This window comes from Astatotilapia calliptera, chromosome 3 (assembly GCF_964374335.1).
Source record: "Astatotilapia calliptera chromosome 3, fAstCal68.1, whole genome shotgun sequence".
NCBI classification, from domain to species: Eukaryota; Metazoa; Chordata; class Actinopteri; order Cichliformes; family Cichlidae; genus Astatotilapia; species Astatotilapia calliptera.
The window spans coordinates 62,448,709-62,502,079 of record NC_137424.1 but is presented as its reverse complement, the minus strand read 5'-3'; the positions used below and the strand labels follow the sequence as shown (position 1 = coordinate 62,502,079).

Sequence of the window (53,371 nt, the reverse complement as noted above, 5' to 3'; positions counted from 1 at the left end):
CTCTAGGGTAATAGCAATTAAGAGAGATAGCAAGATTTTATAAATGGACTTTGACCAGGCAACTTACTTCCTATCTTTCTGAGATGAGCTGACATGCTGCCACACTCCAAGGTATGTACGTACCATTTGATAAAATTCACAAATTCACAATCACTTAACACTTAAATTTACAATTTATTTATTTATTTGTTTAAATATTTGTATTACTTTCTCATGGCTGCACACATGGTTTGTTCTTACACATTTCCTGAATTCTCAAATAAATTTATGTTAAATATTCCTTTACAAAAAAGAAAAGCTTATCTGCTGAACTTATCGCTGTGTCTTTATTATTCTTATGTAAGAAGATTTTGCTGATCTATGTTAACTTACATCAATTACATTTTTCTTTTAGTTTTTACAGAAACCAAGGATGAGGACCTATATCTTTTGCTGGATTTTTCTTTGCATCCTGTTATATTCAGGTAATGTATATTTAACAAATAAACTTGTAAACATTTTCATCAAGGGCTAAGGACATTACTAGTACTACAGCATTGGTAGTTTATCATATGCTAAGCCCTACAAAAATCGTAAGCACTTGCTAACGTGATTTCTTTGATGACAATGCTGTATAATATATATGCTGTATAAAAATATGCTAACATTTCTACTCGAGATTATGGGATTGGCCTCAGCTCTGCAAATTGTGTCTATTTCAGGACATCCTCTAGTATGTGCATTATTTCTAAAAGTAATGGTTAAAAAAAACTCACATGGTAATGTTTTAAATCTGTTGGGTTTATATTATCATGCCATCTCCACTCACTACTAATAAAAAAGGTAAGATATGAACATGTCCTAAAAGTAAACTATGTAAAGTTTTATGACCATATTTCAAATTATTTGCGCGGTCACTGAAATCTTGTTTTAAAAAACCTTGCTGCATAATGTGATATTTCCCCCAGGGTCATTGATTAGGACCGTGACTTCCAAAAGTGACACAGAGGATCAAACTGATACAAGCAGCAAGCACACAGAGAATGGTACATATTCTGCTTTGTCCTGGACTTAGCATAAAGATATATGTATATATATATATATATATATATATATATATATATATATATATATATATATATATATATATATATATATTAGTATTGTAGTCTTGATCTGTGTAGTCTTTTAGTGCTATCTTGTATACGCTAAATTAATTGCAAAATAATATATATAATTATTTGTTTGATCATTTCAGCTTTGGCCTGTTCCCCATGTTCTTGCGTTTATTGTATCATTATTGGCACAGCTGGTGGCTTAGCTTTTGGCTTTGTGCTTGTTGGAGGTGCTTTTATCTTCTGGAAATGCAAGAAATCAACAATTAGTAAGTATGAAATATAATGTCCAGTTTTCTGCTGCCATTTACAGACTACCATTAAAAGACTTGGATGTTCAGGATTACTGGCAGATTGACATCAAATACATCATAATTCAAATACTTTTTCTTTCATTTTTAATTTAATATTTGTTCTATTAATCCCTTTCCTTTGTGCCCTCTGTAGTGCAATGCATTTTCTCAGCAAAAAAGAATGATGGTCAACTAAAGACGGCCCTGCTGCAGAGACAAGCTGAGAAGACACATGAAGAACTGGACGTATTATCAGCACTGAACACTCTAATGAAGGAACTGAAGAGGGGATATCGCCAGCAAAAGGAAGAATTCAAACAGTTAGAGGAGACAAATAAAGAGCTGGCAGAAAACAAGGAGAAACTTTGTCTGGTAGAAAATGAAATAGAAAAGAGTGAGAAAGAAAAAGAGACAGACAAAACAGAAAGATACTTGGAGGAAAAACAAAGTCTATTAAGTGTTCAGCGTAAACTGGAGAAGAGAAAGGAAGACCTGGAGAATCTACAACTGAACATGGAGAAACAGCTGCAACAAACAGAGGATATAATGAGCATGATGACAGAAAGGAAGACAAAAGTAGAACGCACTTTAGAGGTGATTAACTCGCAGCTGGAGGAGGTAGAAAGTCAAAGTGATACGGCTCATCTTCACACACAGTAGTGACAATAACCTACTGCTACTTCACTGTTTATTAATTGTCCCTTGAAACTAAACTTAGGTTCATAATTTGGATAGAAAATTTTGTTTTATAGAATACAATTTCTTTTCTTTTAAACTGTTTACACCACGATAGCAGATTTTACCCAAGTAACCAATATGTAATTGAAAAGCAGAGTTTGCATCATTAATTCAAATCATTTAACAAAGAATTTTGTATTAACATTAACTTATATTCAGTGGTTATATACAGTATACTGCTTACACAGTGCCCCATTTTCAGGGGCTCAAAAGTCACTGGACAAAGTAACACAGCTTTAAACATAAGGATTGCTTCTAACAGCTGGAAAACTTTCTGTTGTTAATGGCTGTTTGAAATCTAGAAACCATGGACATCAGCAAGCTGTGTTTTTCTCCTTTGAGAAGTTTTGCAGGGCCTTTGTTGCAGCTGCTTTCAGTTGCTGCTTGTCGGTGTGTCTCTCTGCCTTCAGTTCTCCTCTTCATTAACTGAAAAGTCACCTTCTATTTGTTTTTAAATCAGGTGACTGTAATGACCTACTTTTTTGACTTGAGAAATTGTTGGGTCTTCGTCTTCTTGAGTGTAACTAGTGGCTTATACCTTGTTGTAAATCTCCTGTATTTCGATTTTAACAATGAAACACTTATCTGAATGGTTGGATGGATGACTATGCTTTTGTAAAAAAAATTCATTCATTAAAAAAAAAACAGAAAAATAAACATGGGTAGATTTAGGCACCAAAAAAGTGGTTTAAGTTGAAATATGCCACTGAGAGTAACAATACATGTTCAACATCACGCTCACCTAGGTAATTTATATGTGGTATACAAAAGAAAACCAACAAGGTTAATAAAACTGAAATTCAACAACATAAACATTTATTAGAGGAATTTTTCATGAGATTGTTTGTAGGATAATTTTGATAATTTTGCTGCTATAAGTAAAAGGGAGATTTGGTAATTCAATGAATTATTATACATTTTGTGTTTTGATTACCTTTTAAGGATAGTCTGTTAGTCATTGAAAAAAATAGATTTTTTAAAATGAAAAATCTGTTCTTAATTCTTTATCTGCGTGTTATTATAGAGTATAAGAGAAACTGAATAAATAGACTTGGATGAATATGTGAAGAATAAATGTCATTCTTATTTACTTTGAAATTGTGTGATTACCAGCAATGTCCTCCCAATAGGAGCAACATCAGCAGAAAGTCTGACATGTCATCAGATTTTCCATTATCTGTTTTATTCAGAGTCAGTGTACAGCAGTATTCCTTCTTTAATCAGTGACCATTTATTTAGTTATATATGACAGTTAAACATTAAACTCTGGTTGAACCCTGGTTTAACTGCTGTACTGTAAAGGACAAGACATTTATACTGTTCCGACCTCAGCGGAAAGCCAGTGTCATCATCAAGGACCATTCGCACCCTGTGACTTATATATCATGTTTAACTTGAGCAGTGAAAGATCGCTGGGGTCTCAAAACGATATGCCGGGAGTCCGAGGTTTTCACTGGCTCTAGTGAGCCTCGACCTCCAGGTCAGCTATCAAGCTGGTGGGTAACAAATGTCTCTGAAAACATTAGAGCAGTTTTGCAAATATGTGATGTTTTGATAAATTGAGCAGATATTATAAGTTTACACAGCTACAGTCTCGCCTTAAAATATCTTAAAGGTTTATTTTGTGACCCAGAAAGAGTAATATTAAAACTAAGTAGCTGTCACCATTGTTGAAAACTGGAATTGGCTGGGCTGCGTTATGAATTCTGAGATAGGTTGGGCCACGAAGGATACACCCAACCCATCCTTCAAATATGGGGAAATAAGGGATGCATTTGTCGGCTGCATTTAGAGCAGCCTTCGAACTGGGACAGCCTTCGTCGCCTGGCTGTGATGTAATCAGCCTTCAAATGCAGCCTATGAATTGGCCAAAACAGTGCCTGTTATATGTACGCAAACGCGCATTGCAACTTCTTATCTGGTGAGCATCTTTTATTTCAGAATCAGAATCAGAATACTTTATTGATCCCTGGGGGAAATTATTTTTTGTTACAGTGCTCCATTTTAAACCAACATTAAGACAAGACAGACAATACACTAACTAAGAATAGTATAATATATACATATATATATATATATACATATATATATATATATATATATATATATATATATATATATATATATATATATATATATATACATACATACATAAGTCACTTATAAATAAATATTTGGAAAACAAACATGTGTAGCTGTAGCAGCAAACAGTGTGTTAAGTGGATGCGTTGTACAGGGAGATGGCCACAGGCAGGAAAGATTTCCTGTGTCGTTCAGTGGTGCTTTTCGATAATCTCAGTCTCTCACTGAACGTGCTCCTGTGACTGACCAGCATGTCATGGAGTGGGTGGGAGGTGTTGTCCAACATTGTCTTTATCTTGGACAGCATCCGCCTCTCCGACACCACCTTGAGGGAGTCCAGCTCCATCCCCACAACATTACTGGCCTTACGGATTAGTTTATTAAGTCTGTTGGCATCTGCGACCCTCAGCCTGCTCCCCCAGCATGCAACAGCATAGAGGATCGCACTGGCCACAACAGACTCATAGAAAATCCTCATTATTTTGACAGTGAATGCGCACCTGCGGACCACTTATGTGCACCACTGGTTAGATATATATATGACACAAAAGATCTATTCTGTTCTATTATACTCTATTCTATTCTAGTAAGTCTAGTAAGTCTGTGATTTTATGATCATTATAAATACTTGCAGATCCTCTATAGCAGTTGTGGCGGAGGTGTGGTCCTGGGAGCGGCTGCAGGGGAGGAATGGTGCAGTGAGCTCAATGGGGCGGTGCTGAAGACGCAGGTGAGAACAGCTGATGGCGTTTAGACTGATGATGGTTTCCTTCCCTTTTATAGTGAGACGGGAGAGGAGCGGAGGGGAGGCTGGAAATCAGCTGAGACCGGAGCTGTCAGACGGTGGTCGGTCATAACCAGTGTTCGGTAAGTTACTTTAAAATAGTAACTTAGTTACATTACTAGTTACTTCTCTCAAAAGTAACTCAGTTACTTCAAGTTACTTGTTACTTTCAAAGTAACTAGTTACTAGGGAAAGTAACTTTGGTTTTACTCAGAATTCTCTTGTTAATGTGTTGCTTCCATTACTTTGCCAGTCTTCTAGCTTGCTTACTTGCCACAAGTGCACTGTGCCACCATCTATCAATCGTTTGTTGAAAGATTCAGATAATTATTTTTTAAAAGCTAGACATTTTAAATGAGAATAAGAAAGAAAAGTATTTCTTTGTGCCCCCCTTTCCCTGTTAATAATGCCCTACCTGCCCCCCTGGCAACACTTTGCTAGATCCGCCCCTGCACAGTTACCAGCTGTCAGCTACCTAAAAAAGGATCCTGGGGTTATTTGTCTCTCAGAAACAGTTCATAACTTCCCTTCAACTCATTCATGTCACCTAAAAGGTAAACCTGTTTCTCCATCACCTGTTCACATTATGCACTCCACACTGTATATAAATGCCACTTGTTTTGCACATATTCAACTCTGTATATTTTATATATTTTATTATTATTATTATTATTATTATTTTATTTTATTTTTTTACTATTTAATTTGTAAAAATGTGTATACACACACACACACACACACACACACACACACACGTAGGAAAATATTTAGTATACACATCCAGAAATGCATACACTATTATATATTGTACATATATTTATTAGTTTCAGGTTGGCCATTCTTGTATTTTGCTCGTTTGTGTTGTTGTGTTTGCACATCTCTGTTGCTTGTGGGGCTCGCACACAAGAATTTCACTCGCATGTGCTGTGCCAGTGTGCCTGCACATGTGATGTGACAATAAAAAGTGATTTGATTTGATTTGATTTGATGATCCAGTAAGGACATCTCCTGGTTTCATCTTCATGTTTCCCTCTCACCAGATAACCAAACCATATCATGACCAGCAGCTTTTTTGCAGCTGTGGCTCCAGCAAACATCAGCTGATACTAGAAATTAATATTAAATAAATTCTAACAACAGCTGATCAAGCTTAAACGTGCTGCTGTTGTTTAGCGCGACATCCGCTGGTTTCCTCTTTCGGCGCAAAGTGAGCGATAAACAAACAAGAGAGAAAAGCCGATCAGCTGATCATTGATCAGTTTTCATGATTGAAGTAGAAACGGGAGAGGGAGGGGGAGAATGAAAGAAGAAGAGGCAGCTGTGCAGCAAAGACACAGAATAACTCCAGCTTTGTGCCTTTTTCATTGTAGCTGAATTACGGGACAAACTGTTCCTTTTCACCTCAATAAGAAACGCGTAATATTTTCTCTGAATACCAGACGGGACGGTTGGCAACTCTAATAACTTATGAACAAAATAAAGTTCAACATCATTAACTTCGTAGCACCCACCCAGCTGTATAGAAACTCTGTCATGCTAGCTAGTAGCAGTACGGAAAAAGTCAGAATAACGAAAATAAACTCCACCTAAACTTGGTTCATATCTGACCCAGAGAGACTGCAGGTCATAACTTCTTACCTGAAGTTCAGTTCACACTTGGACCGGCGGCCGCCTCGGGTCTCTTTTCCTTCTGCGTCCCTTTTCCTTCATCCACCTGCTGGCCTCCACCACTTGCTAATGTTACTGAATCTGTGGAAGCTCCGCGATAGCCACCACACGAAGTAACGAGTAACGACCCTATCTAAATCCCAGTAACGACTAACGCGTTCCTGATTTTGGCATAATAACTAGTTACCGTGCTCGTTACCACAATAATAACGTAGTTACTGTAACGCGTTACTTAATAACGCATTAGTCCCAACACTGGTCATAACAAATGAGAACTATAAATAAATGTGGGTTCTGGCGACAAACAACTGTGCGTGTGTGTACGTGTGTGAAGTGCATTTCACAGCAGTGTTTACAGTGCATGCTGTGTGATTATTTTAGTCCAACTTAAAAGCTTGCACCAAAGAAAAAGAGATTGCATTAAAGTGCACACGTCATTCTACAGTGAAAGTCTTGCATTGTACGATGTTGAATGGCAGTGCAAAGTCACTAGGAGAAGGAAATGGTATGCACCTCTTCTTATTTAAACATCTGCAGGCGGTAACATAGTAAATGACCTTTAAAATAATGAGTGATTTATTAACACTTTATTTGTATCTGATAGATTTTTTTTCCTGCTTAGTCTGGAGCATTCTATCAGTCAAAGTACATATCACAGGATGACAAATGGGATATTGCATTGTAACAAGATGGTTTGTGCTGTTGTCTTCACTTTTCTATCTATTTTGCGTTAATTAATTGTAAAATATTTCTTTCTACAATGGCCTGTTGTCTATGGCTTGGTAAAAGAAAAGAAGACCCAGTTGCAGAAACAAGCAGAGAGAACTCAAGAAGAGCTGACTGCATTGTCAGAGCTTATCACTCTAATGTTGGAACTGAAGAGAGGACTTCACCAGCAAAAGGAAGAATTCAAACTGTTAGAGGAGATAAATAAAGAGCTGGTAGAAAACGGAGAAACTTAATCTGGTTAACGAACTGGAAATAGCAAAGAGTGAGAAAGAAAAAGAGACAAAACAAAAATATACTTTAAAAAAAACAAAGTCTATCAAGTGCTCAGTGTAAACTGGAGAGAGAGAAAGGAAGAACTGGAGAATCTAAAGCTGAACATGGAGAAACAGCTGCAACAAACAGAGGAAATAATCAAGATGATGACAGAAAGGAAGAAAAAAATCATAAAGGTGATTGACTTTCAAGTGAGAATAACCTACTGGTACTTCACAGTTTATTAATTGTTCCTTGCAACTAAAATTAGGTGCATAATTAGGATAGAGAATTTTCTTTTATAGAGAATTTTTGTCTTTTTAAGTTTTGCTGTACACCACGATAGCAGATTTTGACCCAAACAACCAATATGTAATTGAAAAGCAGAGTTGCCTAATTCATTCAGAGCATTTAACAAACTGTCTTAGGAGTGGAGAAGTGTACTGGTACGCAATTTCAAGTACAAGGATGATATACAGAGCTGTGGAAATTAACGAGTTAAAGTTGATTAAGAATATACAAATCTACAGTACATGGAAATTTAAAACAACCAAAATGAGAAAAAAAAGAAAAACATAAGAAATATATTTCCTATGTGGCGCCAGTGTCCGGCAGCCTCGCCTCTGTCAGTGCGCCCCAGGGCAGCTGTGGCTACATTTGCAGCTTGCCACCACCAGTGTGTGAATGGGTGGATGACTGAATGTAGTGTAAAGCGCTTTGGGGTCCTTAGGGACTAAGTAAAGCGCTATACAAATACAGGCCATTTACCATTTATTTCAGAAAAGATGATCATTCCATTGAGAAGGATTCGATTTTTTAAATGATTCTATCTCTAACCCAAACAACTTCATACTGTAACCAAATATCTTAAAAATATGTTATTAGTCAAACCATGTAACATGTGAAATAAAAACAGGACAAAACACATCAATTTCTGTGTTTTGTTGTTTGGAAAATTTTGTTGATCTAAACACAAATGTGATTTTTTCCATTTATGTGCTGCCATATGTTTTGCGTTGTGATTACATTTTACTGATAGTCTGCTAGTCAATAAATAATTTCTGTGATTTTACACCAATAAAATTCTCTTTACTCTTTTTCTTTATATGTTTTGCAAAGATTAAGATACATGGAATAAATAATTCTGTTATGGCCCTGGGTCATTTGACCCAGTGTTTTGTGTTTATTATGATGATCTTGTGTTCTAGTTTATTTTGTTTATGTATTTGGGTTTAGACTTATTAGGGTTTTGGTTCTGTGCTCCCTCTGCTTAGACGAGAACAGAGGAAGCACACGGGCAGTGTGTTCCCTCTGTTCTCCATCTGTACTGAGTCCAGTCTGTGTATTTCCTCTTTTACTTTGAAGGTCCCTGTCTGATGTCAGTGTGTTCATTTTTGTCATGTAAATTAGGTTCAGCCGTGTCTCCCTCCTGTGTGTAGTTTTCCTCGTTTCCCTCCTGTGTGTATTTATAGTGTGTGTTCTCTTGTGTGCGTTACTGGTCCATCTGTGTTTTCTCCATACAGTTCTCCCAGCTTGTCATGTTACCTCAGCTCTCCGTTCCCTCATGTTTCAGGTTTGTAGGTTGGCTCATAGTTTTTCCCAGTTTAGGTTTGCTTAGTTTCTGTTCATGCCATCACCGCCTTTTGTTTGTTTGTCACCATTTGTCACCCCATCAATAAAGCTCACTCACTTTACAGCAGTGTTGGGCCCTTTATTAAATTCCACAAGCTGCCACACAAATTCATTCACAATACCACTTTTAAAAAACATAAACAGGACTCATCAACATGCTGTACAATTAAATCAAGCATAAAACAAACAGAGGCCAGAAGGTAAATGATAACAAGACACAGCATCTCTGAAATTAGAAACGTTCTGTCTCAGAGTGATGCTGATGCAGATGGCTACCTCTCCTTGACACGGGTTCTGCTGGTAGTTTCTTCCTGTTAAAAGTTATGAAGTAATTGCTCACAGGGGCTCACCTGATTGTTGGGGTTTTCTCTCTAATATTGTATGGTCTTTAATTTACGATATTAAGCAACTTGAGGCAGTTGTTGTTGCTGCTATTTAAATATAACTGAAATATACTGAATTGAATTTAAAATAAGAGCGTGTACATACACACAAAGAGTACCTTGCCTTTGTATGTGTGTGTGTGTGATCTAAACCTGCTGGTCTGGAAGTCCAACAGTTCATCTAAACAAAGGGCACTTAGACTAAAACAGATATAGCTACGTTTATCCTACCATAAAACAATAAGAGAAGGTACAACCTCTCCCATGCTCCCAGAGTGCTCTCTAATGCACACAAAGTTTGCAGACTATCAAGGATCAAACCTCTACCAATCTACAACTACTTATAAAACTCTAAGCATATTTATGTAGATATTTCTAAGCATAAATGACAATCAACAATACAAAACCTAACAGAAGATATATCAGATTTCCTTGGTTGATGTGCCTCTAGAACACCTTAGAAGTTATTATTATAAGGAGGGTTCTTAACATAATTATATTTGTCCAATCATGTAACATATAAAATAAAGACAGAGCAAAAGAATCTTGCTGATATAAGTAAAAAAAAGTAGATTTGGTACTTTTATGAATTAATATACATTTTGTGTTTTGATTACTTTTTAAAGATAGTCTGTTTCTCATTTTAACATTTTTTTTTAAATTAAAAATCTGTTTTAAATATTATGTTTATGTCTTTCATCTCAAAAATTCTTGAAGGGGGAGTTTTGGGGTCCTTAGGGACTAGTAAAAGCGCTATATAAATACAGGCCATTTACCATTTACCATTTACAAAACAGCTAACACATCATTTGCAGAGGAATGACTCTGAAACTGGACTGAAACGCTTCAGTGAGGTTTCAGAGCTCATCACAGCACAGAAACAGCTTTAGTGAAGGTTACAAATGATCTTCTTATGGCCTCTGACAGTGGACTCATCTCTGTCCTTCTAGACCTCAGTGCAGCGTTCGATACTGTTGACCATAATATCCTATTAGAGCAATTAGAACATGCTGTAGGTATTACAGGTACTGTACTGCAGTGGTTTGTATCATATCTATCTAATAGACTCCAAATTGTGTATGTAAATGGAGAGTCCTCTTCACACACTAAGGTCAACTATGGAGTTCCACAGGGTTCACTGCTAGGGCCAATTCTGTTTACATTATACATGCTTCCCTTAGGCAGTATCATCAGAAGACACAGCATACATTTTCACTGCTATGCTGATGACACCCAGCTCCATCTGTCCATGAAGCCAGATAACACACACCAATTAGTTAAACTACAGCAATGTCTTAAAGACATAAAGACCTGGATGGCCGCAAACTTTCTGCTTTTAAATTCAGATAAAACTGAAGTTATTGTACACATCCCTAAAGATCTTAGAAATATGGTACTTAACCAGATTCTTACCCTGGATACCATTAGCTAGGCCATCAGTAACACTATGAGTAGTCTTGGAGTCATTTTAGACCAGGATATGTCCTTCAATGCATATATCAAAGAAATATGTAGAAGTACTTCCATTTGCACAGTATCTTTAAACTTAGAAATATCCTGTCTTAGAGTGACGCTGATAAACTAGTTCATGCATTTATTACTTCTAGGTTGGACCACTCTAATTTATTATTAGCAGTTTGCGCTAAAAACTCCCTGAAAAGCCTTCAGTTAATCCAAAAATCCAAACTACTGGACTAAAAAAAGAAAAGAAACTAAAAAGGACTAGAAAAGGAGATCATATTTATCCTATAAATTTATCATACACACACACACACACACACACACACACACACACCAAGTCACTTTTGCGCAATACTCAGCATTTTTCACATTTTTATTGCACTGTCTTGTGTCTGTATCGTCTTGTTCTGTCTAGTATTGCACTGTCTTGTCTTGTTTATTTTTGTTCTTTTTTTCGTCCGTTTGTTTGTTTTTTTAATTTTGTTTTGGGGTTTTTTTTCACATTGCATTTTTCTGTAGTCCTGTGTTTGTCCATTATTTGTCATATGTAGCACCAGGGTCTTGGAGGAACGCTGTCTCATTTCACTCTGTACTGTACCACTGTACATGGTTGAAATGAAAATAAGAGCCACTTGACTTGACTTGACTTGAGATATGCTGCAATAGGTGTAGGGTGCTGGGGGATTCCCTTGATGCATTGAGTACTTCTTCTTCAGTCACCTTTCTCACTTACAATAGACATCTTTGAATTGAATCATTACTTGTTATTGGTGGTGGTCAGAGGGCCCGGTGGCGCCAGTGTCCGGCAGCCTCGCCTGTGCGCCCCAGGGCAGCTGTGGCTATAATGTAGCTTGCCATCACCAGTGTGTGAATGTGTGTGTGAATGGGTGAATGACTGAATGTAGTGTGAAGCGCTTTGGGGTCCTTAGGGACTGAGTAAAGCGCTATACAAATGCAGGCCATTTACCATTTACTTGTTATTAATCCCTGGCTCTCTTCTTCAGCATGTATTTTGCCCTGTCTTACTTCTCTCACCCCAACTGGTCACATCAGATGGTCACCCCTCCCTGAACCTGGTTCTGCTGGAGATTTCTTCCTGTTTCTTCTTGCTAAATAGGAGTTTTTCCTTCCCACGGTCGCCAAAGTGCTCGCTCGCTCTTGGGGTTTTCTCTCTACGAATTATTGTAGGATCAACCTTACAGCATAAAGCACCTTGAGGCAACTGTTGTTGTTATTTGGCGCTAAAATAAATTGAAGGATGTGTTCAGGAAAAAAAAATACATGCACTTGGATAAATATGTGAACAATAAATGTGTTTATTATTCATTGACTTTGAAATCACATGATTACCGGTACTGTGCTTCCAAGAAGAACAACTTCAGTGGAAAGTCTGACATGTCATCAGATTTTCCATTATCTGATTTATGCAGAGTCAATGTACAGTGTACTGAGATTTTCACTTTCATGTGCCATCCAATCACTGGTGCATTACCGCTGTAATCAGTGACATGGAAGTTAAACATTAAAAGGCTGTGATTTTATGATCATTGTAAACACTTGCATATTCTCTGTAGCAGTGTTTAAAAGCATGCTGTGTGATTATTAAAATAATCCAACTTAAAAGCTTGCACTGAAGAAGAGGAGATTGGATCAAAGTGCAAATGTCATTCTATGGTGAAAGTCTTGCGCTGTGGTGGTGCAAAGTCACTCAGAGAAACAACTGGTATGCACTTCTTCTTATTTAAACATCAGTAATTAGTACCATAGTAACTGACCTTTAAAATAACGATTGAATTAACAGACTGTATTAACACTTTTTTTATATCTGATAGATTTTTTTTCTGCTTAGTCTGGAGCATTCTATCAGTCAAATATCACACTATCACAAATGGGATATTGCATTGAAACAAAATGGTTTGTGCTGTTATTTTCACTTTTCATTGATGTCACCAGCTGATATTTTAGCTTGTTTATTATTTTTATTTCCTTATAGTCAATTTTAAGTCACCTTTATGTTTCCAGCACTGCAGGATACTCTAATGCAGGGGTCTCAAACTCGCGGCCGCGGGCCCACGTCACCTGTACTTGCGGCCCGCATATTGATGTGAAGAAATATTTTTTTTAAATTGTTATACGAAAAATTATTTAATATGACGGCAGAGTGTTACAGGCATGGCCCTTTAAGACTGTAGCCTCATGGGCAGTGTAGTCCTTGCTGCAGGGAGAACGTGTGGGACCGCTCCTCCTGCTGTGTGTGTGTGAGTGTGAGGGAGGGAGAAAAAAGAAAGTCAAAAAGTACGAGGTGCTACCGAGCAGAAACAGGAGATGGAAGCATGTAAATATAAAAATAACCACTGCAGCCAAAAAGAGTGCCTGACAAGCCCAGTAAGCTACTAAGACTGGACTTTACACTGTGTTCGTGTTTTCCTCCGACACAATAAAGTTCTGCTGGAGCAGCCTTTCAATGTCTCTTTCTGTCTCTCACTAGCAAAGTTGACCCAGACAGTAAAGCTAGTTCCCTGGTTACGAGCCCGACATGGAACCCAAAGTATTAGCCAGAGGTCTCCTTACCACGGAGCCGCGGACCTGGCCGAGGTAACAAGAGAGTGCAAACATGTTGAAGGATTGGCTGTGTTATTTCAGTGAGAGATTTATTTGGAAAGAAAACAATTTTCACTTGCAGTCGAAAACTAATGTGTACGCTTATGCCTGCATTTTTATTTTGCTAAATACAAACAAAATTGTAGCAAAAGTGCTTCCACGTGTCTGGCCAGAAATAGCTGTTTATTTGGTAGTTAAATGAAACTACTGTACTACTGCTGAGTGACTGCTCGTCAGATACACTTCATTGCAATGTTGACCCTGTGCTAACTTGCATATGAAAAATAAAACTGAAAGGCTTCAGATAGTTGAGAGTGAGAAAAAAATTGCATTCATGTTTGCAATTTTGTCTAGTTACACAATATTTGGAATTAAATAAAACAAACAAATCACTACATTTTAGGAAATATTAGAGGGTGTTTTGTTTTTTGTTTTTTTTGTACTACTTGAACACTAAAGTGGCCCTCCAATGAGATGACGGTGCCAGAAGTGGCCCGCGGCTCATTTGAGTTTGAGACCCCTGCTCTAATGGGATTGACTGATCTTTGCACGATATCAATGCTCTTCGGTTCCACCATGCTGTGACCCTATTCCTGTCAACAGATATTGGGGTTTAGTTATCGAGGTATACAAACTTTAACATGCAGTTTGACTTTTACATTCAGTCTGGTTATTATAGTTGATAGTAAAAGTGTATCTTTATTTTTCATATCAAATCTATCATGACAGCATACAGGCAAAGCGTTGACAAATATCACCTACAAAAACTTCCATGATTTTGTGTCATGCATTTTATTCATTTAATTATTATTTTTTAGATCTGAAGGATGAAGTGTTTGCACTGCTGGGTGGTGTGTGGCTTAAGTTTAGGCCTTGTGTGTGTTTCGTTGTGGATCTGCAAAAAGTCAACAAACAGTAAGTATGAAATAGGATTTTCATTTCTCTGCTGCCATTAGATAATTAATATGATTTTCTAAGAATAGTGCTTAAAAGCTTGCACTGAAGAACAGAAATGTTAAGAGAGATTTCTGTGTATTCATTTGCTTATCTATATCAAATATATTATAATTAAAACAACATTTTGTCCCAAACCAGGCTGCACGGCCATGACAAGAACCCAGAGATGCATTTTTCAATGCAATATTATAGTATTTTTGAAAAAAAAAAATTCAAATAAAAGCAACAAAAAAGAAACCTTACACAACCCATGGCATGTGTAGTCAATCGTTTTTGTAGATTAGTGCATAGGTGGAAGAATGGTGTTTGCAATGTCGTTTAGTGCAGAAACAAACTAAAGGCAACCAAATTTCAAAGGGTTGTCTCTGGGAAAAGCACCATACAGTAACTGAGCAAGGATGGTTTTCTTACTAATTGTGACTGAGCCACTCCACCCATCCATATCCCTGCAAATGAGACATGCAATACAAACAGGCCAAAAGACATGCAAGGTGGAGTGAGGTTGTAATGAGTAATTTAAATTTTGTATTTGGCTTTAATTAATTGTAAAATATTTCTTTCTACAATCTCTTGTTGTCTGTGAAAAAGAAAGAAAAGTAAAAGAAAAGAAGACCAAGCTGCAGAAACAAGCAGAGAGGACACAAGAAGAGCTGACTGTATTATCAGAGCTTATCACGCTGATGCTGGAACTGAAGAGGGGATATCGCCAGCAGAAAGAAGAATTCAAACTGTTAGAGGAGATAAACAAAGAGCTGGTAGAAAACAAGAAGAAACTTTGTCTGGTAGAAAATGAAATAGCAAAGAGTGAGAAAGAAAAACAGACGGACAAAACAGAAAGATACTTGGAGGAAAAACAAAGTCTATTGAGTGTTCAGCGTAAACTGGAGAAGAAAAAGGAAGAACTGGAGAATCTACAACTGAACATGGAGAAACAGCTGCTTCAAACAGAGGATATAATGAGCACGATGACAGAAAGAAGGACAAAATTAGAAAACAATTATGAGGTGATCAACTTGCAGCTGGAGGAGGTAGATTAGTCAGTGATTAGTAGTGAGATGAGTGGTGAGAACGAATAAATACATGATGTACACTGATTGATTAACCTTACTATCTGACGTGGTATCTTAAATAAAACAATCGTGAGCTGCAAAAAGGAATAATCTAAGAAAGATTGCAATATTTTGTTCAATTTATGATAAATTATATTCATGTTGTTTAAGTAAGAAAGTTTGAAAAGAAAGAAATTATCTCAATTGACTAAACAGAGAGATGGTGCTGGAAAGGAGCAGGTCGAGTAAGAAGTAATAATGCGTGAAGAGGGTATGCTGAGAAAAAGGAAAGAGTACTCTGAGGAGATGATGAATGAAGAAAATGAGAGGGGATGATGGGTGGAGGGAAGTGAAGGGAAATGAATCAGGCAGTGCAGAGGATTAGTAAGGAGGAAGTTAGGGCAGCTATGTAAAGACAGTTGGTCGGGACTGCATACCTGTGGAGGAGAAGTCTGGTAAAGAGGCCTGTTGATTTTTTCACTAGTTTTTGTTAACAGTCTTGGAGAGTGACAGGAACCATGAGGAATGGAGAATTGTACTGGATGATGTGCAGAGCTGTGGAAATTAAAAACAGTTAAACTTGATTAAGAAGATTTTGTTAATAGAAAACAGAAAAAAGAACTGCTCAAGCAAGGAAGAAAGCTGAAATGAACAAATGTTTATTTAAATGAACACATAATCAAGAAAAATGCAGACACCGCAAAACAAGCAAGAATATTAAGAAAACAGAAGAAAATACAGTCAACTTGGATGTCAGATTGTAAGATATTCATTAAACTAAATAGAACACCAGAGCAGGGAAAAGGTCATCAAAGAGATGACGGAACTAGAAACATAAAACTGATAAATCAGAACGCAAAGCAGTGCTAAATATGATGGTACTTGTCTAAGTTGCACAACCAACTCAGATGTCTGACAGTTTTCATGTAACAACTCATATATATATTGACAATAGGACATCGGTGTATGGAAGCAATATACATCCTGATTGTAATTTCTTTAACAATAAGATAAATGAACACAATTATCATACAAATGAACAATTAAAAAGAAAATAAAGGTAGAAAAGGGTATAACTGTCACGGCCGGGCGGATCACACACAGTGATTCGGCGTGCCCGTGTGGCGTGCTGGCTAGACCCAAGCGCGGCGAAGGCTAGCGGTGGGTTTGGGGCAGACACGCAGTTATTCTAGTAATGACCAGAGCACGAAGCGTGGCTTCGGAACGGTCGTTACAGACAGAGAGCGAGCGGAGCCGGGAAGAGAAAAAGGATTGAAAGGGATTGTAACTCACAGTTGCTGAATCAGGCGGAGACTGACGTCGGCAGAGTTTCGGAGCTCCTGACACGAAGATACTGATGTCTGAGCGGCGAACAGGTGGGTGGCGTCTCTCTTTTAACCCCGGCCCCGTGATCAGCTGATCACAGCCGATCACCGGCTGACAATAACAATGGTTCACTTTAATAGTGGGAGCCTATATGCAAACTTTCAATCCATCAAAGAATACATTACACAATTTAAACAGCTATTCAAGATGATAGCCATATCAGAGACCTGGATGTGTGTGTAGGTGTGTGTGTGTGTGTGTGTGTGGGGTCAGAGTGTGACCCCATAAATGACTTCCCTAAACCTGCTGGTCTGGAAGTCCAGCGGTTCATCTAAACAAAAGGCACTTAGCCTAAAACAGATAGAGACACGTTTATCCTACCATAAAACAATAAGAGAAGGTACGACCTCTTCCCATGCTCCCAGGATGTGGGTGTGCATTCCAGTGTGGAATACACACCAAGCCTTTGCAGCCTGCGAAAGATCACACATCCTATCACTACACAATTGATTACACCTCTAAGCATATGTGGTTAAATTTTTTTTTAATTTTTTTATTATTATTATTTTTTTGTCCCGTTTGGATCTTTAGCCATCAGAATTGTTGTCTTGAGTCCAAGAAAGATGCCAAGCGGATTTATTTTACCAAGTGGATCATCATGGCCTTGCCATATTGGTCCATTTGATTGACCTTTATTATAATTATGAATTTATTTTATTTTCAGTTGCTACAAACGGGACAGACATGACTGTGGGATAGGACAGGGGGAAAGAATGAAAGAAAGAGAGGGAGAGAAAGAAAGAAAACCAAAGGGGAGAAGAGACGGTGAGAAGGGGGGAAGAGAGAAAAAAAACAAACAAACAAACACCATACAAACACCTGTATGGAGGGAAAAAAAACAGAGGAGACAGCAAACAACAAAGAGCAACATAATAAGAAAAAAAAAACACCATCACAATAAACTAGCTAGCCGTAGATATCAATAGTTACTAAATAATAAACAATATTGTGCAGCACGCAAGATGCGGTTTTCGTCCTGGTCGCGGAACACTGGACCAGCTCTTTATCCTCTCGAGGGTACTTGAGGGCGCATGGGAGTTTGCCCAACCAGTCTACATGTGTTTTGTGGACTTGGAGAAGGCATTCGACCGTGTCCCTCGGGGTGTCCTGTGGGAGGTGCTGCGGGAGTATGGGGTGTCTGGCCCATTGCTACGGGCCATTCGATCCCTATACAACCGTTGCAGGAGCTTGGTTCGCATTGCCGGCAATAAGTCGGACTCGTTCCCGGTGGGTGATGGGCTCCGCCAGGGCTGCCCTTTGTCTCCGGTTCTGTTCATAATTTTTATGGACAGGATTTCTAGGCGCAGCCAAGTGGCGGAGGGCTTTCGCTTTGGTGGCCTCAGAGTCTCATCTCTGATTTTTGCGGATGATGTGGTTCTGTTGGCTTCATCAGGTGAGGGCCTCCAGCTCGCACTGGAATGGTTCGCAGCCGAGTGTGAAGCAGCGGGAATGAGGATCAGCACCTCCAAATCTGAGGCCATGGTTCTCAGCCGGAAAAGGGTGGAGTGCCCTCTCCGGGTCGGGGATGAGTTCCTGCCCCAAGTGGAGGAGTTCAAGTATCTCGGGGTCTTGTTCGCGAGTGATGGGAGAAGGGAGCCGGAGATTGACAGACGGATTGGGGCTGCAGCTGCTGTAATGCGGACGCTGCACCGGTCCGTCGTGGTGAAGAGGGAGCTGAGTGTAAAAGCGAAGCTCTCAATTTACCGGTCGATCTACGTCCCTACCCTCACCTATGGCCACGAGCTGTGGGTAGTGACCGAAAGAACGAGATCGCGGATACAAGCGGCAGAAATGAGCTTCCTCCAAAGGGTGGCTGGCCTCTCCCTTAGAGATAGGGTGAGAAGTTCGGCCATCCGGGAGGGGCTCAGAGTAGAGCAGCTGCTGCTCCACATCGAAAGGAGTCAGCCGAGGTGGTTCGGGCATCTGACAAGGATGCCCCCTGGGCGCCTCCTGGGTGAGGTGTTCCAGGCATGTCCCACCGGGAGGAGGCCCCGGGGAAGACCCAGGACACGCTGGAGAGATTATATCTCTCGGCTGGCCTGGGAACGCCTTGGTATTCCCCCGGATAAGCTGGAGGAGGTGGCTGGGGAGAGGGAGGTCTGGGCCTCTTTGCTTAGGCTGCTGCCCCCGCGACCCGGCCTCGGATAAGCGGTTGAAGATGGATGGATGGATGGATGTTACTGTTAATTCTACTCTCTGCAGTGTTTAAATGCTTACATATACACACAGTTACTGTCCCTCCACACATACGACTCGGTTCTGCTTCTATGCCCCAGCTTTGTTTACTTTTTCCCACCGAGGCTTCTAGACTTCTGATTGGCCAACATTTCTGCACGGTTAGGAATCTAGTGCCACCTGCTGCTTTGGCATGTTCATAGCAGCGTTTTCCTTCATTTCTGCCTTTATGTGTGGACGGGATTATTTTTTAAAACGAAAACGGAAAATCTCCGTTTTCAAAAATACCCGTGTACGTGTGGACGTAGCCTCAGTCTCTGACTGGAAGCGCTAATTCATCATTTGGCTTTTGTCAGACTAAAGTAACTGTTAAAACTGTTTGAAAAGCTAAACTATACAACAAGGGGAGATTGAGAATTTCCTTTTAGTTCTCAGTTTATTTGATATTGACAAAAGTTAGTCAGTTTTGTCTGTTCTTCTGTAAAACAAACTAAGATTTATTTTTAGAATTAATATTTTGTTTCTAAGTGGAATTGACAATTTAGTCTGTTTCGTTTGCTCTATTTTGAAACTTAAACGCTTTAGCGGCTGCCTTTTGTGTAGTTTGCAATATTTGCCTTTATTTTTCTGAAAAAGTCTCATGTTCCTTAAGTACATCTACCCTGTTGAACTTATTATGGGAAATAAATATTTAAATAAAAACAAGCTGCTGATTATTTCACATTTTACTTGTGAGCAACGGCACATTTAAATCTTACAAATATAGTTATTTGGCTTATATCGTGATAGATATCCTTATCGCCTGAAATGAAAAAAAACATATCGTGATATGAAAAAATCTCATATCGCCCAGCTCTAGTTGCAGGTGAGTGGTTTTATCTCTGGGCCCACCCCCACCTGTGGCAGAGGGATAGGCCGTTTCAGCCGGCTGCTCAGCCTTAACACCTGGCTTTCCTCCGCCTGTGTCTCCCACTGCTTGGGTTTTATTAACAACTTTGAGGCCTTCTGGGAGAGGAGGCATCTTTTTGGGGCAGACGGGCTCCACCTCAACGCCTGGGGACGCCGTTTGCTGTCCGCCAATTTGGCATTTGGCGTACAGCACTCCCGCACATCGCCCTGTCACTACCCCAAACTGACATTACCTGCTTATCTGTCTGCCACTGACTGATGTTCCCCTGGTCCCAGCTCCTATATTTGTTCCACTTTTAACAGTAATACACAAAACTCTGGACTAGGACCTTTCTCTCCCACAGTCAACACAATACCCGTCATAATCACAAACAGAGAGCAACAGAATTATCATAAATCCAGTAACTCCAAAAACATTAATAACCTCCGGCCTCTTCAAAAATATCAACATCCATTCAACTCTATTGTCAAAAATCCACCAGTCTCAATCAGTATGGCACTTTTAAATGTACGCTCTCTGTCGAACAAGTCTTTTATTATTAATGATTTAATTTTAGATAATAAACTTGACTGTTTATTTTTAACTGAAACATGGCTGGGTTCGGATGCACCAGTTGTTCTCACTGAGGCCTCCCCACCAAATTTTAATTTCTCTTTTTCTATTAGAAGTGGTAAGAGAGGTGATGGGACTGCATCTTTAGCCAACAACACACTCACCACCAAACAAAGTTTATTTGATCATTTTACCACTTTTGAATTCCATGCTATTGTTTTCAGCAGCCCTCCAGTTTTATCTGTCACAATTTATAGACCACCTAAAGACAGCACTGCTTTTATCAAGGAATTCTTAGAATTTTTAACAAACATACATTCAAAATATAATATGATAATTTTAACCGGTGATTTTAACCTGCACATAGATAATCCTTCTGACCCTGCAACAAAAGAATTCTTAAACATTCTTCACTGTTTGGATTTTATCCAGCACGTCACGCAGCCGACTCACAACAGAGGACACACTCTGGACCTGGTCTTCACCCATGGGCTGTCCACCAGCGTGTCCTCTGTTGTTGACTTGGCTGTCTCTGACCACTACTGTGTGTTTTTTAACATCACCGGTTTTATTCAGCGGGAGACCTCGGTGCGAACTGTGAGGAGGCGCTATCTAACCTCTGAAGTGGCTGCAAATTTTACCAGGGTTTTAGTCAAATGCCCCCCTGTGATTTTACCTGCACCCTGCGATTTGATTTTTAGTTATTTCAACAGCAAACTGAAGAAAAGCCTTGACTCCGTTGCTCCACTCACCACCAAAAAGATTAACGTAAAACATGCATCACCCTGGAGAAACGAAGAAGTCAAAAAACTCAAAAGAAATTGCAGGGCAGCAGAAAGGAGATGGAGGAAAAATAAAAATAATATCAACCATCAAATATTTTCCGAGCAACTTAAAATGTACAATAATACATTAAGGAAGTCAAGAAATTCATACTTCGCCAAAATAATCAGTATTAACAAAAATAATCCCAAGGTCCTCTTTTCCACCATAGATCATTTATTTAACCCTGATTTTAAAAGCTCCAAAAGAACCCCCACAGACTCGCTCTGTGAGCAGTTTGCAGACCACTTCAGGGGAAAGATCAGCGCCATCAGATCTGATATTTTATCTTCTCACGATATGATTTTAAACACATCTGAGGGCTCGATTGTACCTGAGGAGACACTGGACAGCTTTGTCCTGGTTAATGCTGAGAACCTTCAGAAAGTTTTCTCCACAGTGAGACCCACCACATGTCTTTTAGATCCAATCCCTTCTTCACTCTTTAAAACACTTTATGGATTTTTTGAGGCTGAGCTTTTATGCATGATGAATTGCTCTCTTCAGTTGGGTGTCTTCCCTGCTGCCTTTAAAACGGCGGTGGTGAGGCCCCTTCTGAAGAAGAGCAATTTGGATTGTAATGATTTTAATAACTACAGACCTGTATCCAACTTACCATTTTTAAGTAAAATCTTAGAAAAACTTGTTTTTACTCAGATTAATGATTTTCTAAATGATAGACAGATCCTGGAGATATTCCAGTCTGGATTTAGGGTGAACCACAGCACAGAGACTGCTCTCCTAAAGGTTTTAAATGATCTTAGATGTAACTGGGACGCCCAAAAGCTCTCAGTCCTGGTGCTACTGGATCTAAGCGCAGCCTTTGATACAGTAGACCACGCTATTCTTTTAAACAGACTGAAACACATGGTGGGCCTCTCTGGTGCTGTACATAACTGGTTCACTTCCTATCTCTCTGACAGATCTTTTATGGTGAGTATGGATACATGCTCCTCTAAGATCCATAAAATGACATGTGGTGTGCCTCAAGGGTTGGTTCTAGGCTCTGTACTTTTTAATTTGTATATGCTGCCTCTCGGCAGTGTCATCAGGAGGCATGGAGTGAACTTCCACAGTTACGCTGATGACACGCAGCTGTACATCTCCGTGTCTCCTGATGACACCAGACCAATGGATGCCCTTTTTAACTGTATCTTGGATATAAGATCTTGGATGGCAGAAAACTTTTTACAGCTTAACCAGGACAAAGCTGAAGTTTTAATTGTCGGTCCTGAGGCTCAGAGAGAGAAACTCTTGTCTAAATTAGAGGCATTTTCACTATGTCCTTCGCTACAAGTGAAAAACCTGGGTGTTATTTTTGACTCTGAGCTTGGTTTTATCCCACATGTTAAACATGTAACCAAAATTGGATTTTATCATCTAAAAAATATAGCCAGAGTCCGCCCTATTCTCTCTCGGGCCAACACGGAGATGCTGATGCATGCTTTTATTACCAGTCGCATTGATTACTGTAATGCCCTGCTCTCTGGTCTTCCTAAGAAGAATATTTCAACTTTACAACTCTTGCAAAACTCGGCAGCTCGTGTGCTGACGAAGACCAGAGGGCGGGCCCACATTACACCGGTTTTAGAATCGCTGCACTGGCTCCCCGTGTGTTTCAGGATCGATTTTAAAGTTCTTTTATTGGTTTTTAAATGTCTTAATGGTCTTGGGCCTTCTTATCTCTCAGATCTGCTTTTACCATACGAACCCTCGCGGACCCTGAGGTCCTCTGGTACTGGCCTTTTGATTGTCCCTAAAGTCAGGACACATACTCACGGAGAGGCAGCTTTTCAGTGGTATGGCCCTTGTCTGTGGAACAGCCTGCTGGAGGAGCTCAGGGCCGCAGAGAACGTACATGTTTTTAAGAACAGGCTCAAGACCCACCTTTTTAATTTAGCTTTTACTTAGCGTTTATTTATTTTATGCTTATTTATTCTATCCTGTTATTCTATTATTAATTTAGGATTTACCTAATATTTTTTGATTTTATTCTTATTCATTTTTTAATCTTCTTACTCTATTTATATTGTATCCCGTTCTTATTTATTTTATCATTTTACCCTGTATATATCGTATTGTGTCATATCTCCAGTGTTTCCTCGGAGGGCGCTCTCTGCACCGGGGCTGTGATTGACCGTGGCTGCTGGGTCTCTGGGGGTCCTCTCAGCCTGGCTGGGGGGCTCCTTGGCCTCCCTCCTGCTGTGTGCCCAGCCTGGAGGCTGCGGTCTGTGACCGGCTCCCGGTGCAGACGGCTCCCTGTTATAGTGTTTCCTCACTTGGCTCATGCGAGCCCAGCCCAATTTTTACTCTTTAAGTGTGCGCGTGTGTGTATGTGTGTGTGGGGGGATATATGTGTATTGAGAGTGTGGGGAGTGAGTTGGAGGGTGGGGTGGGCTGCTTTTAACTATGTAAAGCACTTTGTGCTACATTTTTTTCTGTATGAAAAGTGCTTTATAAATAAAGATTGATTGATTGATTGATTGATTGATTGATTGATTGATCACCTAATATGCTTAATTGGTAGTAGGCTTTCAAGCCTATGCAGCTTGGAGTAAGACAACATGCATGAAGAGGATGAAGTGGACAAAATACTCATTTGCCTAATAATTCTGCACTCCCTGTACAGGTAACAATGTACAGAATATGTATAGAAAAATTGTACGGAATGAATATATATATATATATATATATATATATATATATATATATATATATATTAGGGGTGCAACGATACACAAAATTCACGGTTCGGTTCGGTTCGATACTGTGGTGTCACGGTTCGATATTTTTTCGATGCAAAATATGTATTTTGTATTTTGTATTTTGCCTTTTTAATTTGTCATTTATTAAAATTATAAATATATATTTTAACTCAAAAGTACAGTTTTTAAATTTAACCCTAACCCTTGTGTGTGTTTTTTATTTTGACAGCGAATGCGTACCTGGGGACCACTTATGTGCAGCCCTGGTTATTTAGCTCGTCATATTGCAGCCACAGAAATTCTTTTGTCCATGAAGCCATAAAGCTGCACTTTCTTTTTGCCTTATAGTCTGATTTGTCATAACTTTTCCGTTTTGCGGTAAGCTTTTCTCTGGCTGTCACTTCTTCACCCTGACCTGTCTTATTTGGCTCAGCAGAACTAAAATGATATAAAATATATATCATATATCCTGCTGCTTTTACACAGGCACTCACATAAGCTCAGCGATTCTCTGCGCGATCAACCTCTCACATGTTTAAGCTTGCTGCGGGAGATTTCGCTTGTCATGTTTGCATAGTAAGCTAACGATTAATAAGACGATGTCAGAGGAATTGGTGCACAAATTATCATCACTCACCAATCAGTGCTGTCGCTCTCTATACACAGTTCACGCGATTGCAAAGTGAAAGCAAAAAACAAGCGCAAATTCAAACGCGATTTCAATATGTCACATATTGACAGTGGCTCACCGATGCCAATGACATAATTACCCAGCTACATTTCCGAAAGAATGCAAAAGCATTGACATATATTTTCCCTTCCTACAATAGCCCGACGGGCAGGGCAGAGATAGATTTTGGTACCCCGACTGGAAAAATCTCTAGCCCCGGGACGTCGGGCTAGCGATATTGCAAGCCCTGTATCTGATTGAGGAATCACTCATCTTTGGAAAAGAGAGTTTATTACAGAGAAATCTTCTGGGCTATATTCTCAGCAGCATAGGAGGATCATGTGCTAACGGCTGTCTAAATGACTTGGGTAAAGTTTGTAGCATGCTGCTTGCTGTTTTTATCTTTGCACTAGGATGATGTTGGCGTAAATGTGCAGTCATATTCGTTGTGTTCCCACTAGTGCTTTCAGGTTAACCTTGTTAAAATGACCTTAACGCCACAACACGGCAAATCTCCGTTAACGAGCTAACTGCGCTAACACACTAGCTCCCACCCATGTAATTGAGCATTGCATGGCACATCCAACATACTGTTTTACTTTAGTCCATGACTCGCTTACCTTCAGGGTCATACGTCACATGAAAACCAAAATAATTCCAAACGCCAGATCTGAATGAGGGTGGGGGAGGTTCAATTTGCCATGTTGCAAGGAAAGCTTAACTTCTGTCTCGCTAGCTTGCCCTGCGCTCTTCCGTCTGACTATGCTGTCTGTGTGGAGCGCTCAGTGGATCTGCGCTCGACAGTGCAGCCTAGGCGGAGTAGTCGAACGCAGATTCACTGAGCGCTCCACACAGACGGCATCGTCAGAAGGAAAGTTGATAAAATAAATTACAAATGTTGTATTGTTCGATACATATGCGTACTGAACCGAAAGCACTGTATCGAACGGTTCAATATCGATACGAATATCGTTGCACCCCTAATATATATATATATATATATATATATATATATGTATATGTGTGTGTGTGTGTGTGTGTGTGTGTGTGTGTGTGTGTGTGTGTGTGTGTGTGTGTGTTTATATATGTAAACACATTGCAATGTGGAGACAAGCATCCCAGCCAGAACGCTAGGATAATCTCTGAATTGTGGCCGCCTGTTTATATACAGAGACAGACAAAGACATTCCACAACTCTTACATGTTAGTTCAACTCACAGGGGGCTATACCATCAGCCCCATCCTTAAAACCTCCTCCCTCACAGAGAGAATTATGACCTTGTTTTCTGCTTGGTGCCACCTCCCAAAGAGCAGGATGTCTGGAGATCTTCAAGTCTACAATGGGTCCACTGTGAAGGTGGAATAAAACTTAGGGCCCACTTGTGATAAAATTCCACATACAATTGCATACAACTGGTGTCAGGAGTGAGAAAGTACTATTACTATTACTAAAGTGATATGATTAAAGTATGTGATTAATACATTAAAATATATGATTAATACATCAGAAAAGATTTATTTTCTGCTTTGCTGTTATTTATTGTATTAGATCATTTTTGTATTGTTTCACTTCTTTCTTTCTCTCCTGGTCTTATTCATCTTATTCACATAAACATCGTCATGAATTCCCTCTTACTTTTGCTGTTTTGCTTCCACCACGATAAAAATCACACTTCCTGCACAGCTCTCTCTCTCTCTCTCGCTCAGTGTACTTCAACAACAATTTTCCGTCTAAAAATCTCCGTTTTCTGCATTATTCACTTGCTTATTACCCGCCAGTCTACCGTTGTTTACAGCACTGTCAGCTGCAGTTTTTTTTTTTATTTAACTGAATTCTGACAAAAAAGCCTCATTTCTGCTGTTCAATAATGAAGAAATTTTAACTTGCAAAACTTGCAAATTGCAAAACGCTTAGCTGTGTCTCTAATTAAACCTCTCTAACGTTGCTCTGTTTCACTTCAGCACCATGGTTTCCTTCAGTGTTTGTTCCACTGCAGAATATTTTTAAGGTTATCCGCTATAAAAAGCCAGGCCAGGAAAATCTCCTTCATGTTGTTCTGTTTCTGTCATCAGTTACTTTGACACAAAGACATCTGCTGTGATACTTACACCTCTGATAAAGTCTCACAAGTGTCAGCTTTCTTTTTATAGATATAAAAATATGGATATGTACTGATAAATGATCAGAATTATAATATTTCTGACTGTCTGGGGCAAAATTTCCTTGATTCAAATCTAATCGAATCGGGACCTCGTGAATCAGAATTAAATCGATACCCAGCCCTAGTTTATACATTACTCGTCATTTAATCATTAGTTAATATTAATTTCTGGCTTACAGCTCCACAGTGTGTCTTTTGTCTTGTCTCTCTTTTCTCATTCATGACTGGTTGCAGCATATGGCTGCCCTTGGTTCTGCTGGTAGTTTTCTCTGGTTAAAAGCCATGAAGTACTTGCTCATTGGGAGTTATCTGATTGTTGGGATTTTCTCTCTAATATTGTAGGCTCGTTACCTTTTAATGCAAATGCATTGAGGCAACTCAAGGTGATTTGGCACTAAATAGATTGAATTAAATTGAAATTATTTAAATTGAATTAAATGTAAGAAGTTAGTCAACATATTACACTTTGAAGGCCAGAGATTAAAAATGTCTTTCTAACAAGATTTCGAATCAGAAAGTGAAGGAGCCTGCCTGATGGAAAGAGCCAATGACTCGGTTGTACATGTGCTGTAAAATTCAGAGCTGTGCCTTACCAGTGGGTGACTGGCATGCCAGATGAGGGCAGATCTAGAAAAATCACCAACTCATACGTGCAGCTCACCTTCATACACACACTCACATTATGACGCAGCTAAAACCAAGGGTGCATAAATGAGCACAGCACACAGAAGGTCCCACCACCAAGGCACCCAGTCCCTTCCACTTTAAGCCTCCTACTTCTGAATAAAAGAAACAAACTGTGTTAATGTATTCAAACAAAAACCAAAACACACTCTGTGGTTAGCCTTACTGCACAAACACAATAGTGATCTGCAACTAGAAAAACTGCCTCCGTCTTACAATGGTGTGACACAGACAAAAAAATGGTTTAAAAATTTAAAAAATAATCGACAAATGAAAATATTGGGAAACCAAATGTACAAAACCAAAATAAATGCAACCTTCAAAAAGAACACAAAAAAGCAAAAATGGACACAAGGCAAAAAAAGGAATCCAAAAAGGCAAAGCAGCAGCACTTCTGTAAATGTTGCCCAGAGTAGTAGTACCAGTCCCACTATAAAGCTATCCTCCGCCCAATCAGGCCCAGGCTTCCTGCAATGCATCATACGATTAGCATCTACAGCAAAAGACAATAGAAGTAAGGCTGAGATCGTAACAAATCGAAGCTGCATACCAATCAAATGGTGTCACCTAATTGCAGCTACAACCTATAAACACACTTGTTTAATACCAAGTAAAATAATAAATGAATGGCACAAAAAAAAAAACATAACATACCAGCAATCGATGGAATGTTAGGGTTCCTGGGTCGGTGACCCAGTGTTTTGTGTTTTGGTTATTTGATTTTGTTATTTCTTTATATTCTAGCTTTGCTTTACGGGTTTTTCTTAAGTTAAGGTCCTCTGGGTGGGGTTTGGTTAGAGTTTTAGTGTTTTGGTTTTCTGTCTGTGTTCCTTTGTTGCTATCTCCCCTGTCTGCTGTATTTCCACGTCCAGTCAGTCTCTGTTCCCTTTGTTTTAGTGCTTGCCTGTGAGTCTGTGTTATGTTTCCTGTTTTACTTTGGAAGTCCATGTCTGATGTTAATGTGTCTGGTTTTGCTTCCCCTGGTCTCGTTAGGCCTGATTTGCCCCAGCTGTGTTTCCCTCCTGTTACTCATTCCCTGATTGCTCCCTCTGTGTATTTAAGCCCTGTGTTTCTCTGTGTCCATGTCGTGATCTACTTTTTTTTTTTTTTTTTTTTTTTGCTGTGTGTTTTGCCAGTCCACCGGTGTTAGTTTATTTTGAGTTTTTCCCAGTTATGTTATGTTTGCGTTCAGCATTAAAGCTGTTTTGGTTTAAGTTTGTCTCTGGAGTCTGCATCTTGGGTCCTATCCCTGTCCGCACACAGCCGTCACACAACATGGAAGGCTTCAGGGAAATAATGCGCAGGTGATCTCTACAAAAACATTAGTAACACCAATCAACAAAAGTGTAGCCAATTCAGGCAGAGGCAGCAGCGACATGTATGTGATTCCTACCTGTAACAGCTGGGAAGTCAGGTGACCAAAGGCCCAAATGCGTACAGCAATTGGTGAGCGAGTCAGAGGTGTGTGTGTGTGTGTGTGTGTGTGTGTGTGTGTGTGTGTGTGTGTGTGAGTGAATGTGACCGCGAGTCCAGCACTTCACCTAAAACAAAAGGCTCTTATACTTAAACAGATACAGATGTATTTGCCATACCATATATCAGAAAGAGAAGATATAACCTCTCTCATGACCCTAGGAGGTATGTGAGGTATGCCAAAACACTCTGGAAAGGGAGTGAACGTACTCCCCTTTTCATGGTACACAGGGTTTTAGCAGACCTCCTAGGATGAGACATTCTATCAATTTACAAATGATTATATACCTCTAAGCATAAATGATTATATGTTTCTAAGTACAAATGACAATTCTACAATCTCACCCTAACAGCCTTCACCAGACCCATCCTGATTGGAGCCAGGTCCAAAACAACAGTAATGAGAGGAGCACGCACCAGAGGCCACAGGTTCTGGAGATTCACTACTTGCCAGCACAAGTATAGAAGGCAGGGGCATGGGGGCAAAACTGCCTGATCCAAGCAACAGGTAGCAGCCAGGAGTGAAAAGGGTCCAGGGAGCTAGAGGAATTGATCCATACTGGCCCATGAAAGAAATGAAAGAACAGATAAACCAGGCCTACAGCTTCACTATCCAGCCACTGCACCTAAGAGTCTTTGATTATTCCTCCAGCATGGTGACTTTGTGTCATTGTGGATGAACTGCATGGGTTTAACAGCAGACAAAACCATACACCAGATCATACACCAGTAATGACTGAATAATATTTTCCATGACACATAGAAACAACAGCAAAAACACACAAAAAAAGAATGCAGTGAACATGTAACACACAAGCACATTCATCATCATGAGCTTGACATTGAAATGAAATGGCCACACATACATTTTTATTGTGCCTTTAATAAAAAAAAACAACATTGTTTTTATTACATTATGTTTTTTAACATCAGTGGAAAATCTGTATTTGTAACAAAACTTTAGTGTTAGTGAAGTATCATCAGGTGTTTCATTATCTTTCTCATGTTGAATCAGTGTAAATGTGTTGCTGAACAACCGCTGTCAAATACAATTATACATCATAGCCTGTGATTTTATGATAGTTGGAGCAGTTCCTCGTACCAAAGATCACGCAGGCGGTCAAAGTACACACTTGCCTTATTCACGTTCAGCACAGCCGAAGATTCTGTGTAGCGTGTTGAACGCAGGTGCAAACTCACTCAGAGAAACAACCGGTAAGTGTGTGATGTTACTTAAATACAGTTTTATTTTATTTCTAATGGTGGTTCTTTATTGTGTAGATAAAATGCAAACACATTTTCTTGTTTTATAAACTGTGTTAACTTTATTTGTTAGCTAAGTTTTCATTATATATAAAATACTATATTTTAAGTTTTTCTTCTGTTAGCCATCATAAAAATAACGGCCAACCAGTACAGCTTTCTTTTCTTAAACAGGAAGTAGTTTAATGTCAGAATCTAAACACTTTTCTTCTTCCTTGTCTTAGTCCACCTTTATTTTTGGTGTTAATGTATTACCAGGCTGTGCTGGACTTTGTGATCAAGCGTATAACTAACACAAAATGGCAGTCTTTTTCAAAATGGCAGTATTGGTAAGTTTTTGTTTGTTTGTTTTTTTTATCATTAACTTACCCAGTATAATCTGGTTTAAAGTATATTTGTTTTGCTGATCAAAAACACAGATTGCCAAAGGAAGGTCTGTGGCAGAAAAAAAAAAAAGGGAAAACAAAATAATTAGCTTTGTAATAAAATCATCTTTTTAGTGCACAGTCTACATCAGTATTAAAATTGGTATTTTGTTTCATGCCATTGGCTAAATTTTACAAGATGATCAGTATTTTTCTGTTCACCTGTTATTGGTGATCTCAGCTGATATTTTTACTTGTTTATGCTTTTTGCTGTCTTAAAGTCATGATATACTTTTTAGTAATTCAAATTTTGGGGCTTTGTATTCTTTATCCAGAACTCCAGGATGAATTCCCAGTGTGGTCAACTCACTTTGAATCGTCAACCATGCACTTTGTTTTTTCACCACACTGTGATCCTACTCCTTCTGACAGATATAAGGACAGGTAACATCTACACAAACGTTATCAGCTAAAGTAAATACATTACACAAAATATGTCATTTTTGGAGGTCTGTGTATATTTTAGGGCAGCACGGTGGCATGGTGGTTAGTGGTGGTGGTTAAGCGGAAGCGAATGGATGGACGGTGTATATTTTATAATTTGTTAGGTGTACAAAAATATAAATGAAACTGAGCAGTCAAGCTTAAGCTGCAGATAATCTAAGAACATTAGATAAACATGACTGTAAGTTACGAAAACGTTGTCCTGTCCTTTCAGGTCAGTCTGAGACAGTAACATCTTCTCAAAAAATAATCACAGTAGTTGGTGAGGATGTCACCTTACCATGCTACTTGGACCCTGCGACAGATGCTGTGTCTAAGATTCTGGAGTGGGGGAGACCTGACCTGGATCCCAGATTTGTCCATGTGTGGTTTGAGGGTCAAGACCATCTGGTTAATCAAAACCCATCTTACAAAGGAAGGACATCACTGTCCACTGAGAAACTGAAGCAGGGAGACCTTTCACTGAAACTCTCTAAAGTAAAACACTCTGATAATGGCAGATACAGATGCTTTTTTCCCTCAGAGTCCAAAGAATCTACCATTGAACTTCTTGTTGGTAAGTGGACATTTTTCATTACACTGCGAGATACAGATGAATGACAAATAATTGTCCCTGTAGTTAGGACATCCAATGCCTTTATTATGCTGTTGGGAATGTCTGGATGCAAGGGTTTGAATCCAATTGTGCATTTACAGGGAAGGGTCACTGTTCATATAAAGCTGTTTTATATGGGATTACCTTTATTAAGTGATTACACATTTCTATCCTGAGACAAAAATGAACACCTATGGAAGATTTTTTACCATTGAGTTAGACAGGGATCTCCACAACCATCATCAAAACACCAAATGACAGTATGTGTTATTTGGTGTAATAACTGAAGGTGTTTATTCCTCTAGTTTACGTCAGTGGAGTTCAGATGGTGCTTGGTGGCCCAACTCCTTGCTCATTTTTCTTTTATCACACCCCAGTATCGCTACCCTTTATCAACTACACTGGAACATGTTTTGTTTTCGTCTCCAGTAACAGCTTTAGTAAAAAAGCCTGCTGGAGGTAAACTATTGGCAGGAGTAAATTATTGGAACATCACATGGCTGTTCTCACGTTGTGGTTGAGTTACCAAGTATGTTACAATTAGAGGAAGTGAAGTGTTGGTCAGCTTTGAAAAAAGCAGTCAAAGTTTTTTCCGCACTGATTAAGACATGTTTTACTGCTGATATCATTAATCAAATACACTGTTCTGTGAATGCATGAACACGTCTCATCTTTGCCATCCTCAGGTTCACTTTCCTTACCTACAGTAGCAGAAGTCAACATAAACAGGAGTGCAGTCGCTTTACAGTGTGAGTCTGCAGGCTGGTATCCGGAGCCTGAGTTGCTGTGGATGGACAGTGATGGAAACAGCCACTCTGCTGGACCTACAGAGATCCTCAGAGGTCCTGATGACCTCTATACTGTCAGCAGCAGAGTGACTGTGGAGAAGAGACACAGAAATACTGTCAACTGTATAGTCCAACAAAGGGATATCAACCAGAGCAGAGAGACACAGATGCATGTTTCAGGTAATGTTTTCTTCTGAAATTTGCAAAGAAATTAAATGCAAATCTAAATTCATTTAAAATTTGATATAAGAAACAATACTGGATAATTGATATAATGATAAATTCAAACTGTTACAAACTGACTTTGTCTGTATGGGGCATGAGAGGTGTAATACAAGGGCAATAGCACAAGCTGTTTATAAGCTCAGACTACAAACAATAAAGTGTGTGTCAAAATTTATTTAGCGGTTTTTAAAAATTCTTACAGTTTTACATGATTAAATTATGTAGGAGTGGAAAAGGAAGCAAATTAATCTCCAGGGTCTCCAAGGCCAAAACAACAAACAAAAACTCCAAGGTTCACATAAAAAAGAAATGGCAGAGAACCCCTACCAAACGTCCACTAACTTCTAAATACCATGACTAAATCGTAAATTTGGCTTCCAAAGCACAAATCAAAGAAAGCAAGAACAGCACTAATGTTTTCCAGGACTCAGTAGCCAAAAGACAAAGAGAGTAACACACTTGCTGCTGGGGGGATTATGCTGCTCCACAAGTGATCTTGATGCTGCTCAGCTGTGTCAATCAGGTGTAGGAACCTGGAACAGAGAGCGAGGGAGAGAGCAACTGTCTTGCAGGAAGAGGCCAAAAGGTCAGTGGATGTAACACAAACCAATCCAATATCTGACAGTTGATGAAGTTACTTCATAATTGATGTTTGGCATTAAAGAAAACCACCCAGTGAGGCTGAGTATTTCTGAACTGAAGAGGGACGAGTTTTCCAGTCTGTGAAACATTGACTGGCTGTGATTTCTAGACCATCTGGTAGCAGTGCCTTAAAAATTGTCTAGATTTTGAAGAGAAAATCATTTTTGTGGTCTGAAACAACTCTGAAAACCATTTTCAGTCAACACAGTTCATTTCTGCATCAAAATAACATCTGAGCTCATTAAACATATATTGAAGAGAAGTGGGAAACTGTACTGCTGTTTTCAGCACACAGTCCAAAGTAATGTAAAGTGATGTATGTGGTAGCTTGGACATCTGTGAAAGCCAGCCAGTCGGTACATAATGATACATACTGGTTTTGGAGTAACATCAGCTGCCGTCTTTGTCAGGGAAGGTCCTTCATGTTTCAACAGGTTCTCTTTGTGGTATTTCTTTTAAAGTATAGTCTCTAAGTGTCTCATAAAATGATTATCTGTTTTATTTACAATTTGAATGCATGTCTGAGCATTATTGGAAGTTATTATGAATTTAATTATCTTGTCTTTTTAATTTTAGGTGATTGTGTTGCAGTTCCACCTTCTTCTGCCCTCCGTGTCAGTATTATTTTGGCAGTTTTTCTCATTTGTACTTGTACAACAATCGTTGTTCTGTGGATATGGAGACAAAACAAAATCAAAGGTAATCATATTGGTCTATCTGCTAGGTGTCACCAAATCTGTACTAACTCAAGTTTCTAACAACTAAAATCACCTTGATTAACAACTTAATCAAGGTGTGTGTACCATTGTTCATCAGACAACTTTTACATAACTAACTCTGTACTTATGCAGAGAAAAAGAGGCAAACTGAGGATGAAGCTGAGGAGAAAGAGAAAGAACAGCTGTTGGCAGAAAACAAGAAGTCTGAAGAACTACAGCAGAAAGAGGAAGAGCTGAAAGACCTGGAGGAGCTGGTTAATATACTGATTGAACAGGAAAACGAACTGAAGAAAGTAAAAAATGAACTCAAACAACAAAGGCATGTGGTGGAAGGTGAGGTGGAGGATATTGAAAACAAGCTTCAGTCAGTGGATAAGAACACAGAAAGTGACAGAGCAAAGGGATACATGGATCTGAAAGAAATAATAACAGAAAGCAAAAACAAATTACTAAAGAAAAAAGTAGCAAATTCAGAGCTGCAAGCAAACATTGAAAACCGTCTGCTTAGAACGCAGCACATACATGATAAAATGACCCAAAGAAAACCGGAAGTGGAGAAACAACTGGCAGAGTTACAGAAACAGAAAGATGAGATTAAGAAGACACTTAATTTAGAGCAAAATCAGGAAACTTTAAACGTTTAGAAAAATTCTCAAACCTCATGTAGAGAGGTTTGAAAAGTACTTCTTGTATCTGCTGATGGTACGTACCGCCAGCCTGTCCTTCCATGATGGCTCATCTCATCTCCTTCTCCCCTTGTTTCTCAGGTGTCTGCTACCTGAGGTATTCACTAAGCACATCATCTGTTGTGGCCATCTTCCTGATGTACTCATGGATGTTTGTTGTCTCATCCTGGACGGTGGTTCTGCCACTCATTAATGCACCTTTCTTTGGTTTAGCATACAGACTCAGGGTGATGGGTTTGGGGTGAATCAGAATTAGAATAAGAATAGTTTATTAATCCTTAATCAAACTATGTGCGTCCTCCTCCAAGATAATAAGAACAGTAACAGACTGAAATTAAATAATACAATATTTAACAAAGAAATAGCTCTAATATATACAAATATACAGATTATAAATATCCAGAATATTACAGGGATTAAATATGTATGGTTTTACTCTAAACTGTAAAGTGTAACTGTAACCCCATGCATGGTAAAGAGCTTCTTTGTCTTGATGTCAGTGGCTTTTATCTCTGCCTTTGGCCAGCTTATTATCCCACCAGAGTACCTGATCACAGGTGAGATACAGTGTTTAGGTGTTGATTGCCTGGATCTTGTTCTTCCTATTCAGCTGACTCTTCAGGTCTTACCTGACTCTCTGCAGGTATTTCACTGTTACAGCTTTCCTGGCAGCCTCTTTGAGGTTCCCATGTGTATGGGCTCAAATTGTGGTCATAAATATTTTGTACTTGTAAATCAGAATGTGTAGTTGTGAGTTTTGTAACCTTCAAATGAAAATATATGAAAATATGATGTTTTTGCATCTATAAATTAAAATTTGTGTGTGTGTAAAAAAGATTTGTGTTTGTAAAACATATTTACACAAGTTAGATATTTTTCTTTGGTAAGGTCTGCTTACATATACAGAGCAAAAAAACTATGTGTAAAACTCACGTTTCACGGCTGTGTGTAAGTTTCAACTTACAAGTACAAATTTTTACCCGATTTTTCGTCTTTTCTTCAATTTAAACTCCAGTTTAAATTTATAAAGTAATTTCCACCTCATGTTCTGTCAAATATTTACATCGTCTCCAAGATCCAACTGTGATAAACATTGTTCAGTCAGTGTGATTGATAATAATAGGACAAATGATCATCGATCAGTGTGTAATATGCAGTCCTGTGTAATATAAATATATACATACACACACATACAAACACACACACATATCCCCAACTAGCCATCCTCTCTGAGACTGATTCAAGACTTATGTTATTATTGGGTGATATTATTGGTTATTATTGGGTGACAGCATCTCAAAATACTATCACCCTCAACATCTTCTCAGATCCATTTCATGCAAAAACAGAGCAAAGTAAAAATCTGTGTCGTTTTAACCCAGTGTTAAGTTAGTCTTTTGATATTATGTGATATTCAGTTACATCTATTGGTTGTTTTGTTAGAATGTGCCCTATAATATTTGCAAGTTTTACAATGTCACTGATTTACGCCTGTTTCACGACAGTCAACTGGGGAGTAAACTCTGGTGGGAGGGGCTGTAAACTCACATGGCCTGTGGCATTGGCAGAGTAAGCTTGTGTGAGCCAGCCATGATATCTGTACAAGCAGTAGCCTTAAGATATTCACTATTCATTCTCCTGCTAGTGGTGGAGGAGAGTTTTCTAATGGGGAAGAGGCCCTGCTGTCCTGCCGTCTTAATGGTGCCGCTGAGAGATTAGCAGCGGCCACATATTCTTCTGGAACATCGAGTTTTGGACCCAAGTAATCACAGACACGTTTCACAATTTATTCAGGGTCTGACAGCAGTTCACCATCTGTGTCCAATATCTAATACAAATTTCTGGATTGGAGCATGTATGTTCTTGAGAACTGACCATGTCCTCCCCACACCAGGGGAAACCATAGGGTCCTGATGCATCGGAGATTTAAAAAAAAAACACTCCTGTGAGTTAGGCCAAATTCATCTGCCAAGACAGCGGCGTTTGCAAGAGACTCAACTTTTTGTTCATTTAAATAAAATACCACATGCTCTAGCAAGCATTTCTTAAAACCCCCCAAAAGCACTAGATACCTCAGCTGTGCAAAATCTTTGACTTGCTGACACCATTTATCAAAAAGCAACCGTTTCTCACGTGCAAACTTCATATATATCTGGTTGTCCCTTTTCCCACAATGTAAGAATTTCTCTCGGTACGCTTCAGGCACCAATTCAAAAGCAAGCAATACTGTAGCACTAACCACGTCATAATCCAAGCTTTGGTCCACTGAGAGGCTAGCACACACCTCCTGAGCTTTACACACAAGCCTAAACTGCAGCAGCAAGGCCCAAACCTCCTTCGGCCAGTTCAAAGCCTCATTACATCCTCAGCCAATGGTATGGCTCCACCTGGAACTTACATAGGTACAAACAAAGAGAACGAATAACGCCACCCTCAGGTGTGAGGAGCACAAACAACACACAACATCATGACCTGGGCCATAACAGTTATTCTTTGTTAAACTAATATATTGGTTACATCTTCTGAACTGCTTGAGTCAGATAACGGGTCTTGTTTATCTTTGGTTACTTGATATTCTAAAGATACAGACCTCGACACAGGCTACATTTGGACACGCACCATTTACACATGCCTCAGAGCTTCAGTGTCAGACGTAACATCATTACCCCCACCCATTGTCTGACTGGTTGACCTAGCAACGTGCAGCAATAACCCCGACTGTATCATCTGTAATCAGAGAGCTGTAAAATACAATTGTATATCAAAGGCTGTGATTTTATGATAGTTGGAGCAGTTCCTTGTACCAAAGATCACACAGACGGTCAAAGCACACACTTCCACTTTTCAAGCTCAGCACAGCCGAAGATCCTGTGTAGCATTTTGAACGTAGGTGCAAACTCACTCAGAGAAACAACTGGTAAGTGTATAAAGTTACATAAATATGATTCTATTTTAATCTTGACTGTACTTCTTTTGTTGTAGTTCTAATTTGATAAACGTAAATTTAAAACTAGTTCTCTTGATTTATACTGTTGTCCGAGTATTTGTTCAGTAAGCTTTCATTAAATTGTGTTTCTTCTGTTAACCATTGTAAAAACAACACTCTCAACCAGTTTTTTTCTTAATTGGGCAGCAGTTCGGATCTCTTTTTACTTGCTTGTCTTAATCTGCCTTTACTTTTTGCTGTTAATGTATCACCAGTGCTGGACTTTGTGATCAAGTGTATAATTATCACAAGACACCACACTCACACACAGCAAGAACAAAAGACCAAATGAAAAGGGGAAAAAAGATTGCACCAAGGGGAAGATCTGTGGTTGCAACATATTTTCCCACAAACCTCAAATAGGAAATAACACTGTTGGGAAATGTTGCAATTAAGATAATTAGTGTTTCCCTGCTGATTTTAAATTGCATTTGGCACTAAAAACAGAATAAAAGGCCTAGAGCTGTGACCCCAAAAAAAGCAATTAAAAGTGGAGCCGTAAGACAAGAAAAACCTGTGCATCTATGTGCCTTAGATAACTACAATACCATGATAATATATTAGCTAGATCACTAAGTTATGTGGAATGATCTGTTTTATGTTGTAAATTGTTGCTGACTTAAGAGAAGTAATTACCAAATTCGCATTTTTTTAAACAAGTAATCTCACAGACCTTATTTTACTTTTTATTGTTTTACTACTCATTTCAGTGCGGTACTTATTTATATTTACGCACTTACAGTAGTAACCAGAATAGCACAAATACATTTGACTAATTTGACTGCTGATTGTATTTTAGGGGAGCTGTCTCTACTGATATAATATGGTCTATGGATCTAGGAAGTGTATGCACAATTTAAATTATGATAATTCACTGAATTTTTAACTGATCTTTGACAAAATGCTTACTACTGAATATACAAACTTGATATCACAGTAATTTAATATTTAAGGTCAACTCACTCTGTGTAATCAGGTTTGAAGTATGCTCTTCTTACTGCTTCTTTTCTTTCTATTTCCAGAGAACCAGGATGTTTCCCCAGTATGGCCAGCTCATCTTGAAACCTCAGTTATGTTCTTTGGTTTTTCACCACATTGTGATCCTACTCCTTCTGATAGATATTAAGACAGGTAACTTCTACACAAACCTCATCAACTAATTTGAATACTTTAAACTCAATATAAAGTTAAACGAGGTTTGAAGATATTTCACGATTTTGCACATATACATCAGCACAATAGAAATAAAATTAAACAATCAAGAGTCAGCTGCAAAGAATCCACAAACATTAATGTGACTGTAAGATATAAACTTTGTCCTGTGCTTTTCAGGTCAGTCTGAGACAGTAACACCATCTCAAACAATAATCACATTAGTTGGTGAGGACGTCATCTTACCATGCCACCTAGAACCTCCATCAGACGCTGTTTCTGAGATTCTGGAGTGGGGGAGACCTGACTTGGATCCCAGATTTGTCCATGTGTGGTACGAGGGCCAAAACCATCTGGTTAATCAAAACCCATCTTACAAAGGAAGGACATCACTGTCCACTGAGAAACTGAAGCAGGGAGACCTTTCACTGAAACTCACTAGAGTCAAACACTCTGATAATGGCAGATATAGATGCTTTTTTCCCTCAGAGCACAAAGCATCTATCATTGAACTTCTTGTTGGTAAGTTGACATTTTTCAGTACACTGTGAGATACAAATTGATGACAAATTAAAGGAAAAACTTTAACACACAGTAAAGTGATCCTTACAAAGATGTCTCTTTATATGCCGTGGGGAGCATTTGGCTGTATAGTTACATGAAACTGTTGCAGTTAATATAAAGCTGTTTTAAGTAATCAACTTTATCCAGTCCAGTCTTTGCTGGTTTTTTCCATTATTTTATCACACACCAGTCACTTTGTCCTTTACCAACTACAATGGTGCATATATTTTTTGATTTTTGCATTATATGGCAGGAAATAAGAAGGTTGATCCTATGCAGGTTTTGAATATTTTTGAAAATAATTTATCTTAGTTTTCCATCTTCATCCTAATAGAGCTTTGTACACTATGACCTTGTGTGAAACTGGCAATAGCACCATGGCAGTTTCTTGAACTGTGACATTTTCTAGCAACAGTTCAACCTTTATTTTCCAGCTGGAAATAAACAATTTGCAGAAGTAAATTATTGTTAGAACATATAACTCTGCTCAGTACGCTTGGAGGGAACCTTTATCCAAACTGATTAAAACATTTTTATTGCTGATATAATTGACCAGAAACACTGTGCTCTGTAAGAACACATTCTTCTCTTTGGCATCATCAGGCTCTCTTTCATTACCAACAATATCAGGAATCAACATAAACACCAGCAGGTTGGTGTTACAGTGTGAGTCCGCAGGCTGGTATCCAGAGCCTGAGCTGCTGTGGTTGGATGGTGAGGGAAACCTCCTCTCTGCTGGACCTACAGAGACCCTCAGAGGTCCTGATGACCTCTATACTGTCAGCAGCAGAGTGACTGTGGAGAAGAGACACAAAAACAGCTTCACGTGCAGATTTCAGCAAAGGGATATGAAACAGAGCAGAGAGACACACATACATGTTTCAGGTAAATTGTATTTATTTTAATCTTTAGAAATATAAATAAAAATAAAATTTGATTTTTTTAAAATGCTATAGTTAATTGATTGCACTAAAAAGATCATTATCAAATCTTAAAACTGAAAAAAGATGTTCCCAAATGGACACAAGCAACAATATTTAAAAATCTCTATAATTTAAAAAGAACCCAGTGGAACATCTGACAGTGGATGTTTGGACTATGTTTGGATAATTGTTTTTGGTTTTAAATACCAAAATACCTCTCTATGGAAGGGGTGTCTTTTTGTTTTGTTTTGTTTTTTCCACTCTGTGATCTGAAGACCCTATGTTATGTGTACCAGTTCAAGGATGACCCCAATCCAGAATGCTGAAGGCAGGAATCAAACTCGAACAGGTGCAGGGAAATCTGAAGAATATATAAAGTCCAAAACCAGAGAGTGGGTTAGGGGATACAGAACAAGAGAGCTCTGGTTAGGCCTGGAAGCACTGGGAATACAAGGCCTGGGAACACAGCTAGCACGACACAACATTGAACAGATGGAGACAGACTGAACACTACAGACATACGGAGGTAGAGGGATGTGAAAAGAACACAACACACAGAATACAGCAGTTACCAAAATAAAACTAAATATAGCTAAATGTGCAGACAAACATACAAAGACAAGACTGGATGAACAGAATGGGAACACAAAAAAGAATTTACTAAATAAGCCCAAGGCTCTCCAAAATTTAACTTAACATGAAATAACAAAACCATACAGAAATTATATAATGCATCAGGCAATAAACAAGACATGCAATACACGTAGGAAACTAGGAAAATCATCACTGCATTAAAAATTGTTGTTAATCTGTAGTGAAAAGGATCAAGAAAAAAACACTTTTCTAGTCTATTTAAGCACTCAGAGCTCCTTTTACTACAAGGCTCCTTCACCCAAACACACTTTCATGCAAACAATTTTTTAAAATGCAACAAAGCACTTTGTTTCACACTTGCACACACGCACACACTCCTAATGGGTGGAGGCAAAAAGGACTCTTTGACATGTAGACTGGAGTAGCCAGGGATTGAGCAACCAACACTGTGATTGGTAGACGACCCTCCTAAGTCTCAGTTGCCCCAATTCGTATGTTCGTTAAGAATATGAAAAATATATTTTTTAATTTCAAATCTACAGGAAACAACCTCCTCTGATTCCATACACTTATACAATTGCTTCTAGCATCATTTTTATTAACTCAGATATGAAAGGCAAGAAATGTTTTTTTCTCTTATTTGATTTTTTAGACATTATTTATAGAGTCCCAGAATTTTGGGGAAAAAGATCTTTGTATAAATGTAATTCCCTTGTATTTTTCATTTCAGGTGATTGTGTTGCAGTTCCACATTTTCCTGCTGACCGTGTCAGCATTATCTTAGCAATTTGTTTCATATTAACTGCAGCAGCTATTTCTGTGTGGAAATGGAAACAAAACAGATCTAAAGGTATCTAACTCTGGTAACTCTTAACAATTTAATGTGAATAAGCATTAGTGACCTTTACAGTGTACTTACTGTATCATGATAGATTCATTTAAAAAGCCCCTGATCCTAGACGCATGGCCCAGAATCTATAGCAATGAAATGTCAAAAAAATCTGTTTTGTTGAAGGGTAATTTCTAATATTCTTTATTTAATGTCCATTATCGTCCTTCAAACCATATTATAAATGTTTTAATTAAATTATGTGACACATTTTTTTCTGCCAATTTCAACAAAATAACTATTTATGCGTTTACACAGAAAGAAAGAGACAGAAAGTAGAAGAGCTGCTCGTGGCAGAAAGGAAGAAGTCTGAAGAATTACAGAAGAAAGATGAAGAACTGAAAGACTTGGGGGAGCTGATTAATATACTGATGAAACAACAGATTGACCTGACAGAAGTGAAAAAAGAACTCGGAGATCAAAGCAATACATTTGCATCTGAGGTGGAGAACCTGGGCAAGCAGTTTCTGGAAGTGGATAAGAACACAGAAAAGGCCCGAGCAAAGGGATACATGGATCTGAAAAGCATTATAACTAAAAGCAAACACGGATTACCACAGCAAAGAGCAGCATATGAAGAGATGGAAACAAACATTGAAAGACATCTGATTAGCATGCAGCAAGCATGTAATAAAATGAGAAACATAAAAACAATAGCAGAGAAACAGAAGGAAAACATAATTTTGCAACTGTCAGAGATAAAGAAACAGAAAGAAACTATTCATAAGAAATCAAATTTAGAGTCAAACCAGGAAACCTTAAACATTTAAATACAACATATACAACTACTTAAAAAACAACTCAGATGCTAAAAGAAACATACACACACACATATATTATAGATGTACTGTATATTAACCTAACAATATTTTTTATGTGAGTAGAGTTAAATAAGATGAATGCAACTTTAGATGTGGGGTTTTTGAAATACATGAAGGTAAAGTTTGAGCTTTCTTTTTTTTCAGCTTGCTCTTTTGGTGAAAAGGCTTAACTGAATAAAAAAATTAATATCTTTTTGAATTTTTCTGATGACATTTTCTGAAGGCAGTTATTTATTTATTTTTAAAAAAAGCTGTGCTGTAATAGAGAAGAAATCAAAGTTATCATCTTATCCAGATAAGATCTCGTTTATTTCTGTGCTGCAGTTCAGCCATTCAGTCATAACTCGACACATAATGCACATCACATTACATCAAAAGGTTCTTCAAAAAATAAAACTATACATTTCATAAACACAACAAATAAAGTTACATACTATAAAGTATTCTGGCAACCGTCAGTGCTACCTCTGGGCCTTCTTGTTTATAAACGAGTAAGCTGCTGATAAAATGAGAATAGCCTGTATCCCTTTATTGGGTGAGAAAATCATGACATATAATTTTCTTAGGTCAGATGGAAAAGATATCTGATCCTTAAATGGCTTAATGGGCCTAACAGAGCATGATACAGATGTATAACATGCTTATAAAATACGATGTAATGCAGCAGATGAACTTATCACAAAATATATAAAACATATAAACAGCAATATGAAACAAACACATAGATAAAGCAGTAATATTACTCAAAAATATTTCATGTTTAACTGAAGAAACATAAAACTGAAGTTAATATGCTTGACGTTTATTTTCAGGGATATTTTGGTGCGAGTGCTTACACACTTTAACTTTTTGAATGTATACCTTTTCACTGCCCAGTGCTAATTTATTTATTTAACCATTGCTAATTATTTTAAACTTTTCTAACAGCCTTCATCAAGAAAGAGCAGTCTGTGTCTTCACCTCCGCTCTTCTATATATCTCTGAGCTGGCACTTCTTCCTCCTCCTCTTCCTCACACTGTTGAATTTGTCCTGGTGTATCATCAAGAGTAGAAAAACCTTGTGTCTGGGCACGTCTCGCCTTGATGGATTTCTCAGTCTCTCTTGACTCTGGACACACAATCCTAAGGCAACGTAAACCAACCATGGCACTAAACAAAAAATAGCAAAAGTTACAGTGGTCCTGAGAGGCCAAAAGGAGTGCAACTTAAGAAAACACCATCAAATTAAAAACACCACAAAACACAACAGAAATCGAAAAAAGATTACAAAGAAAGAAAACAAATAGAAAAATGCAGCAAAAGCTAAAAGAATAAACAAATCAGTCACTAACTTGACAAAGCTGATGTGGAAGTGTGGTGGTGGATAATTTTGTTGCAAAAATGGCTGAATGCTCAAACAGCATGACGAAGAGTAATGTCAGGGTTCCTGGGTTGTGACCCAGTGTTTTCAGTTCATTCATGTTCACTGTTTATTTTCCACATGTTCTACTTCCTATGTGTCAGATTATGTTCAGCTGTGTTCTCATCGTCAGTCAGTCCGTCAAATAGAACTCACGTTCTACTTGCTTTAAAAGCCTCTACTTTAGAATGCACACCGTTCATGCTGTCTAAACACTGGCAGAAAGCTGTGGAGGACAGGAGGGCCATGATGCTCAGCTGAATATCACTTTTACGGTCCTCCACAAACATCAGGATCATTTACACTAATGATAATTTTAGTTCAGTTATTTTGCTGCCTAATCTGGTTATATCGGTGGTGCTAAAAGGACGTTTTTTATAAGGAGAAACAAGCAGAAAAATAGTAGTTTATTCGGATTAAACCTGTGTTCTAATCCTGCATCTTAGCACACATGTGATTTCCATGTGTAAAAACTGCAAGTGTCCAGAGTCAAGACAGACTGAGAAATCCACTGCTGCATGATGTTATCTTATAGATATTTCTCTTTTACTTTTATTATAAAAAGAAGTTTTATTTTTATTTATTGCATTTAGAGGGCAGGTGACCTCTAAAGGTCCTCTAAATTGGAACTCTAAATTGCATTCTATATATATTCTAATGTCTTAAGCCACAGTTATATCTGTCACATTGCATGTCTACTTCAGGTTAAGCGAACATCCAATGGTTATATTCACAATAACCACAGTATCTACCAGCATATAAAGTAAAACTGTATTGTGGTATAACTGCTAAACTATAATAAACCACTACCTTAAAAAACAAAAATTGAAGCTCTAATAGGAAGGCAAATATAAGTTTGAAATGTTGAAACATTTTAAGAATAGTAATTCTAAATCTTTGTTGCTTTTCAAGGTTTCTTTTTTGTTTGTTTTAGTCTTGATATGTCATAAATTCATGAATATATCTGACAAATATGCTGTTTTCTATATTCCTTTGTATAAACTGAATCTGAAAATGTATTTTTATTATGTTTCTAATTAATACATGTACATGTCTTCTAAATGTATAATTAATAGATCCACATAATACAGGTACAAATAAAGAGACACATGGGCTAAAAAATAAGTTTATACAGGACAGTGTATTACATGCCCAATATAAGAAAACTGGCCATAGAAGTTACAAAAAGTTATGCAACTGCTCTTCCAGAAGTCACATGTATTGTAACTGAAGTCAACGAGTCAAACATAAATGCAGCTGCCAGTATAATATATGAAGATAACACCTAATAACACCTATAGCAATTAACATAATAAAAATGGCTCTTTGCTGTAGTTAAATAGCACTTAAAGTTGACCCTTGCAAATTGGGTTTACTATAATATTCACTTATTATTTATTGGACTCTGTTAAGTGCATGCCCTGCCTTTTGTATGCAAGAGTCAGAAAGATTTCAAAATTAAAAACAAATGCTAAATAATTATCGAATACCTTTTAACTAAAACACACATGTTTTGATACGGTGGAATTTTAGATAAACTTAATCTTTAATCACTTCTTTCCTATTTCTTTTTTTTTTTTCCCATGTCAGACATCTGCCAGTAAACATGTTCAACTCAAACTCATCTGTATTGAGAGCTGAGTTGTAAGTGTTGTAAGATGCACGTAGCTCTTACTTCTAAGCTGGTGGCTTAAGAGCAACCAATCTTGAATAGATGAAAGTAAATGCTAAAGCAACATGAAAAGCATGAAAATCAGAAATCTATTCAACCATCACTTGGATGGATCATTTCAGAGTGGTTTAGAAGCGCATCATAGTGCAGAATCAGCACTTTTAATCATGTTCAGTGATCTTTTATTAATTGTAGATTCCTACTTCAAAGGTGATCTTGACCCTCTGAAAAACACATTTGGTATTAAGCGTGGTTTTTGACAATATCTTTACATTTAAGAAAGAAAATGCTGATGTCAGAGCTAGTTTTTACCCACTGAGGCTCTTAGGATAAAACATAAAATCCAAATCCAAATGCCTGTGCGTTTGGATTTGATTGTAATATTTTATTTGTTTCAGTCATTAAATTGCTTCTGGTTGTACCAAGAAGTTAAAGAAGAGAGGAATTTGTATCTTTGTTCTAGCTTCCCGTAAACTTTGGAACAGCCTGGCCTCCTATTAGGACCTCACCAACACTCAGTAACACTTTTCAAAACCTGTTTCAACACTAATTTTCATGCCTTGGCATTCAATCTAGACTGAGCCTTCACATTTCTTTTTAGTTTTTTCTTGTGGTTATGTGTATTGTGTTTTTATTATTGCTTTCATGATATAGTTGAACAGTATTTTGGTCAGTATTGTTTTTTTTGTGCTTATAAATGAACTGACTTGACTTGGCACTGGATATTTGAATTTAATGTAATTTGTTTTATTCATTGTCAATTCATAACAATCATCATCTGGAGGAGCTTTCTTACTAATTCCACTTCCCCAGCAAGTGGGGCACACCCTGAATAGGTTCGTGTCTATTTCAACACTAATATAATGCTCTTTGTGTCCCATTGTCAGTGAACAATCAAGCAAATCAAAAATATGAATATATGTCAAATACAGAACACTATAAATTATGATATCATGATTATTATCATCATATTTTAAGATATATATTTTTCTATAAGTTATAGAAAAATATATAGTTTTCCTATATGGTTTTCCTAAATAAAGTAACAATAATAATAATAATAATAATAATAAAATGTAAAATGAGTACCTCATTTCTTTTTCTGTTTTGTCTCATTGTTGTAGGTATCCATTTGTAGATGAGTTGCCTGAACATTTTTATACACTGAAACAGATAAAAAAAGTTTTGAAATAAGTAGTATGTGGTGACAGAAAGATAACTTACTCATTAGTCTATTTGAAAGACATTCTCACATAAAAACACTCACTCTTGGTGATACTGTGTTACAGCTTCCTAATTTTACAATTAGTTCACTGAGACTCAAAACTTCGCAGGAGAGATGAGTGTAAGATTAATAAAATAAACATAAACACTCTTACAAACACTTTTACAATACTCACCAAAAAGACTCAAAAACAACACAAACTTCCACAAATCTACTACAAACTGGACCTTGGAACAATATGCTTATTCGCACACCTCAGTCACATGGTCACTGAACACATCTACATTATGCTATATTTGCAAATTTTACACCTTGCACATGTCTTTGGCTTGTCTTCTCTACTAAAACCTGACCATAACCTGAACCTGGTATTCAATACCTACTGCGCAATCATCTCACTTTACTGCAATTGCACATGACCACGTTGTATTGTTTGGGTTTCCACTGGCGTGGAATTACCAAAAATAGAGAGGGCATAGCCTAATATATGAAACAAGAAATACCGCCATGTAATCCCTTTATTTCAACAAAGTAACTGTATTCTGAATACCACCTTTTTAAACTGAATAGATTTACTCATATTTTGTATTTTAAATACGTGACGTAATGTATTCCCCAACACTGTCTATTTTTTATATTCTCATAAATGCAAAATGGGGGGTTTGTGGTGAAACGGCATTTTGGTACGCTGTATACTGTGTATGTTGTTGTATACAATAAAGACCTTGAATCTTGAATTTATAAACTACTCACCTGTTACTGACATGACAGCGTAAGAGCTTGCTACTAGGTGGAACAAAATAAAATAAAAAGAAGAACAATAAATAAAAAGTTAAAGAACAAACAGATAATCTTACATTAATAAACATCCATTTAATAATTCCAAAAATTATTTCTCTTTCTGCCTTGTTTTGCCACTGAACACATTAATCTATTGTTATTATAAGTGCTTTACTGCACATCCAAACTGAGCAAAAGACTTCTTCTGATATCTACCTCAATGAACATCATATGAATTAAATTGTATTATTTAATTTTCTGTTCACCTTAAATTATTGGCACAATAAATAAGTAAATGCACAAATATAGAAAGAAAGAAACCTGTGTGTTTCTGGCAGTAATGTAGTCCAGCCACTATTATCACATCCACAGCCAAAATGATCAACATAGCAGGCAATATGATGGAGAGTCCAGTGGACCTGGATGGAGAGCTCTTCTGTTCAGTCTCTTGATCATCTTGAGGTATTGTCTCCTGAGGTGTGGGAGCAACATGTGCTGCTAACACAATAAATATACAATATTGTATTTTGTTAATTTTTGTTAAGTATTTCAAGATGATGAAATGGATAACAATCTAATCTATATTCCCTTCACGTGAGTGAAGACAGTGTTAGTTTCTCACTAGATCAACTAAATCAATAACTCAAAAGAAACTGCAATGACCTTTTGCACAGTCATGGTCAGCAGACGATTCATTCTAATAATTCTGGAGATAGGATTGTGACGCTGAAAAACTTGTTCATGCATTTATTACTTCTATGCTGGAGTAATTCATTATTATCAAGATGTCCTTAAAAAATCCTCATTAGAGCGTTTCCCTCTCGGACTAAAGGCTTACTTGTTGTTCCTAGAGTATTTAAAAAGTAGAAGGGGAGGGAGAGCCTTCAGTTTTCAGTCCCCTATTTTGTGGAACCATCTTCCAGTTTGGATTCGGGAGACAGCCTCTCTACTTTTAAGATTAGACTTAAGATTTGGGCTGGATCAGTTGCTCCTGAATCCACCTTTATTTACACTACAATAGGTCTACACTACTGGGGGATTCCCATGATGCATTGAGTATTTCTTCTTTACTCACCTTTTCCACCCTCTATGTGCTAAATACACCTTACTTCAAGTTAACATTGTCCTGGTTACATTAGTTATCTAACTTGTGTTAAAAAAATAATAATAATGATGAAATATTATCTCCACTTACTCAATCATAATCTATGCTAAATCTGAACATTATATAGTAGGACATGAAAGAGTGAAAATTATAATTATGTTTGAAGGCTGATGCCGATATTGCGCAAAGCAACACTGTGCCTTACAAAACTAGAGCTTTACAAACCCCAAAGTGTGGCTTTATTCTTGAATAAAATTCAGTTCAAGCATTTCCTTAGTATGCCTGATATTTTATATTCTTACATGCAAGCAGAGACTGCAGAGACCTGTTTTAAAACTTTAATTTTCTTCTAGCACCACTACACAAAGTTTAGAATATAGCAAAGAGACTATTGCGTGTATATTTGTGCATTGCATTTGCTCAAATGCAGAACTGTATAGTTTATTTGAAAATATTATGCATCCATTGTGCTAAAAAAAATGTCATAGCTCACCTGTCACAGCCATCCAGCTCTCTGGTGATTTCCCTTGAGATTCAGAAAAGCTGCACTTGTACAGTCCTTCATTAGACTTGGAAACATAGGGAATGGTTATTTTTCCTGCATATCCAGTTTCCAAGTAGTGACCATCCTTGTAAAAATCAGCTGGAAGATTTGAAGGCATTCCTTTTTTTCTACAGCCCAAAGTGACATTATCTCCCTCCATTAAAGGAAAAGCGGGAATCTCCAGGATCACATCTCCTCCTCAAAAAACAAGAAGATTTATAATAAAAATGAATACATTGACATCCCCCCTGACTAAAGTTAAGATGGCTGTAAAAACACATTTAACTCAAGTCCATCTTGATTTTTGAGTCTTAGTAGCATATTGAAATTTTGGAAAAATGTGAAGTTAGTGGTTAGTAAACATACCCTTGATGGTGATGGTGACAGTCATGCTTTTCTCTCCATCTTCATTTTCACACCAGTATTCTCCACTGTGTGACTTAAAGGCAGGTTTAATGTACAAGAATTTTTTTGATGTTTCCCACTGAGTAGAATTTAAGCCAAGCTTTTTGATCACTCTCCATTCTGCTGGGCCATGAAACCCCGAGCAGTTTAATGAGATGGAGTCATATTCAAAGAACTGCAGTCTATTTGGATGAACATGAAGATAAGCTCCTTCTGCTGCACACACACAAAAATAAGTAAATGGATAAAATGAAATTAAAAAATGACTAGATGAAGAGATTGATATCTACTCTTAAAAAAAAGTGAATTTAATAGGGACCACCCACTTTCAAGTACAGTACAATAAAAGTACAATATACTTTTTTTTCCAAATCATTTTCTTAGGAAATAGAAAGATAAGCCATGTCTAGTATTTGTAATTGTTATATACACTAACCGGTCACTTTATTAGGGACATATGTTCAACTGCTCTTTAACAAAATGGCTAATCAGTCAAATCAACAATTAGAATAGAAAACAAAAATGATCTGAGAGACTTTGAATGTGGCATGGTGCCAAATGGGTTGTTGTGAGTCACAGATTTATCATAGATAGACATTTTTTTCAAGCACCCCTTGATTTCATGATAACACCCTTAAAGTAACAATACAAATAGTATAATAGCAATTTATGTTGGTATTGTTTTTCTGACCGCTACATTTTCCCAGCTTGAAGGGAGTAAAGGTTGGAATGAAAATCGGGTTTAATGTGCAGTGTCATGATGGCACTCACACCGAGGCATCACTGATTCAACAACAGGTTTGTCATTACATTCTAACAGGCACAAGCAAAGTGTACCTAATAAAGTGACCAGTAAGTGTATTCAGTTAACAAAAGTCTGTCTTACAGACATTTGTCGCTGTTAACAAAAGTTTGTCTTACATTCTTTAGCATACATACAGTATTTCTGGTCTTGAGCTATAAGCAGCAACAGCATTTTCACCACTGTAGAGACAAAAAAATTACACATTACAGATGTCTTTATATGTAAGACATGGAATCTCAACAGCAAAAAATACTAATACTACTGCTGCTAATAATAATAGTAATAATACTAGTCTGGCTTTTATATACTTTTAGTTCAGTGTCCAGCTGACAGCGATCAGCAGAAGCAATTTAAAGTTACCAAATGATCTGGTTTCTTTAAGGCAACAGAATTAACACTTGCATCATATAAAAATCGTATTAATCACTCAGTTTAAATTCACATGCACTGTGCTTTATAAATAAATGTGACTTCTGAAAAAAGCATTAACAAACCGCTTAATAGACACACACATCCATGGATTTTATTTGAATGTTGATTCAGATGCAAATGAGGATCAGTACTCACTCAGTTTGATGCAGAGCTCCATATTGTACCTCACATGGGCCTCACTATTTAACTGAATACAAGTAAAACGTGACAGGGTAGTACTTCCCTTTTTCTGTGCAGCATAGAAGCCACAGCTACGTGTGGGGGATTTTGTTTTTTGTCAACCTATCTCTTTAACTGTCAGAAGGAAGAGCCACTGTTACTTCACACAAGACATACAACAACAACAATCTTTATTTATAGAGCACATTTAAAAACCAGCGGTATACCAAAGTGCTTAACATTAGAGACAGAGCAGTAACATGAGTATTATAAGGCCTTAGCAAAGTATCAAATATGCTCACAGGTCAATACCACTAATACACAGGGATAATATAAAATGCATATTAAAATAAAAACATAATAAAAGCACAAGCCATAAAAAATATGTATAAGGAAAAATAGAGTAAGTCTAAGAGTCAGGTGCGAGCATTAACAAGCAGGAAAGGCGAGATTAAACAAATAGGTTTTTAACCGTGATTTAAAAGATTGAATGGAATCGGACATCCGGATCACAATAGGAAGGTTATTCCACAACTCTGGTTAGCCAGGGCAAACACCCGGTCACCTCTAGACTTCAGCTGAGATCTAAGCTGCACCAAGAGTAACTGAGTAGATGATCTTAATGCTCTGGCAGGAACATACGATTTAAGGAGTTCCTTAAGGTGGCTCGGTGCTGTGTTGTTGGTAATTTTAAACGTAAGCAGCAGTATTTTAAATTGGATGCGGTATTTTATAGGTAGCCAATGCAGGTCAGCTAGAACAGGAGTGATACAGGCAAACTTCCCAGTTCTGGTCAGAATGGGTGCCGCAGCATTTTGGACTGTCTGCAGTCTATGAAGGAGGGCAGAATGAAGACCAAAATAAAGTGAGTTGCAGTAATCCAGCCTTGAGGTCACAAAGGCGTGGATGAGCTTTTCCAGGTCCTTATGCAGAACATACTGCCTAGCCTTAGAGATGAGACGGAGTTGGTAGAAACTAGATCTAACTACAGCAGACACTTGTTTATCGAGTTTGAACGAGCTGTCAAGCAACACGCCCAGATTGCTAACAGTGTCAGAAAGGGAGCTGGTAAGGGAACCAAAGGCATCACGAAGTTAGCCACGAGGAATGTTGCTGCCAAATACCACGATTTTAGTTTTCTTATCATTTAGGATAAGAGAGTTTGCTAGGAGCCATTCTTTGACCTCGCGCATGCACTCCATAACGCGGCAAATCTCCGTTAACGAGCTACCGCAGATCGCCCCGTGCGTGGGGCTGGACAGCGTCAACACGTTAACGAGCAAACTGTGCTAACGCACTAGTTCCCACCAATGTAATTGAGCATCGCGTGGCACATCTGATATACTGTTTTACTTTTTTCCATGACGCGCTTACCTTCAGGGTCATACGTCACATGAAAACCAAAATAGTTCCAAACGCCAGATCTGAATGAGGGTGGGGGAGGTTCAATTTCAGGTAGCGTTGAGGCAGTTGCCATGTTGCAACGAGCTTAACTTCTGTCTTGCTAGCTTGCGCTGCGCTCAGTGGATCTGCGCTCGACAGTGCAGGCTAGGCGGAGTAGTCAAACGCAGATCCACTGAGCTCTCAACACAGACAGCATCGTCAGAATAAAAGTTGATAAAATAAATGAAAAAATTTTGTATTGTTCGATACATATGCGTACCGAACCGAAAGCACTGTATTGAACAGCTCAATACCGATACATGTATTGTTGCACCCCTAATATATATATCTATATATCTATATATAGATATCTATATATAGATAGATAGATAGATAGATAGATAGATAGATAGATAGATAGATAGATAGAGATATATGATGTTCCTGGGATCTGCCGGAGCCACACTCACTTATATATAACGTA

The 53,371-nt window shown here is 38.0% G+C and overlaps 2 protein-coding genes and 1 long non-coding RNA gene across 7 annotated transcripts; 2 read left to right on the top strand and 1 right to left on the bottom strand.

The window, feature by feature from the left end:
* Positions 1–412: 412 nt before the first annotated feature.
* Positions 413–2,656, top strand: LOC113018297 (uncharacterized). Its single transcript, XR_013906853.1, has 3 exons — positions 413–1,025; positions 1,238–1,363; positions 1,542–2,656. It is a non-coding gene; the product is annotated as an uncharacterized LOC113018297 (long non-coding RNA).
* Positions 2,657–15,158: 12,502 nt separating this feature from the next.
* Positions 15,159–35,884, top strand: LOC113019628 (uncharacterized). The gene is made up of 7 exons (XM_080295869.1): positions 15,159–15,165; positions 15,263–15,702; positions 30,784–30,808; positions 31,540–31,950; positions 32,676–32,957; positions 34,221–34,343; positions 34,496–35,884. The coding sequence occupies exons 1-7, from the start codon at positions 15,159–15,161 to the stop codon at positions 35,005–35,007; spliced, it is 1,800 nt and encodes a 599-aa protein (XP_080151995.1). The 3' UTR covers positions 35,008–35,884.
* A 7,384-nt stretch (positions 35,885–43,268) lies between these two features.
* LOC113019629 (uncharacterized) lies at positions 43,269–53,035 on the bottom strand. 5 transcript variants are annotated; one of them, XM_080293448.1, is made up of 6 exons: positions 50,070–53,035; positions 49,653–49,901; positions 48,376–48,549; positions 48,028–48,060; positions 47,139–47,213; positions 43,269–44,127 (listed from the first exon to the last, which is right to left on the bottom strand). In XM_080293448.1, the coding sequence occupies exons 1-5, from the start codon at positions 50,092–50,094 to the stop codon at positions 47,140–47,142; spliced, it is 555 nt and encodes a 184-aa protein (XP_080149574.1). In that variant the 5' UTR covers positions 50,095–53,035; the 3' UTR covers positions 43,269–44,127; position 47,139. The 5 variants fall into 5 exon arrangements, with proteins under 5 accessions (XP_080149574.1, XP_080149566.1, XP_080149568.1 ...); XM_080293440.1 differs by having other exon boundaries at positions 48,376–48,552; positions 50,070–53,022; XM_080293442.1 differs by having other exon boundaries at positions 43,269–44,100; positions 48,376–48,552; positions 50,070–53,021.
* Between the last annotated feature and the right edge of the window lie 336 nt (positions 53,036–53,371).

Bases quoted from the DNA above. Each gene is read 5' to 3' on its own strand.
- LOC113019628 (XM_080295869.1), top strand. The intron at 15,703-30,783 runs GTAGATTAGTCA...ATGTATTACCAG, and splicing joins TCAACTTGCAGCTGGAGGAG to GCTGTGCTGGACTTTGTGAT. The intron at 34,344-34,495 runs GTAATCATATTG...GTACTTATGCAG, and splicing joins GAGACAAAACAAAATCAAAG to AGAAAAAGAGGCAAACTGAG.
- LOC113019629 (XM_080293440.1), bottom strand. From the start codon at position 50,094: ATGACTGTCACCATCACCATCAAGG. The intron at 48,553-49,652 runs GTGAGCTATGAC...TTATTGTGTTAG, and splicing joins GAGCTGGATGGCTGTGACAG to CAGCACATGTTGCTCCCACA. The intron at 48,061-48,375 runs GTTTCTTTCTTT...TGTTCCACCTAG, and splicing joins TTACTGCCAGAAACACACAG to TAGCAAGCTCTTACGCTGTC.